Raw genomic sequence first — 72,089 nt, 5'->3', positions numbered from 1 at the left:
AGGGATTCAGAGCCCTCGAGTTCTGTGTAGAGGCCTAAGAAAAAGGCCAGATCTAATGGGCCAGTTAGAGTTGGGGCTCCTTCTACTTTAGCTGGGTTGCAGCCTTGTGGTGATTGTGGTAGGCGCCATCCAAGCGAGTGTTGGAGGAGGATTGGGGCCTGTATAAGATGTAGATCCTTAGAGCACCGTATCAGAGACTGTCCACAGTGGGTAGATCAGACGCAAGCTCCGATTTTTGTGTAGCCTCAAAGGGCAGTTTAGCAGCCACCTAGGGGTCGTGGTTAAGCTAGGGGTGGTAATGGTATGGGTCATGGACAGAGGGCTTCGGGCATAGGGCTTCGGGCATAGGTGCTAGCCAGATCGAGGTGAGGCAGCCTGCTTTGGTTTATGCTGCACGTCACCAAGAGGACAGAGATGCTCCTGACGTCATCACCGGTATGTTCTTTATTTTTGATGTACCTTACATTGCTCTGATAGACATAGGATTTACTCATTCCTATATAGCTTGTTCTGTTTTCAAAAATCTGGGGTTATTGGTTGAGAGTAATTCTAGTGAGGTTGCTGTGATAAGTCTGTTGGGGCAGTCTGTTCTAGTTAGTAAACTGTATAAGGATGTTCCGTTAGAGGTGCAATGGGAGATATTTCTAGCTAATTTAATGAAGGTTCCATTTGAGGAGTTTGACCTAATTCTGGGTATGGACTGATTGGTTAAGCACCGAGTTAGCTTGGACTGCGCGGCTAAAAGGGTCATTTTGAGGATAGAGGATGATAGAGAAGTGGTCGTAATTGGCGTGATCTCTGTGCTTATGGTTGAGAAATTAGTTCGGAAAGGGTGTGAGGCGTACTTGGCCTACTTAAATGTTTCAGATTCTCGGGATTCTTTTGTTAGGAATATCAGAACAGTAAAGGACTTTTCGGACGTCTTTCCTAAGGAGTTACCAGGATTACCACTGAATCGGGAAGTGGAATTTGGGATTGAGCTTCTTTCGGGTACAGCTTCAGTGTCCATCGCTCCTTACCGTATGGCACCGAAAGAGCTTATTGAGCTTAAGGCTCAACTGTAAAAACTTTTGGACCGTGACTTCATTCGTCCTAATGTGTCTTCGAAGGGAGCACCAGTGCTATTTGTTAAGAAGAAGGATGAGACCATAAGGATGTGCATAGATTATCGACAACTGAACAAGCTGACTGTTAAGAATAAGTATCTACTTTCGAGGATCAATGACTTATTTGATCAGTTTCAAGGGGCTTCTATGTTCTTTAAGATCGATCTCTGTCCAGGGTATCATCAGTTGAGGGTTAAAGAGGTGGATGTGTTTAAGACTGCATTTAGGACTCGTTATGGACACTACAAGTTCCTAGTAATGCCTTTTGGTCTGACTAATGTTTTAGCCATATTTATGGATCTGATTAACTGAGTATTTCAGTCGTGTCTTAATCAATTCATCGTGGTTTTCATTGATGATAGATTGGTATATTCTAAGACTGAAGTTCATCATGATTAACATCTTAGGGTGGTACTTAAGACTTTGCGAGAAGAACAGCTCTACGCTAAATTCAGCAAGTGTGAATTCTGGCTACGTGAGGTGACTTTTCTAGGGCACGTAGTTTCTGCTGAAGGGATTCGAGTCGATCCTAGGAAGATTAAGGCTATGTTGGATTGGAAGCAGCCCAAGAATGTGTCTGAAATCTGTAGTTTTTTGGGTCTAGTGGGATACTATCGGTGTTTTGTTGAGAGGTTCTCTTTGATTGCAACGCTGTTGACTAAGCTTCTGCGTAAAGGTGTTTCATTTGTTTGGACTGATGCACAGTAATCAAGCTTCGAGAAGTTCAAAACTGTTCTGACTCAGGCTCCTATTCTGATACAGCCTAAATCTGGCAAGGAGTTTGTGGTATACAGTGATGCATCGCATGTTGGTTTGGGATGTGTGTTGATGCAAGAGGGGAAAGTTGTAGCCAATGCATCCTTTCAGCTTAAGACGCATGAGGAAAATTATCTGACTCATAATCTCGAGTTGGCTGCAGTAGTCTTTGCATTGAAAATCTGGAGACACTATCTGTATAGTGAGAGGTGTATCAACTATACCAATCACAAGAGTCTCAAGTATCTCCTTACTCAGAAGCAGTTGAATCTTAGGCAGTGTCGTTGGATTGAGTTGCTTAAGGATTATGACTACACCATTGAGTATCATCCTGGTAAGGCTAATGTGGTAGTAGGTGCTCTAAGTCAAAGAGCGATGGCTGATTTTAGGGCAATGTTTGCTCGTCTTAGTCTGTTCGATGATGGGAGTCTGTTAGCCGAGTTGCAGGTTAAGCCAACTTAGATTGATCAGATTTGGGACAAACAGTTAAGGGATGAGTATTTGAGCTTGCGGTTCCGACAGGTTGAGAGTGGTACTACTTCTGATTTTGGGATAAATAGTGATAGTGTGTTATGTTTCCGAGGGCATATCTGTGTGTCGAACGATTCTAATATGAGGCAGTTTATTCTGAGGAAGGCCCATAGTAACCCTTATGCTATGCATATTAGCGGTAATAAGATGTATCGCGACCTCTGTGAGTTACAGATTTTGTTGCTTGTTGTTTGACTTGTTAGCAGGTTAAGGTTAAACATCAATTTCCTTCGGGTTTGTTGTAGTCGGTAAAGGTTCTCCTTTGAAAGTGGGAGCGAGTGACGATGGACTTCGTTAGTGGGTTCCTTTTAACACCCACTAAGAAGGGTTCTGTCTGGGTCATCGTAGATTGATTGACCAAGTCTGCACAATTCATTCCAGTTCGATCTGATTACTCTCTACAGAAGCTAGCGAAGTTGTACATCTCTGAGATAGGAAGACTGCATGGGGTTCCTATTTCGATCATTTCTGATAGAGATCCTTGCTTTACTTCTTGGTTCTGAAAGAAATTGCACGACACTTTGGGTTTAAGGTTGGACTTCAATACTGCGTTCCACCCTCAGATTGATTGTCAAATTGAGAGGGTGATTCAAATACTAGAGGATATGCTTCGGAGTTACGTGATTGATTTTCGAGGTAGTTGGGAGGATTATTTGCCGCTAGCTGAGTTTGCCTATAATAACAGTTTCCAAGCTAGTATTCAGATGGCTCCTTACGAGGTTCTGTATGGTTGTAAGTGTCGTACTCCTTTGTGTTGGACTGAGTTGGGTGAACGTCGAGTTTTAGGCCCTGAGTTGGTTTCTGAGACTGAGGATAAGGTTCGACTGATTCAGGATCTTCTAAAGGCTGCTTTTGATAGACAAAAGTCTTATACGGATCTGAAGAGGCTAGATATTGAGTACTCTATGGGAGTTCTTCTTTTTTAAGGTTTCTCCGTGGAAGAAAGTTCTGAGGTTCGGTCGTAAGGGTAAGTTGAGCCTAGATTCATTGGATCGTATCAAATTTTGAAACGTGTGACACTGGTTGCTTATCAGTTAGAGTTACCTCTAGAGTTGGACCGTATACACGACATTTTCCATGTCTCGATGTTGAAGCTGTATCAGTCTGATCCTTCCCATGTTGTTTCTGTTGAAGAGGTTGAGATTAGACCAGATTTGACCTTTGAGGAGGAACCGGTTCAGATTCTGGATCGCGATGTTAAGGTTTTCCGGAAAATGTTTATTTCATTAGTAAATATGCTGTTGCGGAATCATAGCACTAAGGAGGCCACATGGAAACCTGAAGATTCGATGAGACAGCAGTATCTTCATCTGTTTTGATCAGGTAAATTTCGAGGTCAAAATTTCTTTTAGGGGGTTACAGTTTTATATCTTTGTTTTCGTGATAATCTGACACAACTGTGTATTTGCTTTAGTGGTTAATTTTTCTAGGTGTGTGTGAGAGGTCTTGGGTTCAAGTCTCACCTTTGGAAAATTTCGATATTTTTCTGATCTAAGCCTTGCGTTTGGGGAGTGGGCTTATAGTTTATTATTTGCAAAACCACATCAGAAAGAGCTTGTTGGTTCAGGTGGTAAGGGAGTCTTTGTGTTGTGTGGAGATCCTGAGTTCGAATCCTTGCATAAGCATGGGCATTATTTTTGCTCATCATCCAGTAGAATTTCGGTGGAGTTGAAATACTGAGGTGGTTGTGAGTAAGTAGGATGGGAGGAAAATTAGGGAGGTTATCATATTGCTGGGGTTGTTGAGTTTGAATTCTTTTTTTCCAATTCCCCAAAAATTGACATTTTCTTTTTCTCTATTGCTTTCCCCTCTGAGTTTCTTCTCTCATTCGTCTTCCTCTTCTTTTTCTTTTTGATTACCGAACTATAATTGCCAACTAATCATAGGCCCTGCGATTATTGTGGCTCTTTTCTGTTCAACACCATTTGCGATTTGATTCGGTGAGTTTGGGTAAGGTAATTCAGTTTTGTTTGTTAAAGTTCATTATTCATGGTTGTTGTTATGCCGTCAGGGGAGGATTCAGGAACTCGGAATCACTCATCGAGAACATAGTTTCATGGGAGTTGCCATTGTTCGATCAAAGGTAAGGGGTTGTTACTTAAGGGGTGAATAGCTTGTTATAGATTTGATTATAGTTCGGTTTTAAACATCTAATTCGATTGTTATGATGATCAATCTTAGGTGATGTGTGGTTTGAGAGTGTTTCCACAAAAAAAATGTACTAGGTGTGTACCCAAAACCCAAAAAAAACGAGGTTCAAAGATAGCTAAAAAATTCCACTGTCGACACCACACGACTGTGTGGTAGGCTGTATGGTATGCCGTGTGTGATGACATGATCGTGTGATTGATGAAGGCCAGGTCGTGCGTAAGACACGGCCGTGTGATGGCTGGAGTGTTCTCGTATAGGCCATACAGGCTAGACTGAATTAGGCATGTGGGCCCACACGGTCGTGTGATCTACACAGGCTAGGCCAATCTAGGCTTGTGGGCTCATTATACTGAAATTTTTCGTAGGGTTTCACGGGTCGTCCTAATTGACTGTGGGCCTACCGTAGGGTCGATAAAGGCTTACCTAACCCTAAAACTATGTGGTCTGTTATACTGATGTACTGTTATGAGCATGCCTATGTGTGTTTATCTGTTATCTGTTTATGAAAACATGTTAAGCATAATTTATTTGTTAATTCTGTAAGCATGTTCTGTTGCTGTGATTGGGGAGGGATGATATATATCAGAGGAAGTGTTCTGAAAGGCAGATTATGCCTAATTTCCAGTAGCACAACTGCATTATATCTGGTATGTGCTGCATCAGTACAACGTGGTGTGTAGGGCTAGGTGGGTGTTTTAAACCCCACATGGTGTGTAGGGATGGTTAGAAACGGTGTGTAGAGGATAGGGGTAGGATTCTGTTATCTAATTTGCCTATTTGTAATTGTATCTGTATCTGAAATGGGCTCAGTTCTGAATCTATATCTATATCTGTATCTGATATGAGCCCAGGCCCGGATATAAATTTGTCTGATTTGTGATATTCTGTATGTGTACATGGTTATCTATTGGGTTACGTACTGAGTTTATGTAAACTCACCCTTTTCTGTTGTTCTATACAAGTAATCCACAAAGTTAGGTGGATCGGGCAGCGGAGGACTCAACGGTGACCACTCGCCATAACTGTTTATTTCATTTTGTTTATAGTTTTTATTTAAGCTTGGCATTGACATTTGAGAGTTGTATTTTTTTCTGGGATTATCTGGACTATTTAAAACGGTTTGGTTGGGTTTTTAGGTTTGGGTTTGATTTACCTTTCACTATGATAGTTTCTATCTAAAAACATATTTTTTAAAAATATCGAACAGTTTTCCTAAACTTAATGATTTTATAAGCTTCCACTAAGAAACACGTTTTATCTCTAAATGACCATATGAAAGAAAGCTTTGAAATTAATAAGAGCGATAAAGGCTAATGAACTGGTAAGCTTTTAACATAACGACAATAGTTTTCCAACCCATTTTATGTGACACATCCGGACTCGGCCATAACGTCTAGGCCGGGTTTGGGGTGTTACAAAGCAACAAATGAGAATTCTTTAAATTAAAGAATCATCTAGTTCTTTAATGAATGTACAAATGAATTCTCAATTAATTTTCGCATCGTATATGATCTAGTATGGTCTAACTGGTCACGCCAAGTAGTAAATGCATTTGTATCAATAAACTTCTGGTTTACTTTAACATGTATTTCAATTGTACTAATAATATCAATATAGATTGTGGCAAATTGATGCTTTTACCGTCATTCCTTTTACTTTATATCCACATATAAGTACTATTGTGACATTTACTACTGGAAATTTCTAAATGCCACTAAGTCAAAAAAGAAATGATTATAAAATTTATTATATTTACTGCAGACATTCACTTCAAGAAATGTGCAAAAAGTAATTCAGACAATAATGTAAGCATATATCTTATTTCTTACCAATAAGATTATATAGATATCATATGCTTCAAGGAATGACAAATTAATATAAATCATTGAACATTCTGTACTAAGAATAAACATTTGGCAATATTTTGAATAATCCATCTTGTTCTTATCTATTTGTCAATAACGACAATAAGTTAAATTTTCATAATTGTTATGAATTGCTACATTCACTTCAAGGAATTGAGCAAAACTGGTGAACAAATAAATCATTATTTTGTTTGACCATAATGAGATATGAGATCAATTAAAAATACTTTTAAAGCCCTTTTAACAAGAGTTTTTGCATAATCAATTAACTACCAAGAATAACTGTCTAGGTCATGTATAGAAGCAAGCCTAAACTAAATATATCAATAAAAATCACATCTCAAACATAAAAATATGACATAATAAAAAACTAGCAATTTTTTTTCCTTTCATAACCATCATCATAAACATGCATGAAATTTAATTTAAAATCCAACCATTCATGCTCATAGAACTTTTCTTTTACAATTGCTCATGCCATTTCTCTAAATAATTAGCGCATGGAATAAAACATATGAACTACTACCTTTAACAATTCTTTGAACTAAATCCAAATTTGAATAACCATAAATTCATTAGTTTTATTAACATAAATTTGCATACTAGATATGTTTTAATCAAATATATTATTTAATTATAAAACCTACTATAACGACATAAATAAATCAATTAATATTTATTTTCATGAACAATGAGATGCTTAAAACAATATGTAACTCATGGAATCAAAACTTAAAAAGAAAACCATCTCAAATATTTAAATCATATATAAAATTGATTTAAAGATGTACATTTTTTTTCTACGTTGAGTCTTGACGATTTTATCAAGAAGTAAGCAAATTAAAATCTAGCAGTAGACTTTGAATCCAATCAAAATCTATTAATAGTAAACTTTAAGAGTGAATCTTATTTTCCAGGTGTACAACAAGTACATAACCAATGACTTTTCATACATAAGTTGTCTCTTTTCTTAAAGAGTTCTTGGGAATTCTTGGTCTTTCTTGTTTTCTTCAAATTTCCACTTCTGGAGGTGAGAAAATATATTACGACCATCTCCCATGACTATTATTATAGTCCAACTTACAACATCCACGTCAAAGATTATGTCTTTTGAATTTATTACATATCGTTACATTCTCTTTAGGGAATGGTTAGGTTTCGTGATTAAAAAATTTTGTTCAATCATAATTAATTTTTTTTCATGATATTGCTACTGTAGGAGCACATTTAAATCATGAAAAGTTGAATAAGTTCTCTCTTGTGAGGTTCTCATCAATAATGTTTTTCCACGTAATTTTAATTGAAAACTTATTTTTTAATACTGTAAAGTTATACTCATAGTTTTAAAAACTTGCAACTTCAGGTGCATCCAACCATAATGAGCTTTAGATAGAATTACCATATTCTATTACTCACATTTTTATTTTAAATTATTCCAAAATTTAAGTAGATCTTTCACAATTAAATATTTTGCTTTCAACCCCTTAGCGGGGATGATGACAAAATAATATTACAAAGGAAGTCACGATCAATTCAATTTATAACAAGAGTAACAACTATTAATCAATAACCCAATTCTCTTTTGGTTCTTGATTCATATGAAATATAATCTTTTCCTCATTTACAATCTTAATATGAGATCCATTATAAATATTTTTTTTAAAACCAATGGATTAACCATCACAAGATATTAATATATTAGCTCTTATTGAGCTTTCGACTAATTTTGTATTACCAAATATTGGAATAATATTTGTTTATATTTTATTTTGCATCACTCCGAGGAATGCAATAGATTTACTAGGACAAACTTATAAATGTCCCAAAAAATTCTTTATAATCATAATCACCATCGCAAAAATGCATGAAATTCAAATCAAAATCTATCTATTTATGTTTGTCATGATTGGTCTCAAATTATAATAAACATGATATAATAAATAAACCATGGTAAAATATACCTGAGATTCTTTAACATCATCGCCGAGACACCTTGACTATTATCACAAGCATTATTACAAGTACTAAAATAACTATGCTTTCATAAGAACACACTACATATAACTTATACAGGGGACCAATTTAAATTGTGCTATTGGAGTTATAGATTCTTTAACTACATATAAATCCTTACCAATTTAAATTGTGCTCTATAAATCCAAAATTCATGCTGGGATCAAAAAACATTTTTCACCATCTAAGCAACAGACTGCAGTGTCCATCTTGGTGTTGAGCCTCTTACTGTATACTCAAACCTTTCATTTGGAGTAATACTCTTTTACCAACTTCAATAAAAAGTACAAAAAAATTTAATTAAAATAATCTCAAATTAATTTAACTTAATTGAAAATTAATCTAGATATAAAACACTACATAGAGAAAAACTTCTTACAAAGAGTTGCAAATATCAGCAGATGAAAGACAACAAGTAATGGAGAATCAAGGAAGTAAGCACTCAATATGAATAGCAACTAGCAGCAATAAATAGCCATTTGAAGAATCAAAAGAGCTAACGAAATAGAAAAATAAGAGTAATTTTAGTGGTCGTAGGCTGAATTTTGGTATTATGGATTAGGCTTAATGGTTCGCAAAGCTGCCACTAATTTTATCCACAACTAAGATCATGAAAAGAGATTTGTGCTGATAACGTGTTGTAAAATAAATAGACAGAGAGTAAACAAACAAAGAAAATAGGAGAACAAAATAGAGAGCATATTTTATTAATCAATCATAATATTTACAAAGCTTCTCCAAAGTCTCTATTTATAGGCATAAGTAGTATAAATGAAGTAGAGATCTAATTGTAATGACTATTAAAATTTAAAGTACATAAAAAATTATTTTAATCTTGATGGACATCTACTTAATAAGAAAACATTCATAACAATTTTTATATATATTTTAATTTTATTAAGCATACTTTATTACCTTCATCAATTGAATATATATTATAATGTTGTTAATTGAGGTGATGTCACAAACTAAATCAATGCCAACTCAAGATTGATGACAACACCATGATAAATAGTTATATCCATTTAGTATTCTTAATTTGATGTATTTATGTGTTTAAAATTCATTTTACTCGCAATTTAATATAATTTGTAACGCCCCAAAATTCCTATTTTTGTTTCTATTAAAATATGACAACTATGTATCTGCTTCAGTGGTTAAGTGTTCTGGGTGTGTGTGAGAGGTCCCAAGTTCAAGCCTTAGCTTTGGCAAATTTTGGTATTTTTTTGATATAAGCCCTATCTCTGTTTAGTGGGCTTATATTTAATTAATTGTAAGACTATATCAGAATGAGCCTGCTAGTTCAAGTGGTTAAGATGTGCATTGGTGTGTTGGAGGTTTGGAGTTGAAATCCTTACTTGAGCATACGTGTTATTTTTATGCGACGATGGACAAGAATTTCGGTTGAGTGGGGATTCTGGAGTGGTTGTAGGTTAGAGGGATTAGGGGGAGTAAATTTAGGTATTGTAGAGATAGTTAAGGGATGTTTGGGTATCTTTTGTCAGTTTTCTTTTATTCTTTTTTTTAATTTCTCTGACTTCCAAGAAAAAAAACCCTAAATTTCTGACTTCGTTCTTTGCTTCTCTGCTGTTCCTTTTTTTTATTTTTCTTTTCGACTTTGTTTCTTTTTATTCTATCAACCATCGCACTCTGGTTCTTGTTATTTTTGTTTTGTCGCACGACTCTGGTAAGTTAAGTTTCGTTATTAGGTAACTTGTATTTTTGTTTTTAAATGTTGATTAGGGTCTCATGGTTGTTTTGGCAGTAGCGAATCGTGCATATCGAGACTCTACTCTTGCGGAATTATAGTTATTTGCTCGGAGTGTTGGGGTAAGAGACAAATGGTTTAATTGAACTGTTGTCAATGTTGTGGTTTCAGTTTAACAGTGAGTTAGGACTAATTGTGGAGTTTGGTTGTAGATTTTAGGTACTGGTCTATTCTGGAGTACTTCTGGTACTAAACGACATCAGGTGCGTACCCGAAAACACAGAAAGTAGGGTTTCAGCAAAAGCCTAAAACCCCACTATCGATACCACACAGGTGTGTGGTCGCCCGTGTGGTAGGCTGTGTACCATAACACAGGTGTATGATCGACAAGTCCAAGTCGTGCCTGTAAGACACGACCCTATACGACACACGGGCTAGACCAGTTTGGGTAATGTAGGCTACAAGGGCATGTGGGTCCACACCGGTAGTCTACACGGGCGTATGAGATTTTGGGCCAGGCCGTGTGATTCACACGGCCAAGGCCAAATTGGGCTATTTGGGCCACACGGGCGAGTGTGCCCGCCTGAACGTGTGAGCCTATTTAACTAAAATGTATTCTAAGGTTGTGCGGGTCACCCAAGTCGACTATGAACCTATTGTAGGGTCAGTAAGCACTACTTAGATCCTTAAATGCGTGAACTGTATGTGTGATGTATGTACTGAGCATGATGATTATATGAATGAATACTGAACTATAGGTATAACTGATATTCATGTATTAGCATGTCATATACTGTATGTTACGTTGCATTGGTTTGGGATGTTGATATTTGGAAGAAGTGTACTAAAAGCCTCTTAAGCCTATTATTATGCAGCTCAACTACAATTTACTGATTATATGCCGCATTCGGTACTACTTGAAGTGTAGGGATTGGTGGGTGTTTTAAACCCCATATGGAGTGTAGGGATGGACGGAGATGGTGTGTAGAGGTTGGTTGGGTAGGACTCTGTTTACTGATTAATGTATATCTGATATTGTTACTGTGATGGGCTTAGGCCCTAATGCATATCTGATACTGAAACTGAAATGGGGTAAGGCACGAACTGCTACTGAAATTGAAAAGGGCTTAGGCCTAAATTGCATTTCACTATTTTTTGTTTGTCTGTATGCATGTTTTCTGTGGGGATTACACACTGAGTTTACTTAAACTCACCCCTTTTTGTTTTATCTGTACAGGTAATCCCCAAATTTAGACGGATCGGTGCGACGGAGGACTCGACGGTGACCACATGGTTTTTGAATTATTTTAATTTCAGTTATGGTATTTATTTCCTATTTACCTTCTAGGTTATTTTTGATGTAAATTGGACTTTTGGACTGTTGCCTTTACTTTGGATTTTCACAACTTTCATTGATTTCTATATTGCAAACTCAACAAAGGCTCGGTTTAATTCAAAATGACGTTTTCCTAAACGCGAACAATGTTATTCAAATATCACAGTTTTAAAAGCTTCCGCTATAAATATGTTTTTACACGAATCAAATTAACGGGAAAATGAGTTTTAAAATTTACGAGAGATAAATAGAAGATAATAATCGAAGACGGTTTTTACTCGATAAGTTCATTTTCAAATTCCATTCCATGTGACCTCACCAGATTCGGACATAACATCTATGCCAAGTTTGGGGTGTTACATTTAGTGGTATTAGAGCCAGGTTGCAAAACTCAACTTTGGATTTAGGTTTTAAAAATTGGTTTTTAAGAATTGATTTTCAACTGATTTGAATGATATAACTGGGAATGTGGTACACAGTCTCCGGCGCCGATCCTGTAAGTATTCTGAAATTGTGATAAGTTTAAACTGAAAATACTGTACCTAGTATATTCTAAAACTATTATAGGTAGTATACTATAAAAACACTCTAGATAGTGTATATTGAAACTGTAGTAAAACTGAGATTGTAGCAAAACTGATTGAGACTGTGATTTACAAAAATCACTTTGAATTATTGAGACTGTTTACATAAAATATATGCTAATAAATACTGAAATCGTAACTAATCCATAAAATTCGTAATACAGATAAATTAGACTAGTCATGAGCACACGAGGTATCCGCGGACCAGGTACAAGAGGCCGAGGTAGAGGCCGTAAAGGGGCTCCAACTGAATCCTCTTCGTTGAACAGTATGCCAAATCTAGACACGAGTGAGACGTCAGTGTCGCCTGCTATTGAGACTGGGTCTCAAGATCGCATGGCTAGGGATAACGCATTGTCCCAGGCTATGTTAAGGATATTGGAGAGGGACGCTGAGCCCAGCACTAGATCTGGGGGCCGAGGGTCGGTTACTGAACGACTCCGGTCCACTAGAGTTGAGTTATTTAGGGGTGTCATAGGAGTCGCCCCTAATGTGGTTGAGTATTGGTTGGAGGCTATAGAGAGGATTATGGACGATCTAGACTGTACCCCTGAGCAGAAATTGAAAGGTGTAGTCTCCATGCTTCGTGTTGAGGCTTACCAGTGGTGGTTGACTGTTAAGGAGGGCACCCAGCCAGACCGTCTGACTTGGGAGTTCTTTAAGACTTCTTTTCAGAGTAAATATGTGGGAGCCAGTTATGTTGATGCTAAGAGATGTGAGTTTCTGAACCTCACTCAGGGAGACCGGTCTGTGGTTGAGTAGAGGCCAAATTTCTAATGCTGAGCCGCTATGCTCAAGGCATGGTGGTAGATGAGTATGAGAGGTGTGTCCGATTTGAGGACAAGTTGAGGGATAATATGAGGGCTTTGATTGCTCCACAGAGGGAGCGAGAGTTTGCTGTACTGGTGGAAAAGGCGAAGATCACTGAAGAGGTTAAGCAAGCTGAGCGCCAAAACAGAGAGCGTGAGAGAGGTAAGAACAAGAGGGATTCGCCTCAAGTTTGGTACAGAAGTCTAAGAAAAATGCCAGGACTGATGGGCTAGTTAGAGCTGGGCCCCCTGTTGCTCCTACTAGATTGCACCTGTGTGGAGATTGTGGTAGACGCGATCAGGACGAGTGTTAGAGGAGGACTGGGGCGTGTTTGAGGTGTGGGCCGTTAGAGCACCACATTCAGAAGTGTTCGTTAAAGGCCGATCATATGCAAGCTCCGGGTTCTGGTACTGTACATCCACAAATGGTAGTTTAGTAGTCACTAAGGGGTCGTGGTCAGGCTAGGGGTAGTAACGGTATGGACCATGAACAGAGAGCACCGGGCAGAGGTGCTGGACAGATTGAGGGGAGGCAGCCTACTCTTGTTTACACTGCACGTCGCTGAGAGGACAGAGATGCTCTTGAGGTCATCACTAGTACGTTTCTTATTTTTGATGTATCATATCTTGCTCCGATAGACATAGGATCTACCCATTCTTTTATAGCATGCTCTATTGCTAAAAATCTGAGGTTATCGGTTGAGAGCACTACGAGTGAGGTCACTATACTGAATCCGTTGGGGCAATCTATTCGGGTTAGAAAACTGTATAGGGATGTTCCGCTAGAGGTTCAAGGATTGGTATTTCTGGCTAATTTGATAGAGCTTCTATTTGGGGAGTTTGACCTGATTTTGAGTATAGACAAGTTGGCCAAGCACCGTGTCAATCTGGACTGTGCGACTAAGAGGGTCGTCTTGAGAATTGAGGAGGATAATAAGGTTTTTATGATTGGAGAAGTTGGAATTATTTGGCTAATGTGATCTTTGCACTGGTGGCTGAGAAACTGGTTTGCAAAGGATGTGAGGCGTTCTTGGCCTATGTTAGTTTTTATGTTTTTAGGGACTCTACTATAAAGGACATAAGAACTGTAAGGGATTTTCAGGATGTTTTCCTGAGAGCTACCAGGATTACCTCTGAATCGAGAAGTGGAATTTGGGATTGAGCTTCTTTCTAGTACAGCTCTGGTATCTATCACCCCTATCGAATTGCACCAAAAGAGCTTACGAAGCTTAAGGCTCAGATTCAGGAGTTGTTGGATCGTGGGTTCATCCGCCCTAGTATGTCTCCGTGGGGAGCACTGGTACTGTTTGTTAAGAAAAAGGATGGGTCTATGAGGACGTGTACTGACTACCGATAACTTAATAAGCTGACCATTAAGAACAAGTATACGTTACCGAGGATTGATAATCTGTTTGACCAGTTTCGAGGAGCTTCGATATTCTCTAAGATTGACTTACATTCTGGGTATCATCAGTTGAGGGTTAAGGAGGCTGATGTGCATAAGATAGCATTTAGGACTCGTTATGGTCACTATGAGTTCCTAGTGATGTCATTTGGACTGACTAATGCACCGGCAGCCTTCATGGATCTGATGAACTGAGTATTTCAGCCCTACCTAGATCAGCTCGTTGTAGTTTTCATTGACAACATATTGGTTTATTCTAAGATTGAGGATGAACAAGACGAGCACCTTAGGGTGGTTCTTCAGATTTTGAGGGAAAAGTAGCTCTATGCTAAATTTAGCATGTGTGAATTCTGGCTGCATGAAGTAACCTTTCTGGGACCCGTGGTCTCAGCTGAGGGGATTCGTGTCGATCCTCGAAATATTAAGACTGTATTGGATTGGAAGCAGCCTAAAAATGTGTCTGAGATTCGCAATTTTCTGGGACTGGTAACCTATTATCTGCGGTTTGTTTAGGGATTCTCCCTGATTGCAGCTCCCTTGACTAAGCTTCTGGGTAAGGGTGTCCCTTTCGTCTGGATTGACGCACAGCAAGAGAGCTTTGAGAAGCTCAAGTTTATTTTGATTCAAGCTCTTGTTCTGATACAGCTTGAGACTAGAAAGGAGTTTGTAGTAGACAGCGATGCGTCACATGTGGGTTTGGGTTGTGTTCTAATGCAGGACGGTAAGGTTGTGGCATATGCGTCTTGTCAGCTCAAGACGCATGAGGCAAACTATCCGACCCATGATTTGGAACTGGCCGCTGTAGTCTTTTCTTTGAAAATCTAGAGGCACTATCTATACGGTGAGACGTGTATTATCTACACTGATCACAAAAGCCTTAGGTACTTCCTGACGCAGAGGGAGTTGAATCTTAGTCAACGTAGATGGATTGAGCTGCTTAAGGACTATGATTGTACTATTTAGTACCATCCTGGCAAGGTAAATGTGGTGGCAGATGCATTGAGTCATAGGGTGATAACTGATTTGAGAGCGATGTTCTCTCGACTTAGTCTATTCGACTATGGGAGTCTGTTGGCCGAGTTGCAAGTTAAACCGACTTGGACTAGGCAGATTCAAGATAAACAGTTCGAGGATGAATCTTTGAGTTTATGGTTCCGTTAGGTTGAGAGTGGCAGCACTATGGACTTTGGGCTGAATAGTGATGGGGTACTTTGTTTCCGTGGTCGGATTTGTATATCGAATGATACTAATCTGAGGTAGTTTACTCTGAAAAAAGCACATAGTAGCCCTTATGCTATGCGTCCTAGTGGGAATAAGATATATCGAGATCTTCGAGAACTGTACTGGTGGCCAATATTGAAGCGTGAGGTTACTGATTTCGTGGCACGATGTCTGACATGCCAGCAGGTTAAGACTGAGCATCAGTTACCTTCGAGTTTACTGCATCCAGTTAAGATTCCCTTATAGAAATTGGAACGAGTAACTACAGACTTCATTAGTGGGTTGCCCTTGAGTCCTACTAAAAAGGATTCTATCTGGGTCCTCGTGGATTTATTGACCAAGTGTGCGCACTCCATTCCGATTAGGAACGACTATTCTGTTCAGAAGTTGGTGAAGCTCTACATTTTTTAGATAATGAGACTACATGGGGTACCGGTCTCAATTATTTCTGATAGGGATCCTTGCTTTATGTCTCAGTTTTGGAAAAAGTTACATGAAGCTCTGGGTTTGAGATTGGACTTTAGTACTGCGTTCCATCCTCAGACCGATGGTCAATCTAATAGGGTGATTCAGATGCTAGAGGATATGTTGAGAAGTTGTATTATTGATTTTCGAGTGTATTATTGATTTTCGAGGTAGTTGGGAGGATTATCTGTCGTTGGCCTAGTTCGCCTACAATAACAGCTTCCAGTCGAGTATTCAGATGGCACCTTATAAGGCTCTGTATAGTCGTAAGTGTCGTACTCCTTTGTGTTGGGCTGAGCTGGGCGAACGTCGAGTGTTGGGTCCTGAGTTGGTTTCCGAGACTGAGGATAAAGTTTGACTGATTAGGGATCGTCTGAAGGCGACTTCTGATAGACAAAAGTCTTATGCTAATCTGAAGAAGCGTGAGATTGAGTATTCTGTGGGGAACTTCGTGTTTTTTAAGGTCTCGCCATGGAAGAAGGTTTTGAGGTTCGGTCATAAGGGCAAGTTAAGCCTTAGGTTTGTTGGGCCTTACTAAAATTTGAAGTGAGTGGGACCGGTCGCTTATCAGTTGGTGTTATCTCCAGAGTTAGACCGTATTTATGACATATTCCACGTCTCGATGTTGAGGTGTTACCGCTCTGATCCTACTCATATTGTTCCTGTTAAGGAGATTGAGGTTAGGCCAGATTTGACCTTCGAAGAGGAGCCGGTTCAGATTCTGGATCGCGATTTAAAGGTTCTTCGAAGGAAGTCTATTCCATTAGTGAAGGTGCTGTGGCGGAATCATAGCACTAAGGAGGCCACGTGGAAGCCTGAAGATGCAACGCGTCAGCAGTATGCTCATCTGTTCTGATTAGGTAAATTTTGAGGCTGAAATTTTCTTTTAGGGAGGTAGAGTTGTAACGCCTCAAAATTCCTATTTTTGTTTCTGTTAAAATATGACAACTGTGTATCTGCTTCAGTGGTTAAGTGTTCTGGGTGTGTATGTGAGGTCCCAAGTTCAAGCCTTAACTTTGGAAAATTTTGGTATTTTTCAGATATAAGCCCTATCTCTGTTCAGTGAGCTTATATTTAAGTAATTGTAAAACCATATCAGAATGAGTCTACTGGTTCAAGTAGTTAAGATGTGTGTTGGTGTGTAGGAGGTCTGGAGTTTGAATCCCTACTTGAGCATAAGTGTTATTTTTGCACGACGATGGACAAGAATTTCGGTTGAGTGGGGATTTTGGAGTGGTTGTGGGTTAATGGGATTAGGGGGAGTAAATTTAGGGATTGTGGAGATAATTAAGGGATGTTTGGGTATCTTTTGTCAGTTTTCTTTTATTTTTTTAAATTTCTTTGACTTCCAAGAAAAAATCCCCAAATTTCTTACGTTGGTTCTTTGCTTCTATGCCATTCCTTTTTGTTATTTTTCTTTTCGACTTTGTTTCTTTTTGTTCTGTCAACCGTCACACTTTAGTTCTTGTTATTTTCGTTTTGTCGCATGACTCTGGTAAGTGAAGTTTCATTATTGGGTAACTTGTGTTTTTGTTTTTAAATATTGATTGGGGTCTTATGGTTGTTTTGGCAGTAGCGAATCGTGAAGACCGAGACTCCACTCTTGCGAAATTATAGTTATTTACTCGAAGTGTTGGGGTAAGAGACGAATGGTTTAATTGAACTATTGTCAATGTTGTGGTTTCTGTTTAATCGTGAATTAGGACTGATTGTGGAGTTTGGATGTCGATTTTAGGTGTTGGTCTATTCTAGAGTGCTTTTGGTTCGAAACGACATCAGGTGTGTACCTGAAAACACAAAAAATGGGGTTTCTGCGATAGCCAAAATCCCCACTGTCGATGCCACATGGGTGTGTGGTCGCCCATGTGGTAGGTCGTGTACCATAACATGGACGTGTGATCAACGAGGCCAGGCCGTGCGCGCAAGACACGACCGTGTGATGGCTAGGAAGGTCGTGTGCGACACATGAGCTAGATTGATTTGGGTCGTGTAGGCTACACGGACGTGTGGGTCCATACAGGTAGTTCATACAGGCGTGTGGGATCACACGGCCAAGGCCAAATTGGGCCGTATGGGCCACACGGGCAGGCCACATGAGCGTGTGAGCCCATTTAACTGAAATATGTTCTAAGGTTGCACGAGTCACCCAAGTCAACTGTGAACCTACTGTAGGATCGGTAAGCACTATTTAGACCCTTAAATGCGTGAACTATATGTGTGATGTATGTATTGAGCATGATGATTATATGAGTGAATACTGAACTGTAGGTATAACTGATATTCATGTATTAGCATGTCATATACTGTATGTTGCATTGCATTGGGTTGGGATATTGATATTTGGAGGAAGTGTACTGAAAGGCTCTTAAGCCTATTATCAGGCAACTCAGCTGCAATTTACTGATTATATGCCGCATTCGGTACTACTTGGAGTGTAAGGATGGGTGGGTGTTTTAAACCCCACATGGAGTGTAAGGATGGACGAAGATGGTGCGTAGAGGCTGGTTGGGTAGGACTCTATGTACTGATTAATGTATATTTGGTACTGTTACTATGATGGGCTTAGGCCCTAATGCATATTTGATATTGAAAACTGAAAATGGCTTAGGCCCAGACTGTATTTGACTGTTTGTTGTTTTTCTGTATGCATGTTTTCTGTGGGGATTACATACTGAGTTTACATAAACTCACCCTTTTTGTTTTATCTGTACAGGTAATCCTCAAACTTAGACGGATCGGTGCGGCGGAGGACTCGACGATGACCACATGATTTTTGAATTATTTTAATTTTAGTTATGGTATTTATTTCCTATTTACCTTCTGGGTTATTTTTGATGTAAATTGGACTTTTGGACTGTTTCCTTTACTTTGGATTTTCACTGCTTTCATGGATTTCTAAACTGCAAACTCAACAAAGGCTCGGTTTAATTCAAAATGACGTTTTCCTAAACGCGAACGATGTTATTCAAATATCACGGTTTTAAAAGCTTTCGCTACAAATTATGTTTTCAAACGAATCAAATTAACGAGCAAATGAGTTTTGAAATTTACGAGAGATAAATAGAAGATAATAATAAGAGACAATTTTTACTCGATAAGTTCGATTTCAAATTCCATTCCATGTGACCTCGCTAGATTCGGCCGTAACATCTAGGCCGAGATTGGGGTGTTACATAATCTTTTTCATTTTAATATTGTACATATTTCATGGGTTACTATTAATTAGTTTCAAACCATACATTTCATTATTTATTATATGTAATTGTTAAACACACCTCTATATTCTAAATATATAGTTTCCACATGCATTCTAGTGTGATATAATTTCCAGTATATTTTATATTTTTAATTAAGTTTAGTGTCACGAATCAAATGACACTGAATAAGTCGGTCAAAGAAAATTATGATTGAATAGTAATATATGGGTTATTTATGTACTTTAATTTCTCTATATAGTTAAAAAAAATTATCTACTCCTTTAAAATATTATACACTACTATTAATTAACTTCCCACTCATACTTATCCATTTTTTAAAAAATATAATTTTTTTTAAATTATAGAACCTCTATAATGTGAGTAAAAACATTCATATAACAAATATATAAAAATAAATAAAAATACTAAACGTGGCTTAGGTTGAAATGCTAAAGCTTAGATTTATGTTTATAAATACTCATCATTGTTATTATGTGTACATTTTTTTTCTAGATTTAACAAAATATAAAGAGACAAAATCCTAAAAATTAATATTGTTTCTTTGTAAAAGAAATAAGCTTTTAGTAATTACTCAACTAAGTTGGAACCTAGTTGATGGGAGACGAACTCAATTAACCTTTTAAATATAGTTTATATTTTATTATTTAAAAAAAATTTCACCCACAACTAAGTTGGTCAATGAGGTTTGTCTTGTTGGTTAGAAGCACTAAGCCTTTGAGTACCTACTTTCTGAATTAATTCGACTTTATTCGATTCTGTATTCATTTTATTTTGTATTAATTGAATTTTATACTATAATTGATTGAACATATATTTATATATATTGCATTTATATTTTTGTTGGTCAAATTTTTAAAAAATTTTGAAAATTCAATCAATAATTTCAATAACTTGTTTAAAGCAATGGATTTCATAGATCATGCAAATCAAGCATACCCATTATTTAGGTCATGCAAATTATACATTTCGGTTGGGGTTTTAATAAGTTTAATGTAAACTTTTCCATTAGGTTGCTGAATCGAAAACTGGGTTATTGGAGACTTGTTTCGATCAAATCATAAATAAAGTAGTTAGTAATTTGAATTGGGTTAATTTAAATTATTCTTTATTTAAATTTAATTATAAATTATAAAATTTATATACTATTAAGTATATTTTCAATTTGCATTTTATTCCAATTTATTATTCTATTAATCATTTTAATTGATGTGGTAACATAAGTTGGAATAGAGCAATTTTTAAGGCAAAGTGAAAAGAGGAGAAAAATAAGAGATAATTAACACAAGATTTTTGTTAACACAATTTAAATTTATTCAGTAAATTATTGGATTAAGCTAATCTGCCTTCTCATAATGAATAATTACAACTCCAAAGTTAAGCTCAAATTGCTATAAATCACTCTATCAAATACCTCACTTACAATCAATGCAAACTTTGTTGAACTATATATCTAAGAATATTCAACAAAACTGTAACACCCTAAAACTAAGAACACAGTCATACTAAAAGTGAGTTTTTCAATCCATAATTACGCCATAAAATCATTCGTTATCTGAAAACATAGTTGAATCTTTGAAACTTAAATACAAAATCAAAGACATAAATTCACACATATATATGTATATATATATAATAAGTTAGATAGATGATCGACTCCCTCGTCCGCCGGCCGCTTAGTTCTGGGAGTTCCCTAAAATTCAATCAAAATGATTTGTGTGTTGCAGCTTAGAATGTAGCATAAAAAATTAGTCTATGTATGACAGTTCAGATTTTATTGAGCGTTCAGATAGTAACTCAGTCTTGTCAGTCAGATTAATAGCTGAAGATAGTTTTGGACACAAAACAGTCCTGATTTGTAGCAGATCAGTTATAGATACCAATGTAATACACACCAATATGTATATAATGTCTATCCATCCCTACACACTTCATAGTGTTAGTATGACACGTTGCAGTGTTTACAGTCTCATTGCCAAATTAGATATAATTATGAGTGGTTTGAACACCAAACCAGTACAGAACATTTCCTTCAAATCATAACTCCTACACCATGTAGATGCAGAACAAATGACGGATATATATATAATTCAAATGCAGATACAATCACACACTTTTAGTATAACAGAGGTCGATATCATTAATATCTAGCTCATACCGATATCTTGAGTCACGAATGTTCACAATAAAATAGATCATACAATTCATTTCAATTCATACACATCCTACTGACGACTTACATTCGCCTCGCACATCAACTACAACCTTGATAGAATTTTAGTTTCCAAGCTCACACGCCCGTGTGACTCCACACGGTCTGGCATAAGGCTGTGTGGGTGTCCATATGTCTCAAATCAGAAGTCAGTGAGTTACACGGCCTGGACATATGCTCGTGTATCTTACCCATGTGACCTAATTCTAAAGTTAGTGAGTTACACGGCCTGGACACATGCCCATATACCAGCCCGTGTGACCCCTACATGTTATTTTCCAACACACGATCTAACACATGCCCGTGTGACCCAAATCCGGAGTTAGGGGGTTACATGGCCTCCCCCGCGACTGTGTGGCTCACACGGCCTGCACATACACCCGTGTGCCATCGACAGTCCCATTTTTTACGAAGAAAAATGCAGGAAAGGAAGGGGTTTCGATACCCACCTATTATACGATACTGTAAAAACACCCAATTACAAATTTCAAGCCTAAAACAAGTTCCAAACATTCAATTCAACAGTACATTCACAAAACATGCAAGTAACAACAATCAAATTTTGTCGAAACCTTCGACTCACTACACGAAATGGGTGGAAGTCTACTTACCATGGATTCCCAGTACATATTTAGTTCCTAAGTAAAACGAGAGGTGTTAAGCATCTCTTGAGTCTCCCCTAGCACTTCGAAACACAACGCACAACAAGATTATCAAACCTCGAGATTTTGAAGAATCCTCAATTCGCACGATAACACCGTATAACAAAAACAACCGACTCAACTTACCTTAAAGCACACTAGAACAAGTAATAGCGCAATCCAACGTAACAATTACACAAGATGAATAGGACAAAAAGAAAATTTTAAGAAGAACATGATAAAAAAAATAATTAGGAAAAAAATGAAAAAGGAACATCTAAATAACAGTAGAGAGAAAAATCATTTAAAATTTAGATCAGTTTTATAGAAAAGTGCAAAAATATAAATCCTTGTTGCATTTGCAGAGACTTGAACACAAAACCAAAGAGTAGGCAAATGCTTAACCAGTAAACTAGCAAGATCATTCTTGACACAAAAAGGCTCAGAATTAAACTTAAACAAGGAATCCTAAGCTAAGGGTTCAAATAAAGAAATTAAAAAATTCCCAAAATTTATGTGACTTGAACCTCAAATCTCAAGTAACCAAACAGAACACACAACCACAAAAGCAGACATATATTCATCAATACAACTTAATAACAAAAACTCAAATTTTGGGGTGTTAATCGAAAAAGATACTTCAAAACTAATACCTAGGGACACCAAACTACTTCCTATTTATAGGACTCTTCAAATGATCATCCAGCTTATATCATAAGCACTTATCATCAATTTGAATGTTGGCATTATCTTCATAAATTATATTGAATAAATTATCCCAATAATCACTTCAGTATATGGCCTTGAAAACATCTCTAAATACACTTCAAAAGAAAATGATAGGATAAGGATAAACATCTTCAATCATCTCAAACTTTTCTATTTCTTCTCCAAATACATACACAATTACACAAAAAAAATATAGCCACCATCACTTAGGGTTTCTGTGATTAAGAGAAAAAGGTCAAGAGGGAGAAATCAATTTATAGGGTGTTCTTCAAGTCTAATGGCCAACTTCAATTCTGCATAGATATTTCTTGAACTTGTGGAAATCATATTATTCTAAAGATCCTAAATCATTGTTCAGGCAATATTATGGATTTAATATGCATAATTTCTAGTTCTAATATATTTTAGATGTGGTATCATTAGTCAGATTAAACAATATATGAATTTCCTAAAATCTGATGCGTTAAAAATTATGATGATGTATCAATAATATATATTGAGTGTAGAATGAGAGAGTTTCACAAAGAAATTGATGTAGCCATTAATTTTGTTTAAAAATACATCCTTTGTTTTTCAATTTTGTAAGGATATTATTAATGAAATTACGCTTCAAGAATTTCCTTGATGGTGTTTAAGAACATATAAACTTTGTTTTGCATTTTTCTTAAAAGGATATTACTATTGAAACTTATTTTCATTGTTAGTCTATTCATACTAAGCCTTCACACTAAATACTTTATTATTCATTTGTGTTTGGTTGGAGTAAGTTACAAGTAAAATCTTTCAAAATTTATTATCATATTTATTATGTAAGGAATTTTTTTTTCATGAACATTGGTTCCAATCTGCAAGTTATTTTACAGTGTAAATAGATATGATATAGTGAGAGCTATCTTTTATCAAGTTTTATTGTTCTTATATATATATATAATATTTTTTGAAGTATATTGGTGAAAATTAAGGATATATTAAATTATGAGGTTTTAAGTATTTTACGTAAATGGATATTAAAGTTTTTGTCCTCTAAAGTTAAATATTTTAATTTGATGTCTATGTGATGTATATAATTTGTTAGTCACTAAAGTGGTCAAAGTAGAAAGTTCTCATTGATGTCAAATAAATAATGTATGAAAAATTGTCAATATCCATCCAATTGATTAAATGCTTATTATGGATAAATATATAAATTGACTTTCACAACTCATTAGAATTTCAAAATTTAGCCAAAGATGAATTATATATTCTATGAATAGTGAAAGTTATGGTGACAAATTAATGTTTTGTTAGATATATGTTGAAAGTCCAAAGATAAAATGTATATTTGATGAAAATTATTTATTTGTCCATTAAGGTTATTAATATTGATTTATGATAATATATTGTAGTATCCATCTGAAGGAAAACTAGGATATACTTGAATTGTTTGCATATCTAAATTCAATATTTGAGCATTTTTGTATTGTTTTGCTTCTATGTGTTATTTTGCAACTATTTCTATTCATTCACATGCTTCATTTGTTACTTTATTAAATAGATTAAACTTCTTTGAATGGAGTGAACAAATCAAGTTCCATTTAGGTGTTTTGGATCTTGACTTGGCATTATTAGAATATAAACATGTTGCTATTACTGAATTAAGTAGTGAGGAAGAGATGTTATACTATAAACAATGGGAAAAATCAAATAGATTGAACCTTATGTGTTTGGGAATGACTTTTCCCAACAACATTAAGACCGCCATTCTACAAACTAAAAGTGAAAAAAATATCTTATGTTTATGGAAGAATGTTTCTATTCTGCAGATAAGTCACTCATAGGTACTTTAATAGCATTGACCGCTGCCAGACGCGCGAATGTTTAGATGGAAAATACTATAGGAAAATGATATGGAATTAAACAATGGTGTTCGCAAGTATACGGATTGAGTTGTAATATAGAAAAGAGTTTACAATGAAACACTCTTGGAATTATTCTGAGGATCGTACCTAAGAGACGTTGAATTAAACCTAAATTAATTCTCTACGCTAATAAGTCTAAATAGTACTGATTCAAAATTATATTACGAAAAATCAATTTTACATCAATTAATCAAAGTATCATAAAAATTATAAAAACTAAAAACCAACCAAATAAAAATTGAAATAGATCTAATAAACCAGGCATGAGATCAACTCACTTTAGTGATCCTAATTAACTTTAGAATTTGGGTTTTATTGAGTTAGATATTAATTAACTAATTGTTACCTTTCAGCCTCTAATTAATTAACTAATTGTCCAATACTCGCTTATCTTTCAATCTCACTTCCTTCACCAAGATAAATTATGAGATATTCAATAAAATTATCTTTCAACCTTGTTTAGCCTATATTACTTTTTAAGGGTGTCACTCCCTAGGTTTAATTGCACATAATTTAAACCAACTAACCCGGATCTTAACCTTAATTCATCTGTTAATTATTCACATATCCGTTTGTTAATCTCTTTAAGAAAATTATCTACTCATGGATCAAGATGCAAAAATCCTTAAACTCACATTTAACATGCAAAAAAACAAAAAATTAAGTAAAACTGAAGAGTTAGAAAATAACAAAAAACTATTATATTATAACCTTGGATCGAAATTGAATCCATGTTAAAACAAGAACAAAGTATAAAAAAATACTAAATTGAAAATAAATAAAAACTATTATGCTAAAATGACTCACTTGGCCAGCCCTCCTCAAAATGAGACTTAACATGCCTACCTATAGAGTTTATGCTCAGACCTAATTAGGGTTACTAAAGAACCCAAAAATTTGATTGAGGCACATTGTGAGGAATAAAATAGCCCTAATTAAATTTCCTTGTTCGTCACTTGGTGACGCATCACTGCCTTCAAATTGTAGATACTTTGGCTTCGAAGTTCGGTGTTGCGACACTACTTCTTGGTGTCATGACGTTGCAATCGCCTTCTTATTCTAAGCCTAAAAATAGTATCCTACACACTAGATAGAATCGTTAGATCATCTTTAGACCTATTAGGTTATAATATAACTCAAAATTGTGTAAAAAAATGTTTATTTTGCGTAATTTAAACATAAAGCAATAAAAAAAACAACATTCAAACAAATAAAAATACTAAAAAATAAACTTGTTAAAGTTCAGAAAGACCTTAATTTGTGACAACGAATTGGGAAAATCAGGCATAACTCACGACCATGAAGTATAATGGGTCTGAGAGAATGCAAGAATATATCACCAAGATGAAAAATATTGCAAAAAGGCTAAAGACCCTAGGGATGATAGTAGATGACTCTTTTTTAGTGCAATTCATATTAAAGTCACTACCTCCGAATTATGGGTCATTTCAAATTAACTATAGCACTATTAAATATAAGTGAGATGTTAATGAATTGACTAGTAAGCTTGTTTAGGAAGAAGCAAGGTTAAAGAGTCAAGGAAGTAATTCTATCAACCTTGTGGGTCAAAGAGCTGACAAAGAACTTAAAGCAAAGACAGACAAGTTTAAGAAGAAGAAAAAATTGCTTTTCAATGTCTCTAATGGTGAGAAAAATGAACAAATGACAGATAAGTGCCACTTCTATAAGAAAGTAGGATATTATCAAAAATATTACCACTAATGCAAAGCTTGGTTCGAAAAGAATGGTAATTTTTTTTTATATTTTTGTATGTTTTAAATCAAACTTAATTGAAGTTCTTAATAATACTTGGTGCTTTGATTCGAGTGCTACCACTCATGTACCTACATGATGTAGGGTTTCCTTTCAATCCAAAACACAAACCCAACTAAAGATTTCCCATATATGTGGAACCATACGAAAGCTTTGATTGAAGGCATATGGACTTAATGTTTGGTCTTGGATACCGGTTATTACTTAGACCTATTTCAAACTTTTTATGTACCTTTAATTTTTAGGAACCTTATGTCTATTTCAAAACTTAATGTTTCTGGGTTTAATGTTAAGTTTGGAAAGAGTTGTTTCAGGTTATTTACGAATAATATTATTTTAGGTTCATGAAACATTATTGATGGTTTATATAAATTGAAATTTGATAATGTCTTTACATAATCCTTACTTTTTGATAATATCAATGTTGGAATTAAGTGTGGAATGCAAAATGAAAATTCTTCTTACTTGTGACATAAACATTTAGGCCATGTATCCAAAGGCTAGAAACATTAGTAAAGAATGATATTCTAACGAATCTAGATTTTATTGATCTTGGTGTGTGTCTTTGGATTGCATTAAGGGAAAGCAAACCAAACATATTAAGAAAGGGCCACAAAAAGTACACAACTTCTTGAGATAATACACATTGATATATATATATGGTCCTTTTGATGTTCCATATTTTAATGGAGAAAATTATTTTATAACCTTTATTGACGATTTTCATGGTATTGCTATATCTATTTGCTTGATAAAGAATCTTAATAAGTAAATGCTCTTGAGATGTACATTAATAAGGTTAAAAGATAATTAGACAGAAATGTGAAAATAGTAAGATCTGATAGAGGTAGTGAATTTTATGAAAAATTTGCTGAACCAAGACAATATCTAGGTCTATTTGCTAAATTTCTTGAAAGTCATGTCATATGTGCATATTATACTATGTTTAAACACTCATTGGATACACGGATCTCCATCACTCCACACTTGACTCATAGAGTCTATATCGGACCCATAAAATGTAGCATGAAGGTAGCATTCTTTAATACACCAACATGTCACATGAATGGAGCAATGCTCTACATTCCCTTATCCTTCCTTATGTCACAATAACAAACACATATATGAGGACTCAAATCCTATGGCATGCCAACTATATCCAATGTTTTCAAAGGTTCACAAGGCCAATATATCCATTTCACACATTAGTTTTCTAGTTTATGCACACTCACACATCATATTCATATCACTTGTCACTTTCACATAATGTACCTCAAATGCAAAAACTTTGCTTAATGAGCCAAATACACTTTCATATCAAATGTGTGTGTAAAACCAGTTGTTTAGAAGGCATATTCAATCATATAATCAACACGTATATTCACTTCACACACTTGCACATATCACAACACAAGTAAGCTTACTTATAAAAATAAAGAAGTTCCAAGTAAGAACACTTACTTTTATGACTTATATCAGATGATTAGACCACCTCAGCTCCCTTTAACTCACTAATTTGTGCATTCATTATAACATACAAGACCACTCATCTTAGCAACTTGCTTCCACAACAAAGCTCAAGTAAGCTTTTGTTTACCTTTGTTCTTACTTGAGGAGGCTCCAAAATGAGTTGGCACTTCACATACATATCAAACATAATATAAAGACATTATGAAGAATAAAAAATATAATTAAATCCCTCTAAAATTACAGATCACAACCTCCTAATTTCTATATCGAAAACTTAGCTAGTTTTATCGAAATAGATGTTTAACCACTCAAATCTAGTTTCTAATCTTATATTTCAACTTCATACATCCTAAATATCACCTAATTATAGATTTAAACCATAAATTTTATCTAAATACAAAAATATAATTTTTTCAAAAAAATCAAGTTTGTGTGAACATCAAAAAGGGGGAAACATTCAAATGGTTCAATTTACTAAAGGATTTGTTAAATCAAGATTAAAAACCTTTTAATTAGATCAAAATGAGTCAGAAATAACTTTAAAACTGAAGCTTAACTAAGAAATATGATATTTACCATTTTCAAGCCAAAAATCAACTTAAAATCAATTGATCCATTGAAATCTTCATTAAGTCAATTAAATCTCGAATTGAAATAACAAATCACTTAATTTAATCATAAAAAGTTACAATCTCACCTCAATTTCGCAAAATCGATGAGCTATGAAGCTAATTCGAGCTCAAACATGTGAAGACCTCTTGAGAAGTTGAGGATGAAAACGTGATTAATCTTTAAAATTGAATGAGGATTTTGTGTTTGGTGAGCTTGAAAATCATAAATGATTAACTAATTTTGGGGGAAAAGCCTTGATTTGGTGTTTGGAAAATTTTTGAAAGAGATGTGAAAATGAGAGGGAAAAGACGGTGAGGGTTGTTAAATAGACAACCAATTTTTAAAAATTGGGCCATTGCCCATTTAACCACCTCTAGTTTCTTCTTTTTTTCAAATAAGTGTTTATTTTCAATTAAAACTTATTTTCTAAATTATTTATAAATCAAACCTTGTTTTAAAAATCTGTTTTAACTAAAATTAATTCTCGGACATTTAATTTTAAATTCTTAAACTATTTTTTTAATTCTAATTATTTTAATATTTTATTTTTTTTATTCCTAATTATTCAATTATCTAACCTAATTACGATTTTTGGTTCACTAACCCCCAATTTACTGACTCGATTCTACTAGCCAAATTTTTAGGGTGTTACAACTCATCCACATTTTCCAAGATATGCCATTGCCATGAACTTTCTTCAAAATTGTCATACCAAAATGTGTTTACTATCCCGACAGACTTCATCCAATACCACCACAATGTCAAAACTCACATCACATAATCTCCTAACACTCCATTACACCCCATTTCTCCCATATTTTCAATCACGCATCATATATCTAACACAAGTACACATTCAGGTAGGCTATACTCATTTTCTTAACCAAATCATACTTCAATACACATTTCACGCACATCAACACGATCATGCATCACAGTATACGTCCTAGACACACAAACATAGTTGTTTTACAAAATCACACACACCCATACATACAATTCATAACATACTTGACTTAAAAGGACATTATACCAAGAATACATATATATATTCAGCAGTCATTCAAAAACTCATGCATTGTTACTAGAACATTGATCACAAGAGAACTATCTAGAAGGAATTGTAGGAGTCGATATTAAGGACTCACCTTATACTCACCTATTGAAGTTTGAAGCTCCAAACTTAGACATCCTTCTCAACTAAGCAGCAACAACTACTTGAAGAACACATATTCACCATTAATGCCCATTTACATACATATTGCTAATATCTCAATCATAGATAACCCCCATGCAAGATCTTGTATTCATAACTTACTGTTCACATAACTTTTAGCAATCTACTCTTTCAAAAACTTACATGCAGAGCTATAATACTTATCAAGAAGTGGGACAACCACTGATTAAATCAAAACTCTTAACTTCTAATTTAATGAAGAAGAGATACAATTAGATTTAGGAAAAGAATCATAGAGTAATTTTGAAGAATGAAGAATCTTTCTCAGAACCCTTCTCACAAACATATATATAACCCACTTCTACGTAGTGGAACTTAACAAGTGCCATAAAATTTAGAATTTGTCCTTCTTAATGGCTTACAAATTTCGGAAGAAACATAAATAAGAATCTTGCATAGTGGATATTAAACCAGTCAATCCAGTTGGTTCCTAACTAGATCACTTTATAACCCAACTAGCACAGTTGTCAAACAAACTAGGCGTACTATACATTTGCTAGTAACTCATACCATAATTACCTTTTTGCTTACACATTCGTTTCCCGTAAATAGCATAATGGCCTGAAATAAAATCTTCACTGTCTTACATGACGATTATTATATGCCTACTCATATTCGCCAAAAGAAGCAAATGGGTGGATTACACTTCTCAAAACAAATAATTTCACTACTACACATCCTATTCTTAGATCCACCAAACATGGGATGAGACAAAAGAATTCATGCCTTGGTCCATATTCAACTGCACCAATTGTTGATACAATGATAATTGAACGAATGGGGTGAAATTTCTTAAAGTTAATTCAACCACGTTGCCAATTTTCAGGTTTGGAAGATCAATTGAATTGCAAAAAATTTTTGGATGAGATTTAGGCAATTCTGGGCTAAGATATCTGTATAGCATTTGAAGATCTATCTTTTATCTTCGAAACGCACTTTGTATTACTTGATTTTAAGTTCGGAAGCTCAAGTTATGACCATTTTATTGAATACTACATGACCAAAATTTTTAAACGGAATTATTACAGGAATTACGAGTTTCAGACTTTAATTCAAGTTTAAATCATATTGGGTTCAAGTTTAAGGCCTAATTTTGATTATATATGAGCTCAATATTGTATCTATTAGGTCTTATTATTTTATTATTTGTTTATTTTGAATTTTAGGATGTTTTTAAGTATTTAAAGTTGTATAAGAGTTTTATGTTTCTTAGTCAACAAGAAAGTTTAGTTCTAGTAAAACTACATATTTAGATTAATTAGAGTTTCATTATACTTGAGAATTTTATTTGGATGTAATTAGCTAGCCTATATAAAGGTCTCTTCAATATTCATTAAAGGCATTGATGATTCATTCATTAATAAAATTTTCAACTCTTGGAGTTAATTTCTTTTGTGCCAGATTGTTTCTTGTAATTTTTAGAAATAGTTTTTCTTCTTGATTTCCTTCAAGAAGTCATGGGAATCCATCCTTCATTCTTCAGTTTTTCCAAGGATTAGTTCTTGGAGGGTTGACTAGAGTCATTAATTGAATTTGTAGGGCTTATATCTCAAAGGGTTCAATTAAACAAAACAACCATGAAAGTGAAGAAAATAAACATAAACATGCTCAAAGTAAAGAAAATAAACATAAATATGGAAAACAAAGCAACCATGAATTAATGCTTGAGAAAAAATATAAAAGTTGATATTTTTATGCAAGAAAACTTAAATAGCATGAAACCAAAAGTATTTAACAAGGAAATCCAAAGCAAGAAACATAAAAGGAACAAACTTTAATAGTTTAAAGTAAAATAAATTGAAATCATTGAACTAAAACTCAAAGAGTTTTGAAAGTAAGGTATAGGGAATGGAAATATAAATACACCTTAGCTATACTAATAACTAACTTAACTAACACTAAGAACAATAAGTAAATGCATAAAAATAAACTCTAATATAAGGTAAATAAGAGAAAAATAAAAACCCTAAAAGAGTGCAGAGAAAAACTAAAGAAAACCTAGAGAAAACTAAACCTAAACTTAATCTAATGCAACACCCCTAACCCATATCCGTCACTGGAATAGGGTTACGGAGCATTACCAGAGTTTACAGAACAAATATAATTAATTCATGTCATTTACTATTCATATCCAAATCCAATTATATTCAATCGCATTGTCCCTTAAATGTACCATCGAGGCCTAATTTATGCATTAGAAACAAGTCGGGACTAAATTGATAACTCAGGAAATTTTTCGAGAAACTTTAAAAAATTTCCTAAATGCAGGGGACACACACCCGTGTGGGTAGGTCGTGTGGCTCACATGGTCAAGTGACACGCTCGTGTCTTAAGGCGTGTGGGCATTCGATGTGGGGCACACGGCCGTGTCCTAGCCCATGTCCTTACCTGTGTAACTCTCTGACTTGGATCACACGGCCAGCCACATTCCCGTGTGCTAGACTGTGTGGACAATTTAATTTTCAAAAATTAGGTGCAAGGGTTACACGACCAGGACACATGCTCGCGTCTCTACCCGTGTGCTCAATTCTGAGCATTCTGTTCTCTAATTTTAAGATGCAGGGGACATACGGCCAAACCACATGTCATGCATATGGTCGTGTATTACACACGGTTGAGACACATACCCGTGTGGACAGAATAAGGCCATTTTCCAAGCCTTATTTCTTACCCTTTTTATCTTGAACCTACATCAACACTTCAATATATTCACCAACCAATTCAAGGCATATAAATCAATCTAATGATCAAGTTTTATGCATGACACATTTACTCATGCTTTCAAGTATCATCTTTATATTAAAATTATATACTTATTCAAACTTAATTTTATGTAATTATTAAACCAAACACATTCATATACTAAATATAATAAACCTCATGCATATGTATGCATTAAATTTACTATCACTAGCCATTCCAATGGCGAGTTACAACCAAAAAATTTACATACTCTCATTTATTATCATTAGCCTATACATGCCATTGCACAAAGGTAAGATTCCTATTTATACCAAAACGAGTTGAAGGATAGTGTGATGATGCTTCCACCAATCTCCAACCTTTTACGAGCTTTCGGGTACTATGAAACAGGAAAGAAAACCAATCATGTTCATTTAAAATAAGCATATCTATAATATGCATCCCAAGAAATTTGACAATTTGCCTATACACATATAATCTCAAGAAACTTGTTAATCATGTATTACATGTAAACATCAAGAATCAAAGATGAGCTCATCATGTAATAACTTTCATATACATATGCTTTTTCATATCATATTTCTATATAACATGTGTATTTCCATAACAAATCATCTAAAACTCAGTTTAACAATATTAAAACTTTACCCGTTGAATTTATTTGAAATATTGATGGATACATAAGTAGTACAGTCAAAGTGTACAAAACTGTAAATCTATCAATTTGTATTCAGGGGTACCCAGTTAGGGTACATAATTAGGAAGCACTCTCTCCAGCCATGTAACAGGATACCCATGTGAGCCATGTATCAGGAAACTTATCTGGGCTAAACAGGAAACTCATAGGAGTTTTAATCAGGAAGCTCATTGAGCTTAATAGGTAACTCTGAAGAGTTATTATCAGGGAGCTTCGAATAGCCATTTAACAGGTAGTTCAAGCGAGCTAAACAGGAAGCTCATAAAGAGTTTCGTTTGTGTCCGCAATATATGCAAGATCACAATTGATCATATAACAGGACGCTCACAAAGAGCTACGGTAGTTCGCAACACATGCAAGATCACTACCGACCAGGATGCTCGCAAGAACCATATAACAAAAATGCTCAAGAAGGCTTTTAACAGGATGCTCGTCTGAGCTATAATGTCCGCAACATATGCAGGACTATAATCAATACAGGAAAATACTATATCCATTGCATTTCATTATTCAAACGGGACTTATCATTTATCAAGCAATATCAAGCATGTGATTAATTTCATACACTAAACATTTATACAATTCATACAAATATAACATTCAATTCAAACATATTAATATACATAATTAAGATACATAAACTTACCCCGACACTTGTTCGTGTGTGAAAATCTACTAATCCAACACCTTTTCTTTTTCACAATCTAATTCTTTATTTGATCTTTTCAGATCTATATAAATGAATTTAGCCTCAATTTAATTCACTTTATACTCAATTGAATTCAATTTACATCTTAGGTAAAATTACTATTTTGCCCCTACACTTTTCATAAATGACAATTTTTCCCTAAGCTCTAAAATTAAAATTCATGCAATTTAATTATTATTTCAAGCCTAATCGAATTTTACATGTTACAATAACAGACCATGAATTTCAAAAAAATTAGAAATTTTCCATGGGTTTTACCCTTTTTTTCAATTTAGTCCCTAAATCACAAATTCATCAAAATTCTCTTTGTAAAAGTTGTTTATCTATCAACAACCTTTCATTTTCTACCATAAATTTCAAATTTTCAGCATTTACATCCATGTAAAAATTTCTATACTTTATTATCTTTACAAATTAATCCCCAAAATAGATAGATCAAGCTATTCTGATATCGAAAATATAAAAATTACTAAAAACGGGATAAGAATGCTTACCCTATTAAGCCAAGAAAGCTTGCTTGAATGTTTTTCTCTTTAAAGCTTGCTTGAATGTTTTTCTCTTTCCTAGGGTTTCCATGTATTTTGGGGAAGAAGATGATAATAATAATATGTTATTTCTATTTAATTTAATTATCATCCATTAAATTTTCAACACTCCAATTTAGTCCTTTTCTTTTTCTAATTTTTCATGGATGATTCACCAAAAATATCTGCTAACTTTTTCTTAATGGTCTAATTACCATATAAGGACCTCAAGTTTTGAATTCCATAGCTAATTAATCCTTATAGTTACTAGCATTCAACTTTTGCATTTTAAGAAATTTAGTCCTTTCCACAATTAAACATGAAATCAGTAAAATTTTCTTAATGAAATTTTCATACGTCATTTCTATCATAATGCAATTCATGCAATAATATTAAAATAAATTTTCTTTCTGACTCGAATTTGTGGTCCCGAAACCACTGTTCCTATTTCACAAAAAATGGGTTGTTACATCTAATGTGTGTGTCTCTCCCCTTTTGCAATTTTAGTCTATTTTGAAGTGTATCCTGATTAATTTTCATTGCAAAAAATTCCCTACATGGGCCTTGTGTGATTGGTGGACCAGGTAGACAAAGATTGCCCTTTTTGTCTAAGTTTGTCCCTTTCATGAAGGTGATGTTGCGATACCCAAAATAAGATATAGCGATATCTCGGGCAGCATTGAAACTTGGGGTCCTCCTTGGAGGGTGGATATCGCGATACCACTGAAGGGGATATTTGGTCTTCTATACTATCGGAGGTATCGCGATTCCAAGGGTTGGATATTGCGATACCTTGCCCTAGGTGCAGTTTCACTCGTTTTTGACCTCCGATACTTCCTTACATCACTCAAAAATACGTTAGGCCTCCCAATGGCATTATTGACCAATTGGGTCACAAAATAGATAAAAATGAGACATTTTCACTTATTAATCGAAAATATAAAAATAACGAAAAACTACACTAAAGACGCTATTTTGCTCGAGAAAAAGCTCCTTAAGTACGTTAGAAAAGCCAAATTTGCCATATCAATTTGTGGCAAATCAATCTTCCACCCAATCAGGGAGTCTCATGTTTAGTTACATCATGTCACCGGCAATCTCAAGACAAGGTTTCCTATCATGTACAACTCTAACATTCCCTTTGCTGAGGTGGCAAGAGGTTATTACACCTTGTGGTCCCTAGTTGGTTCCCTCTTGAAGAGGGTGCAACCACTAATAGCAGGTGGCGTAAGAGGGCTCCTCGCTATCAACGGACGGCTTAGGATGGATGATCTTCCCTTGAGTGATACGAAGCAAGCATGTGGTTGGTTCTTGAATAACAATTTGGACATGATAAGACCGGAGGCCATCGGTGGGAGCCTTTTTGGCTGCTTCTCATAGTGCAACATGTCCAAGACGGGGTAGGGACACAAAGTTAAAGGAAAAACTTCAAATTTATTCAAATCTTCCTAATTTAACTAGCCAAACTTTCATTATATAGGCACTTACATAATAAAGTTTAGCACTAACAATTTAATATATGGTCAAATTATATTAATAATTGAACAAGAAATTAAAATTTTCTAAAACTAATTACATATTTATTTTACAAATCTTATGTAACTAAAATTCTAATTAAATGGATAAATAAATATATGATCTCTTAAATAAACTTTGATGTAATATAAAACTCTACAATCTATAAAAAAAATAACTAAACCTAAAAATCTTTAGATCCTATAAAAAAAATTGGCAACAAATTGACCGATATTCCAAACCCTCCTAAATTTGTTGTTTCATTTAGGTTAAGAAGCACCACATTTTTAAATTCCACTAAATACATTTTTGCAAAAAAAAAAATTCCAGTTAATTGAAAGATATTTGATAGAAGGAACATGCCTTGAATTCATGTACTTTTAGATTGAAAGGAAGATGTTGTGAATTCATACACTTAACTCTTTATCAAAATGCCACTATATTCAAAAAACATCAAATGCCGCAATAAAATGACTATATGTTCAATTAGTTGTAGTATGTATTCGTTATGTGACACTAGCCAAAATTTCAAGACTGTCAGTATTATTAGGTTATCACATAGGATTTTTTTTTAATCATGGGTTTCAATTTTATAAAAAAATATTAAAAAATCTATTACAAGTGTATTTATGTAAAATTTATGTTTTTTATAATATAGAATAATAAATAATAAAATGTTTAATTTGAATCTAATAAAATGTGCATATTAAAACTAAAATATAAATATTATATAAAAATAAAATTTAGTGATAAAATTTATATTTTATTGATATGAATTCAAATCTAACTGTATAATATATATATTAAATTTTTGAATAATTAATTATATATTTTGTTTCTCATAATTAAAATATAAATCATATTCATAATATTACAAATTTATTATCTTTTAAAAGTTTAGGTACGTTTGTAAAGTTGTTTATATATTTTCAAAAATTATGATGCTAAAAATAAAAATTAGAAAAAAAATTGTAAAATTGTAAAGAGATTCTTTTAAAATTATATTTTTGAAGATAATTGCGTTAATTAATTGGGTAACTATAATGTTCACAAAACGAAGGTTAGTATACAACATGAATATAATTAACAACATTTATTTCAAGTTTAAAAAGAAATTTCAAGCATAAGCAAGGTTTTGCCTTTCTTTGCCTGAAAAAAAAAGGAAAAAAAAAACCCTCAAATAATTCCCTGTCAAAACCCTTTCTGGGTTCAAAACCATATCATATAAGACTGCTAACTTCCTAGTTCTATTCATCATAATCTGTGGTTCTTCTGAATCAAAAACCTGTTACCTGCATTGTCTTAAGATGGTTATATAACAAAGTGCTTTTCCTTGTCTGTCCCAAATGAAACAGAACGTTTCGGCTGCCAATACAACATTTGCATCACCTGTTGTGTCCCCTTAAAACCCACATTTTAGGTGGAACAACAAGCATTCTTGGTTCCATTATCTTGCAGATTGGAGACTTTAATGGTGGTTCCATGAGGAACACCAGTGGTGGAACCCGCTTCTTGTGCTGCCAACGCTTTTTTTCTTATTATCTGATAAATATCCAACAAGATTGTCTGAAATGCCTTCTCGACATTGAAAGCTTCTAGTGCGGATGTTTCGAGGAATGAAAGACCTTCTTTCTCGGCCAAGCCTTCAGCATCTTCCGTTGAGACCGCTCGAAGATGGTTGAGATCGGACTTATTTCCGGCCATCATAATGACGATGTTTGAATCAGCATGGTCTCTTAGTTCACGTAACCATCTTAGGACATTGTCGAAGGTTTGCCTTTTAGTTATATCGTAAACCAACAATGCCCCAACTGCACCTCTATAGTAAGCACTTGTAATGGCTCGATACCTCTCTTGACCAGCCGTATCCCATATTTGGGCCTTAATTGTCTTCCCTTCTACCTGAAATGCAACCAACATGTCTTAAGCTTAATCTTCATTTTATTTGAATTATTCATATCCAACATCAATATCCGAAGAAAGTAAAAAGGCTGAGAAGGCCTCGCTACCTCCAAATTCTTCAAAATTTGATTTTAACCCCTAAAATAATTATATAAAATACGACAAATTATGTTTGGACTCAAATTTTTCTAATTTGACTTTCTTTGTGATTTACCCACTAAAGTTTTTCTTTCATATACTTTTTTTTTGATTTTACTATTTATATTCTTAATTCATGATCAACCTTTTTAATAATGTCACTTTCAAAGTTTAAACCTTTTGTCCTTAAAAATGTAATATGCCTAACATCAAATATATTATTTTATAGAATTTACAATTTTATTGGATAAATTTCGTAACTTACTTTCTTTTTTTTTTGGTTTAAATCTCATTAATTTTAATATTTTAATATCTTTAACACCTTTCCAATCAATTAAATAAATATATTATTAATTTTGAAAACAAATATATTATTATTTTTCATTCTATATTCCTAACAGCAAAAGGTTAAAATCATTATAGTTTCTAATACAAATTGTACATTTTAATTTTCTAATGCGTCTAACTTTATATATGCACCATGATTTAATAATAAAAGTTTATTTCGTATAAAATTTTTATATAGACACCATTACTTACTAGAAATCTTATTATATACATATGTCGGTGGAAATAATGTATTTGAAACTCAGACATATATTTAATAATAAATATAATAAATAATAAAAAGTATAATTTGAAATTAATTTATAACAATATATAAAATATATACGATATTAAAATGAAAAAGAATAGATTAAATTGTGAGCAAAACGAAATTTAAATATAAAAATATATAAAATTAAGAATACTAAATTAATACAATTGTTTATCATTGTTCTATCATCAATTCTATGTTGGTGTCGAGTTAATTTGTGAGACTAATTCAATCAACATCATTAATAAAAAAACTCTATCACATGGGTATACATATCGAAACGACATATTTAGAACATGTATTTTTGTTTAAAAATAGTTACCATAAATTAAAATATACATTTGATGGAGGTAATAAAATGTACGTAATAAAATTAAAATGTATAAATTTCTCAAAATAAAACTTTGGTTGATTGGTAAATATAAAATTTTGCTAATCCAATAGACATGGGTTCAAATCATGGTATTCATATTTTTATTTATTTTTTTAGAGGAAAAAGACTAAAGTACCATTATATAATATAATTTATTTTTAATGCGAACTGTGAAGGAATATTAAAATATTTTCCTTAATTGAATTGGGACACGATTGATGGGTGACACTAGCTCAGTAAATAGATTTATAAATAGTATGTATAAATATACAATTGATGATGGTAATATATTGTACATATTAAAATAAAAACGTAAAAAATATATTAAAAGTTAAAGGATTAAATTTATTATTATGTTTTATATAAAAGAAACATCAAAATAAACATTTAATGGCACAATTGTGACAGAAAATTAGACTAATTTATTAGATGCAGAAGGATTAATTTGCCCATTGTTTGTCAATTTTTAAGCAAAAATGCAATCTATAATATAGAAATTGTTGTGATACTTTTACTCAGAAAAGATAGATTATGTATATATCATATGTATATAGTATACAGAAAGCTAACCTGAAGAGTCCTAGTTGCAAATTCGACACCAATGGTGGATTTCGATTCCAAAAAAAACTCATTTCTCGTAAATCTTGAAAGAATATTTGATTTTCCTACACTCGAATCTCCGATCAATACAATCTTAAATAAATAGTCATATTCATGATCCACTTTATATGCCATTAATAAGTGTGTTTTACCCTATCCAAAACCTGTTAATCAAATAATAAATTGGCTTAACAAATTGTTGCCCGGAATTTCTTCATATCCAAGAAATCAGAAAACCAAATTATAAGAACATATTTATTTCCAATGGAAATGTAGAGTAAACCAAATGCGTTACGGTTTTTTATTTTCTTGAGAAACAAACATGGTTGTGAAAGAAGAGAAGAAACTAACCATTAATTGATGATGGGTTAATATCTGATTACTGATAGAAAATGGAGATTACCGAAACTCAGAGATTTGGTGTTTGTTTTGAGAGAATTTCCTGAAGAGAAGGAGAGGAGAGAGGAAAGCATTCCATTTCTATAATCAAAGAGAGAAAACAGAAGTAACGTACAAAAAGGCACTTAAAACGGTGTTTAAGTAGGATCTATCCAATTAAATTCGGTCATTAATTAGTACTCCACTCATTAATTTTATAATTGAATTTTCTAAAATACAAGAGTAAGATGCTAGGGAGTAACTGTTTTCCTTATGTAGACTCTTTCTCGATAAGGTCTTTAATTGCCCAGGTTTCTACAATTAAAGATGATCGTGGATTTGGATTCGTGACATTTTGCGGTTAAAGATCATTATTGTCTTTATGCTGCAGCTGCCTATCTTAACCCTTTTTTTTTTTTACATAATTCTTTATTTCACCTAAATTATTTCAACATTTTCTTTAATTTTTTTTGTCTCTTTTAAGTGCTTCAATTTATATTGTTTATCAAATCATCCCAAAATAAATGAAAAAAATTAATATTAATTAACTTTGATGATGTGACATACATGCGAATTGTCATGTGTATTATATGTTAGCAATTAATTATTTTTTTAAATATAAAAATGTTTTTTTTTTATAATTTTTATAATTTTAAAGTATTTTTTATTTTTAAAATTTTTTAAAAAGTTAATAAATTGCTTGCGTGATATCCACGTGACAATCTAATGTACGTTACGTCAACAAAGGTAACAAACATTAACTTTTCCATTCATTTTGAGGTGAGTTGACAAACAACACAAGTTTAAGGGCTAATTTGATAGTGATTAATTTTTCATGAAGGAAGATATAATGACTACCATTAGATAAAATAGGATCATATGAGGGAACGAACATATCCCAAAAAAATTAAGGATATACTATGATGGTAACACACTTACAAAGTCATTGGGTGAGAAGTTGATTAGCAGTTTCGTGATAGTATATAATAATGGAGAGTTCAATCATGATATTTTAGTGGAATAACTTCGTGACTAAATAATATTGTAATGAATATCCTATTAGGGTAATACAATTACAAAGTCATTGGATGAGAAGTTGATAAGCAGTTTTGTGATAGGATATAATAATGGAGAGCTCAATCATGATACTTTAGTGAAATGACTTCACACTAAATAATGTTGTAATGAATAGGCAGAAAGTCAAAACTTAATTACAAATTATTTGAGCCTTAATATATATGTTCAACCAATCCTTCTATTAGCTCGAGATAACCAGAAACAAATTGCATGTAGAAGCAATAAAAAGAAATGAATGAAAACAATAAAGTAAGAAAACTAGATCTCATGTATCACTTTCCGCAGTGAATGCGTTTTCTCGCTAAGTATAGAAGATAACTTAGAAATTAATTTAAATTCTTTGAATTATTATTTAATTAACTGTAATTAGATAATTGAAGTTGGAAGAATGAATTAAATTAATCAATCATTATGGATTTATTGAATAAGACATTAAATATTTTTTTCTCGTAGATTCTATTACAATAAAGTTGTTATGACCTTAATAAAATTAGAAATCAATTGAGAAAATAATTTAATTTAATAGAGAAATTAATTTAGTTAATTTAATTAATTGATTAAATAGATAATATTTGGGAAATAGAAATTTAATATTGGATTAGATAAATTACAAGTTTTAGATAAAAGTCCAGGAAACACGCAAAATTGGTCCAATACATGAAAGGCCTGATAGGGCCAAATAATAGGCAAGAGGCAGCAACCCTAGTATATCTCTAAGGGTGCCACCACCTATCATTTCTACTTAGAGTAGAAGTTGTATTTTCTATTTAAATATTATTATTTAATCAAGCCTTGTTCGAACAAAACTCTGGTATTATTTCTTTATAAATAGGAACTATGTGTTAAGTCATTTACCACACTTCACATATGTCGTTATTTTTTCAAAAAATAGTGGTAATTTATTTTGAAGAATAAATTTCATTTTTTGAGAAAAACGCATAGTTTCTGGTTAGAGAGAGAATTGACTTTTCTATTGAAAGTAAAATAAAAGTTTTCAATCTATGATTTGGTTCATGTTGTTCGAACCCACACTCGAGGCAATTCATGGTTCAAGAATAGTGAAGAAGGTCATTCGGTAGAAAGTCGAGGCCGACTTTAAATTGCATTGTATAGAGCATATGTATATTTCAGTTAAGTTTATTCCTATAAATATCACAATGGCTCAATTTTAAATTTCAAAGAAAAAAATTTAACTTTCGTTATGCCTATTGACACTATTTTCTAAACTAGTTTTTTCAACAATTGGTATCAGAGTCATGTTGTGTTATGTTTATAATATAAGCGAATACTGAATTTTCTCTCTTTCTCTCATTGTTTGATTAAATTGAGATAAGATGTGTCATTCTTTAAGTTATATTCATGTTAGAAAAATGATGTATGTGTATGGATGTATGATTTATTTTATATGATATTTTATAAAGTAATTTTGTCAAAGGTTTTGATTATTTGGAATTAGACCGATTGTGTTTTAGGTTTTTCATAAATTTTAGGTTTGTAATTAGATTGTGTACTATCATCTCTACACAAGTTTTATTATAATTATTTATTTGTTGTAAAATTAGAAAATTCAGGTGAATAGGGATCGTACTAGGAACTTTTGTAACTTAAAAATTCGATGAACAAGAGAAACGAGGCGATTGGCAACGTGACTGAAACTGAATGAGACGATACGAACCCAACAATGTTGGATCTAGTGCCCTAAGTGTAGTATTTTTTTTATCTATATACATTTGTATTTTTTAAGAAAATTGGTTTAATAAAAATATTCATTAATTACATTAATGCAATTTGTATGTTGCCTTTAATGTTAAGCACACAAAGAAAAATGAAAGAAAATATTGGCTTACTGGTTATCTAATGTTTAACTAATACTAAGTGGTATTACGTGGTCTGATCGTAATACAGAAAGACAACTTGGATTAGTAGTTGAACCTAAACATATCCTTAGTCTAGTAAAAAATGAGCAAATAGATTGAAAGCCTAATGTGTCGTCTATCAAGTCCAATTGGGGAGATATTTTGTCTTGAACATCAAAGCTGATATGATCTCGCCTCGGTGACTTCATTCGAGTCGTTTATTTGCCCGATCGTAAAAATGGAGAAGTTTCATTCAATTCAGAGTTTAAGGGAATTTAGATAAATGTAGGCTTAAATGGAAGGTTTTCAAAGAGTTTTAAGATAGATTAAAGATAGGTTCGGCTAGATGTTGAAACAAAGTAAACCAAGGGTGATAATTGTAATGGTTAAGTGAAAAGATGATGAAGATTCGGCTAACAAGGAAATAAAGTAATTAAGTTGATAGTTGTGGATAGAATGGAAATAGGGTTTAAGGGTCAAGAATGAACCAAAACTATGAGTGAGTATTGACCCGAGACTTATAAGACACTTAACTTGGACTGATGATGTAGATAGGACCTTGACCCGCTATCTAGGAAGATAGGAACCAAAAGTATCAATGGGGTGAATGCCACACTCGGAATTGAGTGATAAGTTCAAAAAGAAACAAGGTAGACGCCACTAGCGATGCTAGATAAGTCAGCTTAAGTCTTAAATGAAATAGGAGAGTTGAATAACTCACAAATGTTATAAACATTCATCAAATGAGCAAAAAGTCTTCTAACCGAAATCATGTCTTCTTACAATCTATTTATAGGCACTATTATGACTATTCAAATGCCTATTTGTGACCTTTCACTTCCAGCAATTAACTAAGGTTTTTAACAAGCTTTAATTTCATTTTTAAGTCATGTAAAGAAGCCAATAGTCATGTCTCTTCACTTGATTCTGGTGTAGATGAAAATGCATGTCTCTTCAAATTTACTGTTGACTTAATGAACCCTTAATGTGCTGTTTGGTGTCCCTTCATCTCCCTTAAACTGAATGTCAAAAGACTTGTACATTCATCTCTTTAATTGGCACCATAACTAGCTTTGAGTGCATGAAACTGATCAGACTTGAAAAGTCACTCTTGGTCCATTTGAATAGCCACCATAATGAGCTTTGAGTGCTTCAATATCCACCAAAAACGTTCCCTTTAAGCACCAAAAATTTAAGTGACCAAATGCATACCCTTTTATGCCAAAACTGAACAGCCAATTGAATGTGACAGCATTTGATTCTTCTTGACAAACGAACAACCCTATTATAGCTTTAAAATATGTGTCCAGCCTTTTAAACTTTCCTACAACAAACTAATAAACACACAATTAATTTATTTAAGAAAAAATTAAACACACTATAACTTATGCATTAAAAAGTAACAGCCAAATTAAATAACACTCTAATTCAAACAACTAAGATGTTTAAATGCATAATTTAATTAAGATGTAAACTAAATGAAAAGATGAGTTACTTAATGCATGACTTAATTTAATGATGCAAACTTAACTAACATGAAAGTTACATAATGCATGACTTTATTAAATGCAGAACACATATTAATGATGTGCAAACTAGGACATAATTAAAGACTCGCATTAATGATGTTAAAACTATGACATAATTAAAGACACAAACTAAAATAACTAAAAATAAATGAATCAAAGTCCTTATTTTCCAGTAGCCAAATTAACAAATTGAAATTAAAAGCTTCATTTTGCACTTGGGCCCCTTGTGCTTGGGCCAATTCCGATGTCGTCGAATTGTATCTTGACATGATGCGGCCTGGGCCATATCAAAAGCGAATGACTCCCAGAAGCTTGACTGCCTGTGAACGTGCTAACATCTAGAGTGTAATTCCTGCAACCAAATATTAAAGTTAGGTGGTTCCGCAAGTATACGGGTTAGGTTGTAATATAGTTTTTACAACAAAGTCTGAAAGTACTCCGAGGATCGTACCCAAGAGAGACGAGTACTAATTAATAATACCTTCGATGTTAATAGATCTAATTAGTATTTTAATTAAATTATATTACGATAAGACATAAAGTGAAGAAAAACTATTTTGTAAGAAAATGAATAAATTGCATAAAAAGGAAAACGAAAAACTAATTTTTTGACTCAATCAATTCTAAGGATGGAAGACAAACTCGCTTCGATGGTCACAACTAATTCCTATTTTGGGTTCTAATCAATTAACTAGTCATTAACCTAACAAGATCTCTTGATCTTCCACTAAACTAACAAGTCAGCAAGAACTACTTATCTTTCAACCTCACAGTCCAGATCGGATTGGTAAGGGGTTCACGGATAAGCAATACCAATTTTGGGCTCATTCCCACCTAAATGACTTCTTAGGGTTGTTAGGCCTAGGGTTTAAGTTCTTCCTATCCCAAATAGTTGATCTGCTAAGAAATTCTACATAAAAATTAATTACTTCCACATCCACTCACTAATCCTCCATAATACATGGATCTCATAAACAACATAAACTTGATAAAAGAAATAAACATGAAAAATAAATAAAGAGTAAGAGTTTAAGAGAAATCTTAATTTGTATTGAATATTGAAAGTGCAGAAGTCTACAATAGTTTTACGAATCCACAAGTCAGATTCTCTAAAGAACAAAAATGAAAATAAAACTGAATTACAAATAGAAATCTTAAGTACAAAAGACTAAAAAGTGAAAACTAAATGAAAGTTGCAACCTAAACTAGAATAAAAGTTTAAAGCTACAGAAAAGATGTTTATGAAGTGTTTAATGAAGCCTATTTATAGAATTAGGGTTGGTCGTCGTCCATTGACCTAAATTAGATAAAGTTTCCTTGTTAAAGTTTTTTGGATGGACCAAAACACCTTCAGATAATTAATTCTCCACATCGATAGTAGTTTACAAGCTCAGGTTTGCCTTCAAGGCTATATCATGACACCCTCTTGCTATGTGGTGAAACTGAAGGCAGATTACTGATACGTGATATTCGTGATAGGTTTTAAAAATTTATAATTAAGCATTCTTGAAACTAACTATTATCACGATGAAGGCGAGTGTACCTATCGAACAGTAGTATAGCTTTAGCAAGATCGGATTGTCGAACCTAAAGGAACCAAGAGTACTAATAATTAATTTCCTTTTATTATCTAGCCTAAAATTTAAGGGATTTATTTATCTAAACTAATTAACTAAACTAAGAGTGCACAGAGATAAATTGGGGAAGAGCTTTTGGGAAAATTCGATTGATTAAGACAATACCCAAGAAAAAATCCACCTAGACTTCACTTGTTATTTGACTCTGAATCAAACGATTTATTCATTTGACTTGATCCGTAAAAATCCCTAAGTTATATTATTATCTCTCTCAAGACTAATAACGTCTAACCCTAGGTTAATTAATTGAAATCTCTTTCTAATTAACACCTAGTGTTGCATTAACTCGATCTATTGATTCCCTTATTAGGTTTCACCATAATCTGAAAAAATCTTATTACCCTATCTCTAGGCGTGTAATCAACTCCGCTTAATTATGACAAATTTACTCTTAGACAAGGTCTATTCCTCCTCTGAATAAGAGCATTAACTCGAATCAATATCTTGGAATATTAAAATGAGAATTAAGAACACATAATTAAGAACAAATCAAATATTTATCATATAATTCAGATAATAATAACAAGATCCATCTTAGGTTTCATTCCCCTTAGGTATTTAGAGGGTTTAGTTCATAATTATAGAAGAAAACATCTCAAAAGAATAATGAATACAAAACATAAAGAAAACCCAAAACCCCTGAATGGAAATTGAAGGGACATCTTCAGTTTTGATGACGAATCCAGCTTCTGAGATGGACCAATCGGCTTCCCTTGAGTAATTCCTTACCTCCTACTCTGCGTCCCCCTTCCTAAGTACCTCCACAGGTGTTTAAATAGGCTTTAGAATGCCTAAGAGCCGTCAAAATTGGCCTTTTCTGAAAAGCGTTATACTTGGGCTCAGCAGGGACACGCCCGTGTGCGATTACTCCAGCCTGTGGTCAAGGATGTTGAATAGGCACGGGCGTGCAGTCTACCCGTGTAAGTCATGCTTCAATCCTGCCAAAGGGACATGGCCGTGTGGCACGTCCGTGAGGAAGTCCAGGCCGTGTTGATTTTCCAAGTGGGTCCATTTTCTCCGTTTTCGGCCCTTTTCTCACTCTTTTTACTCTCCTATGCTCAGCTAAGTATAAAACGTGAAATTAAAGGATTAGGAGCATCGAATTCACCAAATCTAAGGAGAAACCATCCATAAATGTGCTAAGCATGGGATAAAAATATGTATAAATTACAGTTTATCAAATACCCTCACACTTAAGCGTTCGCTTGTCCTCAAGCAAAATCCTCAACTCAAAATAAAAATAAATTCTTCTCAATTTCTAATCCCTATCAATAATATCTCAAAATAATCCATAAGTATTTATACATTGAAAATTCAACTAAAAGTACATCAAAGTTTCAAACATTCCAAGTTGAGCATTTTATCACGAAAAATAGGTGTCTCCCATCATCTAAGTAATTACCTTTGATCAAAATATCATAGAGTTTAACATCCTCATTAAAGATTCACTCAAATCACTCAAGGTGTTTAAGGACATCAATTAAATCACTCATTAGTTAATATGAAAAGTTATTACCATAGGCTCGCTTGAAAATCAACTCTCCACCACTATATATTGAGATGATGCATCAATCAAAAAGGTTTTTAGAGGGTTGTAACGAGGCTTTGGTTAGGGGGTGTGGTCACAAGCTGAAAGAAAAGGTTAGAATCGAGATTGAATTGAAGAAATCACCTAACTAGAAAAATAACTAGTCATCAATTGAATACAATTGAGCTTCTTCTCAGAATATGAAATTAACACTCAAGCTCAAAAACGACGAATTACTACTAATATGTATTGAAATTTTTTTCTATTTTTTTTAAGAACAAGTTAAATACATAGAAGAGCAAAACATAGCTAAGAAATTAGTTAAAATCAAATTTTGACAAAAATAGGGATCAAATTAGGGGATTTCAACAATAATGGGTTATGAGTTAATATTGAGGGTGAATCAATTAATGGTTTGTTAGGCTCAAAGGGTTCACTAAGGGTTAATTATGAAGGTAGGCATTTGTGGAGTGAGCGGGTTAAACCTAAGTGCCTTTATCATCTTGACATATCAACTCAAATGGTGTGGTCTTGACATGCATAATCAAGCAAGTTCTAGAATAACAAATCAAAACTAATGCACTCATAATAAAGGTGAGCATGAAAGAAATAAAATATGCTCTAAAGGCTCAAGATCTCACAAAAATTATGGCTTTTTGATGTCCAAACTTGTGAATTTCAACTCAAGATAATACTTAAACTTAGGGAAACAACCTAAAAGTTTTTTAATTCTTCAAAAATCAACTTATCATGCTTGATTCCCTAATGTCTTAAAGTTTAAACAATTAATGCATAAATGCCTATGTTTTAGTTCAAGACATATCAATAAAAATTATAAATTAATTAAAATTCATTCTAATAGTGATATGAGTAATTCACGTGAGAATAAGACAAAATTTAGGGATTTCTAATGATGATATAAAAGACCCCCCACACTTAAGATGTACATTGCCCTCAATGTACAAAGATAAATATAGTGAAAAATAAAGATAAATAATCATAAGATAGGGAGAGGGGTGAAACTTCCTGAATGATGAATGAACTCCTTGAATTGGAGTTATGGAAAATAATCGACTAAGGCTGAGAGTGGAGGAGGATACTCTGGTGGTGGTAGAGGTTCATTAGTCCATAAGCCCTGCGCCAAAAGAATATTATATCTGGTGATAGCTATGGTCGTGGTCGAGCAGGACATGGCAGTCGTGGAGACCCTTTGCCAGTGGAGTTTTTAGTTTCTATGCGATGATGAGCTTTGGAGCTCTTTATAACTGTGATAGAATCAGGAACTTTTTAGGAAATATAAGGAAGCATAATTACTCATAATGAAATAGCCGAAACTATAAATTATTCAATAAAAATTATAAAAACTAAAATTAAAATAATAATAAAGGAAAATTAAATAAAAAGTACTTAAATAAGATAAATTAAGATAAAAGTGAAAACAAAAATAATAAATAAAAAGTTTTTAAACATCGTCATCGCCAGATGGTTCGCGAGGTGGTGGTGGCGATGAGATGTGAAGGTGTTGACAAATCTGATGAAGTGTAGCATCAATGTGATCAAAACGCGGAAAACACTATTCCTCAAATCGAGTAAGGCACTCAAAGATGTCAGAGTATGAAGCCGCCGCATGAACTGGACGATAGATGGGTGGTAGCTGAGATGGTGGGTCCTCATGACGTAGAGGGATATCATCAGTAATGTCCTCTGGGTCCTCCTCCTCAGTGGACTAGACGAGGCAGTATTGAAAAGGGTAGGTGCCACGTCTTTTCTTGATCATCCTCATGTTTACCATGCTCGAGATGCCCTGTGGAGGCATCTGGCCGATGAGAGTGAGGAAGGATGATTGTACCGCTGTATTAAGGAGCCCAAAGTGACATGCCAATCGAGTCACATAGGGCCTGATAGAGATGACTCCCCTTCGATGTCGTTCCGTCTGATGGCGGATGGCGAGGGCGATGAAGTAGGCGAGGTCGAAGACGTGCCCGTTCGCCATGCTCCATAAGAAATAAGCATCGTGGGTGGTGACGACGTCGGTGCTCTCTTGTCATCCCGTCAGAGTGTAAGCCAAGATGGCGTGTAGGTACCTTAAGGATGGAGGGAGAGCTGATGCCTTTGAGCCACTAGGATCATAGGTGGCCGAGGCAGGGACAAGGTCCTTCCAGCACTTTGAGGCAAAGTAGTGGATGTGGCGGTGGAGGGTGTCTAGTTCATTGTTGTCCATGAACTCCTCCGTGTACAGCCCTAGTGCAATCCCGAACTCGGGTACGCTCAATTGATGTACTAGACCACCAAGGAGGAACTGGACCGTTCTAGGATCGTCGAAGTTGGTCATGAAGGTCTGAAGATAGAACGTCGAGCAGAGTTCCAATGTGAACTCGAGATACGTCAGCTTGACGATCTCAAAGAAAAGCCCCTACGGGTCAGTTGTTAGGAGGGCTCGGGCTGCGTCAGCTAATTGAATCTGTTCAAGTGCGGCCCAGTCAATGTAGCAGCCCACACCTAGGGGTCGGGCCCGTAATGTCTGAAATAGCTCCTCTTGGGGTCCCATGGGGAACTCGAGGAAATGGTGACGGATCTCAGTGATAGGACCCGAGGATGACGCTGCTCCTTTCCTCTTCTTCGAGGTGGGGATAGCAGTCTTCTTACCACGTGAGGATGACATTGTATATCTGCATTAAAAAGTCGAAGTTCAACCAATATGTCCTAAGAATAGCATGGAAAAACAAAACTAAATAGGAATATTTCATGAGACTCACGTACTAGATGAAGTAAACAAAACTAAAACAACTAAAGCAAATATATTAAGTTATTAAAATATGACTATGAGAAAATTGCTACGGGAATATCTAATGCATGAGTGCATGTGCGTAAGCATAAAATCCATGGAAACAAGAAAAATGGATGAATGTAGTATGAAAAATGGCAATATTCTTTAATGACAAGCATGAGTATTATTATTATACTATGAATATTCATTTAAGATAGTCAAATGGATTAGAGAAATCATGAAATAGGCAAAATATTTAAAGAAAATAGAGAGAAAAGAGTAAACAAATGCAAAAGGGAAAAGCTTGGGTCGTTAGAAACAGTGTTGTAGGCGGCGCACGGGCGTGGCAGGTAGGGTGTGTGGATTGCAGTGGCTAGGGTTAGGGATTTTTGGGAGGGGGATGATAAATAGTGAGGGGTTTATATAGATTTTGGGGCACACGGCCGTAGGGCACGCCCGTATGCCCTAATTTTTTCCATGTGTTTCACGATTTTTAAATTTAGGCGCGTCTGACATTAACCCCACGCCCGTGTTCCTTGGACGTGTGGGTGCATACAGCTATGTCGCACGGTCGTGTCTTGCTTCGTTCGCTTCTCCCACTCCTGTGTATGATAGCCCACACCCTTGTTAGTTTAACAGTGTTGACCATGGGGGATGGGCACGGGCGTGCGAAATTGACAAGTTCGCCCACGGTTTCAAAACACGGGCTTGTCGCACGCCCGTGTTGGTTTGGCAGTTTTGTCCACGGCCTTATCACATGGCCGTGGCGACTTATCGCATCCTGTGTTGGGGAAAAATTTTGCCCTGTTTTCACACGGCCGTATCGCACGGCAGTGTCTCCTCCTGTGGTGTGTGCACGGCCTAAGGCACGCCTGTGTGCCTAGCCGTGTGGATGGCAAAACCCTATGTTTCAAGACTCAGTTAGTAGGTTAGATGTGAAAAACTAGAATTTAAATAAATCATTATTGTTAGTGCTCGGGTTACCTCCCGAGAAGCGCTTATTTATAGTCTAAGCTTGACTTACCTCTCTGGTGTGTGATCATGGTGGCTCGAGGAGTTTACACTCCTCATCCCTGCTATCAACTTTATCAATATAAGGTTTAAAATGAGTATTGTTTACCTTCAAAGTTTCAAATTTGGGGTAAATTACCTCGACTGTACCATATGGGAAAATACTAAGTACCGTGAGAGAAATTTCTTCATTAGGTTCAGAAGTGGTAATGCGAGGATCTATTGCATCTAGTAGTACTTTTTCTCCAACCTTAAGTTGATTTGGTGATGTATTGAGCTCGTCCTGGCTCGGTTTCAGTTTATCGGGTGTTCTCGATTTCTGTATCTGCCATTCATCTAGTTCCTCGATTTGTAGCCTTCGTTCTTCATAGATAGGTCATTTGTCGTTGCTTGAACATGGCTCATGTAGGTTCTTCAAACTTATTTCCTGCAAAGTAGGTTGCACCACATGGTCAGTTTTAGTAGAATGATTTATACAACCACCTTCAATTTTCGATGTGTTACTCGAATTATGAGCTTGAAGGGTGATTGTTTCATCTCCCACACGAAGTGTGAGTTCACCTGTACCAACATCAATTATTGTTCTAGCGGTTGCTAAAAAGGGCCTCCCTAAAATTAAAGGAACGTTACTATCCTCTTCTATGTCTAGAACAATGAAATCAACTGGGAATATAAATTTGTCAATTTTAATGAGTACATCTTCAATAATCCCCCTAGGAAATTTGATTATTTTATTGGCTAATTGAATACTCATCCTAGTTTGTTTGGGTTTCCCAAGACCTAGTTGCTTAAACATTTTGTAAGGCATAACATTAATACTAGCCCCTAAATCAGTCAAAGCATTATGAACATCTTAGCTACCAATTAAACAAGGAATCGTAAAACTCCATGGATCTTTTAATTTGTTGGCTAGCTTATTCTGTAGTATGGCTAAACAAACCACATTTAGCTCCACATGCGATGCCTCATCCATCTTCCGCTTATTTGTTAAAAGCTCTTTTAAGAATTTGACTGCGTTTCGCATTTGCGAAAGAGCTTCAATAAACAGTAAGTTAATATGTAACTTCTTTAATAATTTAAGGAATTTACCGAATTGTTCTTCTGTGAGGTCTTTCCTTGTCGTGTTTGGGTATGGCACACGAGGTTTGTATTCTTTACTTACCAATTTCTAGCCATTGTGGAACGTTTCACCCTTACTGGTACTTACCATAGTTTCTTGCCCTCGGTTCTGGTTCAGGTGCAACTAAACCTTCCTCATCTTGAATGGTAATTGCATTGATTTGCTCTCTTGGGTTAGATTCAGTGTTACTTAGTAGGCTAACTTGTGGTCGTTCAGATATCAATTTAGAGAGCTGACCTATCTGAGTTTCGAGCCCTTGGATCGATGCTTGTTGATTCTTAAGTGCTGTCTCAGTATTCTAAAAATGAGTTTCTGACACTGAGATGAATTTTGTTAGCATCTCCTTATGGTTTGGCTTTTTCTCTTGCTGGTAGGGTGCTTGTTGGAGGCCAGGAGGTGGTGGTCTCTGATTCCTTTGGCCCCCATTAGAAATTTGGGTGGTTCCTCCAACCTGCATTGTAAGTATTACTATAAGGATTATTTTGAGATTGAGGATTTTACCCATGTAATTTAACTGCTCGTTCTCCATGTTGTGGCCATAGGGTGGGTAATCTGAATTGCTTGATCCACATCCACTTGCTTCACTGCATTACTGGGTGAACCTGTGAAGAACCAAGAAAATCGTCAATTTTTTTGTACAAAAGTTCTACCTGATTAGAGAGCATGGTGACCGAATCGACGTTAAAAAGCTGGTTGTTTTCGTTGGTTTTGTCCTCATGACCTGCCACTGATAATTATTCAGTGACATCTCTTTTATAAATTCATAAGCATCCTCAGGTGTCTTATTATTGATAGTTCCACCAGCGGCTACATCAATCATCTGTCGAGTCGAAGGGTTCAGGCTATTGTGAAACGTTTGAACCTGTAGCTAAAGTGGTAACCCAAGGTGAGGGCACCTTCTCAACAGATCCTTGTGTCTCTCCCATGCATCGTAAAGTGTTTCTAAATCCATTTGTACAAAAGGGGAGATATCATTACGTAGTTTAGCTATTTTAGCCAGTGGAAAATATTTTAATAAAAACTTTTCGATCATTTGTTCCCAAGTAGTGATTGACCCTCGTGGTAACGAGTTCAACCATTGTTTAGCCTTATTCCTCAATGAAAAAGGGAATAACCGAAGGTGAATGGCCTCATCAAAAACACCATTAATTTTAAATGTATTGCAAAATTCTAAGAAAATTGCCAAGTGAGCATTGGGATCTTCATCCTGTAAACCATCAAATTGAACAAATTGCTGTATCATTTGAATTGTGTTAGGTTTTAGTTCAAAAGTATTTGCAGCAACAATAGGCCTAACTATGCTCGATTTAGTTCCTGTTAAAGAAGGTTTAGCATAATCACACATAGTACGTGGAGCAGGATTCTGATTAGCAGCAATTGCAAGAGGTAGCTGATTTTCTTGGTTTTCAGCCATCTCCTCAGTTGTGGTTGAAGTATCGTCCTCTTGCTCTTCCTCTGTGTATCTTAAGCTTCACCTTATTTCTCTTCGGTTTCTACGAACTGTGCAATTGATCTCACTATCAAACAGTAATGGTCCTGACGGGTTTCTTCTAGTCATAAACTAGAAAAACCTATCAGAAGAAAATAAATGAAGAATTAGAAAATAAAATAAAAATTTAAATTGCAATAAAAGTAAAATGGCTAAAGTAATAAAAATCGAGTGTTCCTAATATCCTAATTCCCCAGCAACGACGCTAAAAACTTGATACGTGATATTCGTGACAGATTTTAAAAATTTATAATTAAGCGTTCTTGAAACTAACTATTATCACGATGAAGGCAAGTGTACCTATCAAACAGTAGTATAGCTTTAGCAAGACCAGATTGTCGAACCCAAAGGAACCGAGAGTACTAATAATTACTTTCTTTTTATTACCTAGCCTAAAAATTAAGGGATTTGTTTATCTAAACTAATTAACTAAACTAAGAGTGCACAGAGAGAAATTGGGGAAGAGCTTTTGGGAAAATTCGATTGATTAAGACAATACCCAAGGAAAAATCCACCTAGACTTCACTTGTTATTTGACTCTAAATCAGACGATTTATTCATTTGACTTGATCTGTAGAAATCCCTAAGTTATATTATTATCTCTCTCGAGACTAATAACGTCTAACCCTAGGTTGATTAATTGAAATCTCTTTCTAATTAACACCTAGTGTTACATTAACTCGATCTATGGATCCCTTTATTAGGTTTCACCATAATTCGAAAAAATCTTACCACCCTTTCTCTAGGCGTTCAATCAACTCCGCTTAATTATGAAAAATTTACTCTTAGATAGGGTCTATTCCTCCTCTGAATAAGAGCATTAACTCGAATCAATATCCTGGAATATTAAAATGAGAATTAAGAACACATAATTAAGAACAAGTCAAATATTTATCATACAATTCAGATAATAATAACAAGATCCGTCTTAGGTGTCATTCCCCTTAGGTATTTAGGGGTTTAGTTTATAATTATAGAAGAAAACATCTTAGAAGAATAATGAATACAAAACATAAAGAAAACCAAAAACCCCTGAATGGAAATTGAAAGGAGATTTTCAGTCTTGATGATGAATCCGGCTTCTGAGATGGACCAATCGACTTCCCTTGAGTAATTTCTTACCTCCTACTCTGCGTCCCCCTCCTAAGTGCCTCCTCAGGTGTTTAAATAGGCTTTAGAATGCCTAAGAGCCCTCAAAATTGGCCTTTTTCGAATAGGGTTATACTTGGGCTCGGCAGGGACACGCCCGTGTGCAATTACTCCAGCCTATGGTCAAGCTATTGAATAGGCACGGGCATGTAGTCTACCCGTGTAAGTCGTGCTTCGATCCTGTCAAAGGGACACGGGCATGTGACACACCCGTGTGAAGAAGTCCGGGTTGTGTTGATTTCAAACATGGGTCCATTTTCTCCTTTTTCGGCCCATTTCTCGCTCTTTTTACTCTTTTATGCTCACCTAAGTATAAAATGTGAAATTAAAGGAATAGGAGCATCGAATTCACCAAGTCTAAGGAGAAACCATCCATAAATGTGCTAAGCATGGGATAAAAATATGTATAAATTACATTTTATCAATTACTCCTTTGGATGTTCTACTTACTATGTTGCAACATCGCCACTCTATGTTGAAACATTATGGCCAGTCTCGTGTTCATATGCCTCCAAATGATGTCATGCACACTCACCAGATACGTTAGCCTTCCGTTAGGGCTATTTTGGCCCCTAAGGTTATATAAATAGCTAAAATTACACTTCTTATTATCTGGGAACTAAAAGTGAAAAATTAAGCAAAAAATTAAGTGAAAAATTAAGCTCCTTCAGTACAAAAAATGGTTTAATATGCTACAAAAAAATTACGGTAGATCAAACTCCCACATATTTAAGTCATTGTTTATCCTCAAGGAAGAAAAAAAATCTAAAACTAAAAGACGACTCTTGAGCAAATATGATACAAAGACGAGTTTTGGAATACAAGACTAGGACTAATCATACATATATATAATTCTGGCATGATATATAAATGACTTACCATTCTCAATTTCAAACACCTGAGTTCAGTATATTACAAAGTATACAAGCAATAAGGTCCTCAAATATATTAATCCATCGATAAATCTTATAGGTGACGTGAACTTGTTTACAAGGTTGAAACTAGATTCACGATTTTATGTTCTAATGATGTGATCTCGGATCCCTTAATTGTGCTCGGACCGAAACTGACAATTGGGTCTAAAAACGTGATTAAACCAAAGAAGCCCAAAAAGGTATTTGTAGGCTCTTAAGGTCCAAAACTCGACATCTTAACTAATTTATTTTATTCCACGTCTTTTTATTTATTTATGTTTTAATTTTACAGCAATTTAATATGTCTTTATGTCTTGTGTTATTACATATTTAATATGTGTGTTGATTATGTCCTAGTTTATTACATATTTTAAATATGTCTTAAAAGTAAGTTGAATTTCATCTAAATCTACTATAGCTTTATTGTTGCTTTTAGTGTGTCCAAATGCATGTGTTAATTTGTCCTAGGGTAATCCAATGGCCAGCCATCTACTTAAAGCTTCAAGGGCTGTTCGAAATTTCCAAAGCATCAAGTCCGTTCACACTCAAAATAGTTGTTCAGTTTAGCATGAAAATGTTTAACAGATTCACTTATTTCTCGAGTAACTCTATTTCTAGTTCTAGTTAAATGTTTAATCATCCTAATTTCATCTTTAATGGTTGATTGTGGTAGGCATTGCTCTTATTTGTTATTATACATGAAACTGTAAAAGTTTTTGTAATTTTTGTTGCATTCTATAGGTCGAGTCCTGGAGAAGGGTGTTACATTTTGTTTTCACCTTAATCATCAATATTTTAGGTTAATTTTGTTATTAGTCTCTATATTATGCTTAGGTTGTGAATTTAGTCACTACACTTTAATTTGATTATTTTTAGTCCCCGTTACTTTTTAAATTTTAAAATGGGTTAATATAAAAAGATGAACCTGAACTGGTACAAGGTGTTAGGTTCAAGTACTTCGCATATCAAGTAAAATATAAGCTCATCATCCTTGGGATTGAAACAAAAACGATGGCATTGACTTCAGATATGTTTCATCTTCGGCGTCTTTCATCTTTCTTTTTGGTACCATCAATGTAATGCCCTAAACTCAACCCGATTCACCGGATCTAAATCTCGAGTGTTACTAAACAAACCACTTAAAAAAATTCCAAATCAGTTGAAATTTTTTCTTAATAAAACATATTTCTTTCTATTTCATTCAAAAACTAAATCATAGGAAAAATAAAGGAAAATAATTAGGTTTGAAATTTTACATCGAGCTTTTCACTATATCTTTTACAATACGAATATTTGTTAAATACAAACTCTTTAGGGTGAAATCATACAATACGCCACAATTCCACTTTATGCATAATAACCCGGTATGTTGCTTTCTTGGTGTAATCCTGGCGTCATCCCCTCTGGCAAAATCTCTTATCGTTAATACCTGAAACATAGACACAATACCTGTAAGTTTAGGAGAACTTAGTGAGAGTAAATACTTTTATAACATTTGGGGAAACTCTGTGCCATCTACTCCTTCTTAACCGCTTACTTTTATTTCAGTGGATACTATCACATTTTCAGACTTACACTTACATGTCAACTACCACACTGTTAGCATACCAACTCTCTCTTAATTTCCTAATCAACTTACAATCATTTCTTGACACTACGCCAATTTCTTCTTTCTGTTAATTTTAAAAGAGTATACCATCAAAGCCCACGTCATACAAACCATCTTTTCAAATATGCACTTATTCCATAATGGTTGCTCGTAGATACAAATTACTGACGAATACATACACATTTGATGAATACCCATGCAGACTTTAATACCAACAATTTACTTATCAAAATATATTCTTGTTCGTTACCCCACAAGCTCACACAAATAAATAACTTTACTATTACACAGGTAAATTCTACGCAACTTTATTTCATAACCTAGATACTTGGAAAAATAATAAACTAGATTTCATATGATGTTAAAAGAAGACCAAATACAACTAATATAAGGCAAATTCCAGATATCTCGGATTCAACCATACATAGTACAGGAAACTTGAACTAATGAATACTTATCTCATTCATAACTGTGTACATGCCCCAATCCCAACTAACTGGTTTTCACAGCGAATATCGTCTCTGATCATACAAATACACACCCATTTTCAAGAAATTTCCTCAAGGCTTATTCCTACATTGCAAACCTAACACAATCGAACTAGATTCAGATGTATTTTAACTTATCATATAATTATCAGAACTTATCCAAAATTTATCGCATAGTCGGATAGCCACATTTTACCATATAGACTTAGCAAAGTATGTCACAAGGACCAAGCTGAATACATTACAATAGCAATATAAGGAGTCACATGTTTATTGTCCCAACAGACTTTCACAGAAGGTGTCATGGGATTCTCCCTTATGGACTTAGACATAAATTCATGTATTGTGATTTGTCAGTTCGACTACAAATTATCTAAGGCTTCACCATGAACATCTATACAATTATATATTACCATGGGTCTCAGCCATATGGATTTACACACATTCATGTAACGTAATCTGTCAATCCAGTCTTCATCTTACTAGAGGCTACATCATAAATTTTTTTATATCATATAATCCCATGGGTCTCAACCTCGTGGTTTTACATTATGGGTCTCAACCTCGTGGTTTTACACCTATTTCCATAATGTGACCTGCCAGTCTAATTAGCAATATAACTTCCCTACCAAAGGCATCACAGAGGAACATTTACATATCTTTCACTTACCTAATTCTATTCACACATTTAATGTGATGAACATTTACATATCTTTCACTTACCTAATTCTATTCACACATTTAATTAGTTCGTACCCTTTTCTATACCAAACTATACTTGTATACTTACCCATCAACATTCTATTCCAACAAAGCCTAAAAAATACCAGCATAACACATATATCATTTTTACTTTACTTCTTACGTTTACCAATTAGTAGAGAAATCATCTTCATTTAAATAAACTTCTATTTGTACATTACACATGCAAAAGCCAAAACAGAGACTCATTTGATAACTCATTTACTGTAACTTGAAGCTTTAAACTCAGACACCTTTCTTGAACCAGCATCAGCAACTGCTTACAGAACATAGGACCACCATTAAAACTCATTTATATACAAATTACTATCATCTCAAACACTAATAATCTTCATTCAAAACCTTGTACTCATAACTTACTATTCATATAACTCTTAATAACATTACCCTTTCATAAACTTAACATACAAGACTATAATACTTACCAAGAGGTAGAACAACCACCAATTAAATCAAGAACCTCATCTTCCAACTTATTAAGGAAAAGTCAACATTTTAGATTTAAGAAAAAGAAGCAAATAGTAATATTAAAGGAAGAAAAAAAACTTCCTCCCGCACCTTTCTTACATATATATAATCAATTTCCCTTATTTGAACTTAACAAGTGTCATTTAAATTCAAACTTTGTCCTTCTTAAATTCACAAGCAATCAACTTGCATTAGTAATCATACAGTCATTCACGGATTTAACCCATCATTCATAAGGGATATCATAAATTCGTTCAATTTTGCATTTACTCAATCTAATTCTAATCCAGGACCTAATTGAAAAACTTAGTTCTCTAAATGCTGCTAAAAACCTGATCAAGTACTAGTTTGCATAAAATATTTAAGGATAAGGCAAAATTGTAATTTTCAAGTTTCAAGGGCCACACGACCGTGTGACTAGCCTGTGTTTGAAGCCCTAGGCCGTGTGCGATGCATCGGGGTGAAGATGCAAGAGCCACATAGCCATGTCTTCAAGCCGTGTGAAAAACGTGAATGCAAGGGAAAAGAAGAAACATGGTTGTGTGAGGGACCGTGACCTACATGGGCGGGTTACTGTATGTACCTGGCAATTTCAAATTTTGACTCGATTTTTCATAAAAAGTCACCCACCTGACTTTTTGGGGTCTCGTACGACGTTCCTTTGTTCAAATCTGATCTAAGGTACCTAAATCAGGTTATTCAATTGATACACACATGAGAATTATAGGTTGCTTTCAAGATTTACGAAGTTTGTCAGCAAAAACGTAAGAGATTCATAAACAAATTGGAAGATTTAATTAAACACAATGAAATTCAAAATTGAAGAGTTTTAATAAATCGAAACGAGAATTCTTACCAAAATTTTGACGAATTTACGGGATGTGATTGACGGAACTTAACAACTAGTAGAAAAACGAGTTCAAATTGGGAATAGATTTTGATTTGGGAACAAAGATAACTATCAACAATGGTGAGAAAATATTTTCAAAGAAAAAAAATGGAAAAGAAAAGGGAAAGAGAATAAATAGAAAGAAAGCTGATAAATTCTATTATGATTTGAAAAGAATTAATTTGAAACTCAAATTAGGATAAAAAGTTAAAAAGGTAATGGAATTCTTATCCTAATTTGAATTTTGAGGAAAGATAAGTTAAAATGTTTGGGGCTTGACTAAAACTTTCCAAAGTTGGCCTAATCAAAAGAAAAGCATAAGGGGAGGCTAATTCACAAGCCTATAAATAGACATAGTCTATTCCTCTTGTATTGATTCAATTTTTTTCGACATAGTGAATTTTCTTCTCCTCTGCCCGTGGTTTTTTCCCGAAAGGGTTTCCACGTAAAATTTGTGTGTTCTTTATTTTATTTTATTTTATTTTTACAAATTGGTATCCGAGCATTCGGGTTGTTCATCTCAATCACAGTAATGGCGTCTTTGAAGTATGAAATTTCGCTGTTGGATCGCAACACCAGATTTGCATTGTGGCAGATTAAGATGCAAGCAGTTCTTGCGCAGATGGATCTGGAGGATGCCCTGCTAGGGATAGATAAGATGCCTTCGACATTAATAGATGAAGAGAAGAAGCGTAAGGATCGAAAGGCATTAACACAATTACATCTGCATTTGTCAAACGAAATTTTGCAGGATGTGATGAAAGAGAAGACTGCTGCTGCATTATGGAAGAGGCTAGAACAAATATGTATGTCGAAAACTCTAACAAGCAAGTTGCATATGAAGCAGCGTATTTATGCTCATCGTTTGGCGGAAGGTGCGTCTGTACACGAACACTTAACAGTGTTTAAAGAAATTGTCTCAAACTTGGAGGCCATGGAGGTTCAATATGATAAGGAAGATCTAGGGTTGATTCTACTTTGTTCGTTGCCCCCGTCTTATTCAACCTTTAGAGACACGATTTTATATAGCCGCGAGTCTCTCACAGTTGATGAGGTTTATGATTCTTTAACCTCGTATGATAAGATGAAACATCTTGTGGTTAAACCCGACTCTCAGGGAGAGGGTCTCATTGTTCGTGGGAGACAAGATTGAAATGCTGATGATGATTGTGGTAGGACACAAGAACGGAATCCTCGTGGTAAATCTAAAGGTAGATCGAAGTCTTAAAATAGAGGTAAAACTTGTAACTTCTGCAAAAATAAAGGGCACATTAAATCTGAGTGTTATAAGCTACAAAATAAGATTAAAAGGGAGACTGCGAATCAAAAGGGAAAGCAACCAGAAAATTCCGGTGAAGCTGATGTTGTAGAAGACTACAGCGATGGTGAACTTCTAGTCGCTTCTGTCAATGATTCTAAAGTAAGTGAGGAGTGGATACTTGATTCAGGCTGCACCTTCCATATGAGTCCCAATCGGGATTGGTTTACAACTTACGAAACAGTGTCTGAAGGTGTTGTTTTGATGGGAAATAATGCTTCGTGTAAAATCGTAGGTGTTGGAACAATTAAAGTTAAGATGTTTGATGGAGTTGTCAGAACACTTAGTGACGTACGGCATGTTCCAGAATTGAAAAGAAATTTAATTTCGTTGAGTACTCTTGGTTCAAAAGGGTATAGATACACAGCTGAAAGTAGGGTTTTAAAGATTTCCAAAGGGTCCCTTGTTGTGATGAAAGGGTAGAGAAATATTGCCAAGTTATATGTTTTGCAGGGTTCTACTGTTACTAATGATGCAATTGTCACTTCCTCTTCCTTTTCAGATGATGATATTACTAAACTTTGGCATATCCGCCTAGGGCATATGAGTGAGAATGGCATGGCAGAATTGAGCAAAAGAGGACTTCTTGATGGGCAAGGAATTTGTAAACTGAATTTCTGTGAGCATTGTGTTTTTGGAAAGCAAAAGAGAGTTTGATTCACTAGAGGAATCCATAACACGAAGGGAACGTTGGAGTATATTCATTCTGATCTGTGGGGGCCATCTAGAGTGCCTTCGAGAGGTGGAGCTAATTATATGCTAACCTTTATTGATGATTTTTCCAGAAAAGTTTGGGCGTTCTTCATGAAGTAGATGGCTCTTGTTTCGCATATATATCTTTAGCCACATTTAAAGCATAAGCAACTAGATCAGCCTCGGCATACTTCTTTGGAGGTTTAATTTCTCTTCTAGTTTTATTTTTGGCGATAGAGTATTGTGGTGAAGAAGCAACTCTATTCGCAATTTTTGTTCTGGCTTGAGGAGTTGACTCTGTATTAATCTGATGCTCCACCTGCTTTTGATTTTCTTTATTGGAAGAGTCTTTAAGAGATAAGTTAGGTAGCATAACAGTTTCATCAAAAACAATATCTCTGCTAATCACAACTTTTCTATTTTTAGGACACCATAACTTATACCCTTTTACACCAGCTTTATAACCAAGAAAAAAGCATTTAATGGATCTCGGTTCCAATTTTCCATTATCAATATGAGCATACGCAGGACATCCAAAAATCTTTAAATCAGAATAATTAGCAGGGTTACCAGACCATACCTCTTGTGGAGTCTTTTTTTCAATGGCAACGGATGGAGATCGGTTGATCAAAAAACATGCAGTAAAGGCTGCTTCTGCCCAAAATGACTTTGGTAAGTTGGCATTTGACAACATACATCTCCATGATCATTTTGTTCATTTGTTCTGCAACACATTTTTGTTGTGGAGTATGACGAACTGTCAAGTGTCTCATGATCCCTTCTGACTTGCACAATCTATTAAACTAATTAGAAAAGAACTCTAAGCCATTGCCTGTGCTGAGGTATTTTATCAATTTTCCCATCTGTTTTTCAACCATATTTTTCCAAGACTTAAATGTGGAAAACACATCGCTTTTCTGCTTCAGGAAGAACGCCCAAACTTTTCTGGAAAAATCATCAATAAAGGTTAGCATATAATTAGCTCCACCTCTCAAAGGCACTCTGGATGGCCCCCACAGATCAGAATGAATATACTCCAACGTTCCCTTCGTGTTATGGATTCCTCTAGTGAATCGAACTCTCTTTTTCTTCCCAAAAACACAATGCTCACAGAAATTCAGTTTGCAAATTCCTTGTCCATCAAGAAGTCCTCTTTTGCTCAATTCTACCATGCCATTCTCACTCATATGCCCTAGGCGCATATGCCAAAGTTTAGAAATATCATCATCTGACAAGGAAGAGGAAATGACAGCTGCATCACCAGTAACAGTAAAACCCTGCAAAACATATAACTTGGCAATCTTTCTCTGCCCTTTCATCACAACAACGGACCCTTTGCAAATCTTTAAAACCCCACTTTCAGCTGTGTATCTGTGCCCTTTTGAATCAAGAGTACTCAATGAAATTAAATTTCTTTTCAATTCTGGAACATGGCGTACGTCACTAAGTGCTCTGAAAACTCCATCAAACATCTTAACTTTAATTGTTCCAACACCTGCGATTTTACACGAAGCATTATTTCCCATCAAAACAACACCTTCAGACACTGTTTCGTAAGTTGTAAACCAATCCCGATTGGGACTCATGTGGAAGGTGCAGCCTGAATCAAGTATCCACTCATCGCTTACTTTAGAATCATTGACAGAAACGACTGGAAGTTCACCATCGCTGTAGTCTTCTACAACATCAGCTTCACCGAAATTTTCTGGTTGTTTTCCCTTTTGATTCGCAGCCTCCCTTTTAATCTTATTTTGTAGCTTATAGCACTCAGATTTAATGTGCCCTTTCTTCTTGCAGAAGTTACAAGTTTTACATCTGTTTGAAGACTTCGATCTACCCTTAGATTTACCACGAGGATTCCATTCCTGTGTCCTATCACGATCATCATCAGCATTCCGATCTTATCTCCCACGAATAATGAGACCCTCTCCCTGAGAGTCGGGTTTAACCACAAGTTGCTCCATCTTATCATACCAGGTTAAAGAATCATAAACCTCATCAACTATGAGAGGCTCGCGGCTATATAAAATCGTGTCTCTAAAGGTTGAATAAGACGAGGGCAACGAACAAAGTAGAATCAACCCTAGATCTTCCTTATCATACTGAACCTCCATGGCTTCCAAGTTTGAGAGAATTTCTTTAAACACTATTAAGTGTTCGTGTACAGACGTACCTTCCTCCAAACGATGAGCATAAAGACGCTACTTCATATGCAACTTGCTTGTTAGAGTTTTCGACATACATATTTGTTCTAGCCTCTTCCATAATGCAGCGGCAGTTTTCTCTTTCATCACATCCTGCAAAATTTCGTTGGACAAATGCAGATGTAATTGTGTTAATGTCTTTCGATCCTTACGCTTCTTCTCTTCATCTGTTAATGTTGAAGGCATCTTATCTATCCCCAGCAGGGCATCCTCCAGATCCATCTGCGCTAGAACTGCTTGCATCTTAATCTGCCACAATGCAAATCTAGTGTTGCGATCCAACAGCGGAATTTCATACTTCAAAGACGTCATAACTGTGATTGAGATGAACAATCCGGAAGCTCGGATACCAATTTGTGAAAAATCAAAAAAATAAAAAATAAAGAACACTCAAATTTTACGTGGAAACCCTTTTGGGAAAAAACCACGGGTAGAGGAGAAGAAAATTCACTATGTCGAAAAATTGAATTCAATACAAGAGGAATAGACTATGCCTATTTATAGGCTTGTAAAGCCATATTCTAGTACGATTGAAACAACTTATCCTAATCAATATAAAATAGATGGAGTTTAATAAGGTTTAAAATCCTTATTCTAAAATAAAATAAAATAAGTCTAGTTCTATATGGATTTTACTTTTATTTTATTTTCCATCGTAGTTTATTAAATAAGAATTCGGGGCACTTAATTCTAACACGTTATATTTGAAACAATGGGTATTTGTAACACCTCAAACCCAGCTTGGACGTTATGGTCGAATCTGGCGATGTCACATGAGAGTGTTTTTGAAACAGCATTGACTTTAAAATCGTTCCAATTATTAGCTTGTACTTAGTCCGAGAAAACGCGTTTTAATTGATCTGATTTAAAACATTGGTTTTACGTGGAAGCTTTTAAACCATTTTTGTATGCGTGGTAGTTTGGTAAAATATTCGGTTCTTTTCAAAACCCGATTTTTCCTACTACTAGCAGTAAAAATCGTAAAACTTTTCAAAATCCCAAATTAAGAAAAAATTCGTAAAGGCCTTAATTACATCAAAATTTCCCCAAATATAAATTAAATCATAACTAAACAGAAAATAGTCCAAGTGAAAAACCGTGTGGCCACCGCTGAGTCCTCCGCTGCACCGACCCGTCAAGTTTGGGGATTACCTACACAGATTAAACAGAAAAAAAGGGTGAGTTTTCGCAAACTCAATGTGTAATCCCCACAAAAAAATATACACAATAGCAGAAATCAGTCATATATCCAAATATCAGATAATTCGGGCTTGAACCTTTTACAGCACTAGAGTGACCATTAGTCCTCTCAGATACAGAATCAGAGACAAACTGGGCCTTAGCCTATTTAAATATGCCATGCATAACAAAGCAGAATAATAGAGTCCTACCCACCAGCCTCTGCACACCAACTCCGTCCAACCCTACACACCATGTGGGGATAAAATCGACTCACCCATCCCTACATACCATGCTATACTGAAATGTGGTACATAATCAGATAATTACAGCGGTGCTGCCAGATATTAGGCTTAGGAGTTTTTCAGAATACTTCCTCCATATATATTAACCCAACCCCGATGCAATGCAGCATACAATACATGACATGTAAGTATGCAATTAATAGATCATACAGACAAATTGGTTTATATGCAAAGGGTAGCATGCTAGAGCACATATAACACATAATCAGATCACATAAACAAGGGTCAAGTAACTTTTACCAACCCTACAGTAGGTCCCAGTCAACTTAGGTGACCCGAGTAACCTTTCTTATTAGTTCAGAAAAATGGGCTCACACACCTATGTGGCTTGCCCATGTGGCCCACACAGCCTGGCCCAGAATTCCACATGTCTATGTGGTGTACCTGTGTCGGCCCACATGCCCGTGTGGCCCACACAGCCTAGTTGGTTGAGCTTGTGTCTCGCACATGGCCTCACCGGCCATCACACGACTGTGTCATGCGCCCGTGTCATGTGCGCATGGCCTGGCTCGTCAATCACAATCCCGTGTACTACCACACGACCTACCACATGGGCGACCACACGACTTACCACACGGGCGACAACACGCCCGTATGGCATCGACAGTTTCATTTTCGGCTTTTACCGATTCTCATTTTCTATGTTTTTGAGTACACACCTGATTTAATCTTCGATATGTAATCGCTCCCGAGTAAGCCCAAACCTATAATCAAACACATTTTACTCAGTTAATCCCTTAAAAAATTGAATTGCACCAAAACCCTAAAACATATTAGACACTTCCCGAGCATAAAACCCTCACCATGCAAACCACGAGCGCTTTCCACTACGATTCGACAGTAGAACAGCCTCTCACACTAGATTTCTTGCTGTCAAAATAGTTAACAAAACAAAACCTAATTATCATCTTAAAACCATAACTTCAAGGCAACAAAACCACTTACCGAATCCGCACCAACACACTCCTCGACGCAAGAGAAATCAATACTCAAGAATTGGAAAAGGACAAAAAGAAAAATGGAGGAATTTAGGAGAATTTCGGCAGAGAAAGATGGAAGAAGAGAACGCAAAAATTTTGGAGAAACAAAAATGAAAACTGATAATTCCCCCCCAAATCCCTTGATTATCTCCACTACTCAGAATTTCGGTCCAATTGAAATTCTGACAGGCCATCGAACAAAAATAAACTCTCTTGCTCACGCAGGGATTCGAACTCCAGACCACCAACACACCAACACGCACCTTAACCACCAAATCAGTAGGCCCATTCTAATATGAAATTACAAATAGTTTAATACAAGCCTGGTGACTAGAAGTTAAGGCTTAATTCAAGAAAAGGCCAAATTTTGCCAAATAAAAGGCTTGAACTTAGGACCACTCACACTAACCCAGAACACTTAACCACTGAAGCAAATACACAGTTGTGTGTAAATTATTTACAGAAACAATTCTATCAAGTTTTGGGGTGTTACAGTATTTAATATGCAAATAAAATTGTTACGCTAGTAAATAGCAATAATATGAATATAATAATAAAAACAATTCACGATAATGACATAATATATACTACTTTAATACTAATATGAACAATCAAAGAAAAAATAAAATAAAATAACGAATAAAATGACTAATAACAATAATAATAATATCTAAATTTGAAATATATTGAAAATAGTAAATAAATAAAAAAATAAAAAGGCACACTAAAAGAAAATATAAAATAAGCCAATGGTAAAAATAAAATAAAGGAAATATTAAGTAAATAAATAAGTGAATATCAATAAAACATTTGATTAAAAATTGAAAATAAATAAATAAATAAATCAAACAAAATATACATGAAACAGTTTAAAATAATAAAAAATTTCGAAGTTAAATAGACTAAGGATTAAATTGAAATTAAAAAGGAGTTTTGGGCTTAAATTATAATAAAATAAATGCAAAAAGGACTAAATTGAAGTTTAAACGGAATTTTAGGGACAAATCGAGATAAAACAAAAATAAAGGACTACATTGTAGTGCGCAAAAACGAGACAAGGACCGAATGGGAAAATATCCCAACTTCCCTAAGTGCATCGTTCAAAGGGACCCAAATAAAAAAAATTAAATTAAACGGGGTAAATTTTAAAAGAAAAAAAAGAAATAGGACCATATTGTAAATCATCAAAAAAGCAGAAGGGTCACAAGCGCAAATAGCTCGTGTTTAAAAAACACGCGAATCCTAGCTCTCGGGTCCACGTCTGACGTAGGTCAAAGGCCAAAACGACACCGTTTTGGCGTCTAGAAATGAAACCCAAAACGACACCGTTTTGGAATGCTATAAAAGAAAAAATTTTAAGAAAAAACTCATTTGCTTCTCTTTTAGAAAAAAATTTCTTTCTCTTCGTTTTCTCTGTGGGCACTGCGTAAGATCTGGCCATGGCTCCAGCCATCGGTGCCGCCGTCTCCGATGGTCAAAAATTTCCAGGAAAACCATCCTTTGATCCTCTTAACCCCCAGAATCCAAATATGGGGTTGGTTTTTTAGAAAAGTGGCCAAAAAATCGCCAAAACGGGATAGGACCCTTCAGCTCCCGACGACGGAGAACAAAACCAGGTAATTTTTTACTGTATTGTATATAATATAATATTCAAAAGAAAATTGAAGGAAAAAACCACCTTTGAAAATTTGACTGCTTTTTATTTCGATTTTTTTGTGTATTTCTCCGTCCAAATTACAATCGATTTTGTTGTGGCTTTATAGCCGATTACAATATCACATGTTTTTTATACTGTTTGCTACTATTCCTCTGCTATTTTTGCTTTTCTTTTCTGTCTTTTTCTTCTTGCTTTGTTTGCAGGTCTAGGCGAGGTTAATAGACGCGGGAAAGGCGGTCTTCTTGCCTCTTTGGTGAAAGGGTGGCAGACCTCAAGACGAGGAGCCTCGGGACGAGTACCTGTTGATGAGGTACTAGAGTAGCGGGATCCTAGAGCTAGGGTTTCCTGTTTTTCTGAAAATTTTGGGCTATGGACTTGTAAATTTTGTTGGGTTAGATTTTTTTTTATTTTGGGCTTGTAAAAAAATTGAACTTCGACTATTTAGTTTTAGTTTTATTTTTATTTTATATTTATTTATTTGGTCTTGGGCTCGGGCAAATTTGGGCCTTTACAACTACCCCTCTTTGCCCATTGCCATGTAATGGGAATGGAGCAAAGACTTTAAAAAGGGCCAATTTTGCCAGGTCTTGCCGATTCTCGACTTCTTTGGTGTTCATTTTTTAAGTAGCCTCATTCCAACCCACTGCAACTTCAAAGGTATAAGATTTGTTGCTTTAATCTACTCCACTGCAACTTCAGGGAGATAATATTTGTGGCTTTAATCTACTCCACTGCAACTTTAAGGAAATAAGGTTTGCATCTTCAACCTATTCCACTACAACTTTAAGGAGATAAGATTTGTAACTTGTAGCTTTAATTTATTCCACTGCAACTTTAAGGAAATAAGACTCATAACTTGTAGCTTTAATCTGTTCCACTACAACTTTAGGGAAATAAGATTAACATCTTCAATCTGCTCCACTGCAACTTCAGGGAGATAAGATTTGTAGCTTGTAGCTTTAGTCTATTCCACTGCAGCTTCAGGGAGATAAGACTTGCTATGGTAGATTTAATCCGACCTACTGCAACTTTAGTGGTATAGGACTTATCGTTTCAATCTACTCCACTGCAACTTCAAGGAGATAAGATTAGTAGCTTCAATCTACTCCACTACAACTTTAGAGATATAAGATTTGTAGCTTCAATCTGCTCTATTGCAACTTTAGAGAGATAAGATTTGCTATTTTAAATTTACTCTACTACAACTTCAGGGAGATAAGATTTGTAACTTCAATTTGCTCCACTGCAACTTTAGGGAGATAAGATTTGTAATTTGTAGCTTTAATCTGTTCCACTACAACTTCAGGGAAATAAGTTTCGCTATCTTCAATCTACTCCACTGCTACTTCAGGGAGATAAGACTTGTAACTTCGACTTGTTACACTGTAATTTCAAGGAGATAAGGTTTATAGCTTTAATCTGCTCTACTACAATTTTAGAAAGATAAGATTTGCTATCTTCAATCTACTCTATTGCAATTTTAGGGATATAAGATTTGTGGCTTTAATCTGCTCCACTGCAACTTCAAGGAGATAAGATTTGCCATGATGACTTCAATCCGTCCCACTATAACTTCATGGGTATAGGATTTGAGGTTTCACTAATCTGTTACACCGTACTTTAAGGAATATTACCTGTAAAGTCCGTTTCATGGGCCTATATTTATACCAAGCGATTAGCATGTTATGATCAGAATGAATCAAATGTTTCTAACTAGATGTGTATGAATGATATTTGCATGAATGCAAAATGTCATTTTTCGAGAATGATCCCCTTTTAATGCTTAGGTTGACATTGCTCGTTGTTTATCAAGGCTCTATCACTGGCGCATTACCCTGGCTTCTTGTTTAGCTGGTATCTTTAATAGAAAACCCGAAGAATTAATCATAATTTAGACTATTCGTTCCCAAAAGTTTCCAACTCTTAGATTTGGTTAGTTCTGACTAATGGTCCTGTTTTAAGTCCTCATACTATTTAGAAAACCTTTCAAAGCAATATGCAAAACTCCTTTTACTTGAATATTATCAGTCCATTAATCGTTATTTAAATGAAAAATACTTGAAAAAGATCATAATAGTGGACAAGATTGAAATTTATTGGGACAAAGCTCGAAATGAATAGATTAATCGAAATAGAAAATGTTGCTAAAATACAAAATGGATAAGATGAAACTAGGTTCCCCAGATATCGTAGCATGAGCTTCTCTGCGCTAACTTCTCGATGACCCTTTTGAATTTGATATGTGTTTAGGAGATCTAGAGTACTTTGCTGATGCTCCAAGATGTAATGTTCCTCCTCCTTGTTAATTCTGAGGGGACAAGACTATCACATGCCCCATCTTCGATCAAAATTTGAGTTACCCTTTCTTGGGTTTTCAACTCAAAACCACTTTGGTCTCAATACGTCCTTTTGGGTTTTGTAACACCCTTTACCTGTATCCAACGTCGGGATAGGGTTCGAGGCGTTAACGGACTTAAACATTCACAACAACACATAACATATTACCAACCATGCATGGCAAACAAGCATATGCACATCACCAATATCAAACACAACATAAATAGCTAGATTTATAAGTCAGAATCATTAGCTCACTAAAGACCAATATATTTGGCCAAATTATAATAACACATGTTATAAAACTAGGTCCCTATATATGTCACTCACTTGATAATTTTAGCATATGTGTTAATACTGTCAAGGTGTTGGCTTGATAGTGTGATACTACCTCCGACGATCTCTAACCCTGAGCTAACCTGATAATACTAAAAGAAATGGAAATGAGGGGGTAAGCTTTACGCTTAGTAAGCTCGCATGAAATAATAATAAGCAATTTACTAACATGCTTTCCATAGTAAAACTAACCCAATTGTACATTTACACATGTTCTGGTTAAGCTGCTTTCTTGAGTCACAGTCACTAAATCATTTATATCTAGAGTTATGGAACTCCAAATTAAGATCCATAAATTTTCCCAGAAACTAGACTCATATATCTTTCCACCATAAAATTTTCAGAATTTTTGGTCTAGCCAATAAGTAAATTTTATTATTCAAAGTCTCCCCTATTTCGTTGTTTGACAGCTTCGACCTTTCTTCACTAAAAAGACTCAGATAATGTTCCCATTTGTTTCTATTAAAAGTAGACTCATCAAAGACTCTAAGCATATAAATTATAACCCATAATTATATTTCTAAAATTTTTAACAAATTTTCCAAGTCAGAACAGGGGATCTCGAATTCATTCTGACACTGTCTCACAAAAATTAGAATATCACATAATATACAACTCTTTTGCTCCCACTGTTTCCTTTATATGAAAATAGACTAATTAAGATTTAATTCCATAATTTATTTGAAAATTAATTCAACTTACACAATTTTTGGTGAATTTTCAAAGTCACACAACTGCTACTGTCCAACACTGTTTTACTACTAAAATTCACTCTTACATAATTTCACTTAATCCATTTTGTCTTATCGAAGTTCACTCAAATATCGAGCATATTGCTCAAAATTTTCTTAAACATATACCTACAATTATTCATCATATAATCATGTTCACATGTATTTTTACTTAATCGATT

The 72,089-nt window shown here is 34.7% G+C and overlaps 1 protein-coding gene and 1 non-coding gene across 3 annotated transcripts; one reads left to right on the top strand and one right to left on the bottom strand.

Annotated features, from left to right (window-relative positions):
- Positions 1–36,937: 36,937 nt before the first annotated feature.
- LOC107961151 (ras-related protein Rab11C) lies at positions 36,938–39,965 on the bottom strand. Of its 2 annotated transcripts, XM_041114164.1 has the most exons (3): positions 39,848–39,965; positions 39,467–39,660; positions 36,938–37,787 (listed from the first exon to the last, which is right to left on the bottom strand). In XM_041114164.1, exons 2-3 carry the CDS (start codon positions 39,629–39,631, stop codon positions 37,302–37,304), a joined length of 651 nt encoding a protein of 216 aa, XP_040970098.1. In that variant the 5' UTR covers positions 39,632–39,660; positions 39,848–39,965; the 3' UTR covers positions 36,938–37,301. The 2 variants fall into 2 exon arrangements, with proteins under 2 accessions (XP_040970098.1, XP_040970099.1); XM_041114165.1 differs by lacking the exon at positions 39,467–39,660.
- Positions 39,966–53,277: 13,312 nt separating this feature from the next.
- LOC121229938 (small nucleolar RNA R71) lies at positions 53,278–53,384 on the top strand. Its single transcript, XR_005927889.1, has one exon. It is a non-coding gene; the product is annotated as a small nucleolar RNA R71 (small nucleolar RNA).
- Positions 53,385–72,089: the final 18,705 nt, after the last annotated feature.

The sequence above is a fragment of the Gossypium hirsutum genome, chromosome A05 (assembly GCF_007990345.1).
Source record: "Gossypium hirsutum isolate 1008001.06 chromosome A05, Gossypium_hirsutum_v2.1, whole genome shotgun sequence".
In the NCBI taxonomy this organism is placed as follows: domain Eukaryota; kingdom Viridiplantae; phylum Streptophyta; class Magnoliopsida; order Malvales; family Malvaceae; genus Gossypium; species Gossypium hirsutum.
Note: the sequence above shows the minus strand (reverse complement) of the source record. Positions and strands in the feature narration are given on the sequence as shown.

What these genes read in the sequence shown, in the direction of transcription:
- LOC107961151 (XM_041114164.1), bottom strand. Translation starts at nt 39,631, where the DNA reads ATGGCATATAAAGTGGATCATGAATATGACTATTTATTTAAGATTGTA. An exon ending in TTGCAACTAGGACTCTTCAG is followed by an intron (nt 37,788 to 39,466) that starts GTTAGCTTTCTG and finishes GTTGCATTTCAG; the next exon opens with GTAGAAGGGAAGACAATTAA.